The sequence below is a fragment of the Amphibalanus amphitrite genome, unplaced genomic scaffold (assembly GCF_019059575.1).
Source record: "Amphibalanus amphitrite isolate SeventyFive unplaced genomic scaffold, NRLGWU_Aamphi_draft 002048F_arrow, whole genome shotgun sequence".
NCBI lineage: Eukaryota > Metazoa > Arthropoda > Thecostraca > Balanomorpha > Balanidae > Amphibalanus > Amphibalanus amphitrite.
In genome coordinates this window covers 168-70,524 of record NW_024883541.1, presented here as the reverse complement: position 1 = coordinate 70,524, position 70,357 = coordinate 168, and the positions used below count along the sequence as shown (strand labels likewise).

Sequence of the window (70,357 nt, the reverse complement as noted above, 5' to 3'; positions counted from 1 at the left end):
GAACATCGCAGTTCTAAAATAAAAATTAGCACATTGGGGTAACCCCGGGCGAGTGGCCAAGCTTACCCCCAACCGAGAGCAATGCCACTAAACCACTGTTTTCCATGAGATAATAGGTACTGAGCAGGTTTGGTTTACACCTAGATCAAAGATAAATTTCGAAAATAAACATGTTATCATAGACAAAGCCAGTCATGTCACTTAAGGTCAACTAGGGTCAAACTACATTTTTGCAGATAACGCGACAGACAATGAAGCTAGAGCTTCAAAAATGGTGTCGTTGTGTTCTTCTTCATCAGCCGAGTCAAATGATATGCAATATGATGCATTAAGGCAAAAAGAAAAATAAATTTTAAGGAATTTTGAAATACACATTTTTTGTCAATTTTGCATCACGATTTTCATCGACCTGTACTGTATATGTGGTAGACGCTAGCTAAAATACCAGTAGTGACATAAACTCTAAGATGTCCAGAGCTAATCAGTACCTTAGTATTTCACTTTCCGTTAATATTTGGAAGACACATAATGGTTTCATCAACTCGTTGTAAAGCGCTGGGGAGGTGGCCGGCGTTATCCCTATGCCGGGCTTACCCCAGAAAAATCAACACGTTTAAAAAAAAACTCGGTTTTCTCAACCTTGTACTTATTAGAGAGAGAAAATATATGAAAAATTGACCTCTCCTCGACATTTAAAATTATTTGAATAGTCAAATATTACTGTATTGATATTTCGACCAACAGGTCTTCTTCAGAATAAGACAGTGTACACAAGTGTACAAGAATACAATAATTGATGCAGCAGACTTATTCCCGCGGTTTTCAAATTCAAAAATTAGCGCGGTTTATCTCGCGCTCATAAAACAGTGGTACAAGTTACAACCAGTGGTACAAGAAGTTGTTAAAAAGGTTGTACCACTGTTTTATGAGCGCGAGATAAACCGCGCTAATTTTTGAATTTGAAAACCGCGGGAATAAGTCTGCTGCATCAATTATTGTATTCTCGTACACTTGTGTACACTGTCTTATTCTGAAGAAGACCTGTTGGTCGAAATATCAATACAGTAATATTTGGCAATTCAAATAATTTTAAATGTCGAGGAGAGGTCAATTTTTCATATATTTTCTCTCTCTAATATTCATAATGTTCCTCGCAAGTCGCAAGAGCGCTCCAAAGAAAACCTTATACTTATTTCACGAAACCGAATTTTTGGGAAAACACGGCCAATGAACTTAGCTAGCTAACAGGATATCAACATTTTATACAGCACGTATGGTATGTAATAAAAATGAAAAAGAGCTTACTATGCCGGGCTTCCCCCGGCTTCCCCTAATTGATTCGAGTCGTTACCGGCCACCAAAAGCACACAGTCCCCAAGCTCGATAGCTAAGGGATATCTTGTAAAAGTATGATGCTTGTATATCATTAGAAGCGAGCGCAGTCGTACTTTTAGCCAGAAAATAAATGTTCGGGTAATTCTGGGACACCCTGTAGGAACCGATGTGGTTCGCAATAAAATATATGCGTTCGTAATAAATTGCTAAGATAAGGTCAATGTTCAGGTCATTCGAGGGCATCCATTGTCCATTTGGCTCGATTATTCTAAAAAAATATTTGATTTCAACGTTTAAACTTTACCTTGCACGACCAGAGGAGCAGAAGCTCATACAAATAAGTGATGGCTCCCTTATAGCCATAACGGGAGTACCATTCTTAGATAAACGGAAATAAGTCGTTAAATTTGAACTCCGACGAACAGTAAAGCATCCATGAGAGGCTGAAATCGTTTACGAATGACCGACTTAAAAAAGGTGTAGCGGGTCCAAAACTACGGTTTCATTCTTTACATGCTTATTACTGTCTGGTGGGGCAATGTGAGGGGGTTGTAAACTAATGCAAATGCATGGGTTGGATGGTCTACTTTTTACTTATTTAGTGTTAAAAAAGTTCATCAGGTTTCAGGATTTGTGGGCACAAACTATAGGTACACGCTATAAACAAGGTCATGCAAAGCGACTTGATTATGTCAACAGTGACACATGTAGGTACGGCCAGCATTTTGCGGTCCAGCACCGGGAGCCCGGCCGCAGCCGGGAAGGCGGGGTGCAGGAGCGCCAGACCGTCTGGGAGGTGGCGCGCACCCCTCCTATTCACAGCGCAAGCCCGGCTCGCCTAACGGTCACCGCTGCCACTACCGTTCACATACTCCCCCTGTCATGAGACAGCAGGGATGGGAAGCTGATTGATGAGGATACCCTTGAGGTGGGTCCGAGATTTGCTCCGCTGCCCGGTACGCTCTTACAATGGGCACATCCGATGGTCGGCTCAGTGGCGGGGCCCGTCCCTTGCGCTGCCCCGGCCCACCGGGGGACCTCCTGTGGCGACACTCAGTCATCCATGAATTGAGCAACTGGTGCAGCCCAAGATGAAAGCTACTAAAAATCAGCTATAAACCTATTTTAACCAGATCGCACCGAATGTCACAAAATGTGTTCCAGATAACCGTTCTAAAAATGGGTATTATCTTGTCATCTACACACTTCTTTGGGATAAACTAACTACCTGTGTTTACTTGCTGATAGGGTGGGTGTCAAGGTCACATGAAGCTGCGGAGACGATGGATTTTAAGGTGATTCCGACTCAGGCTCAGACTCCGACTACGGCAAAAATTATCCGGCTTCAAAAATCGCCTCCAACTCCGACTCCGGACATTGCCCAGCAAGTCCATATAATGAAATAAAATTTATTGTCGGATATCTTTTTATCTTGCCTGAAGCGAACTTTTGCGCGTTCCAAGGCCAATGTTGCAAATAAGTGCCTACTTTTTAAATAGCATGCATAAATAAAAACAGGTTTTGACGCAGCAGCCTTCTTCAGTTTTTTTTTTTCAATGAAAACGCTGGTCCAAAACGGGGGTATGTCCTTAGCTTCAACAAAATCAGATTTTGAAAGGTCAACAAGCAAAATATCATGAAGCAACCAGGTGTCGGGCATGACTTTGAGCAATGCAGTGTTAACTTCGGAGTCGGAGTCGGTAAGATTTTAGCGACTCCAACTCCGACTCAGGGCAAAACTTCCGACTCCGACCGACTCCGACTCCGACTCCGCAGCCCTGGGACTCAGGTCAAAGTTATTTTCCTTAGATGACCTCGTTTGGCGTTTCAAAACGTCTCGGCGTAGTTTTTATGAGCTGATTACAAATTAAGCACAGATATAAACATTCCGGAACTAGTTCTGGCAATATGTTACAAAACTGACAGCGATGGTTTATAGTTTATACCTAATGGATAGCCGTCGGGACGCCGATTGACCTGACCTGACCTCGTTTGATCTACTCAAATGGATGAACACATCATCTTTGATCGTACCTAATAATTCTTAAGTTCGAAATCAGGACTCCAGAAACATAAAGCATCACTTTTAGAAGTTCTACAAGATCTCGATTTTCCCGATATTTGGTCATTGACCTGACCTTCGGCTTCCAGGTCAGACTAATGACCTATGTACAGGGTGAGTCAGAAAGATTTACCTGTTTGTTTTCAGTCCATGACTGGAAAATGTATGAACGGATTTTATTAAAATTTTGCATGCGGCCTCCAAACTGACTTGTGTATTAACATTGATATCGTTTTTGCATTTTGTCATAATTTTTGATGAGCTATGGCGAAGATTATAATTAACCCTCGCCCTGGCAGGGCGCCCGAGCTTTTTTTGCGATGCAAACCGAACTATTAGTCGGATCGTGCTTAAAGTTTAAATGGCCTCTGGGGCATTCTTCGCGCAACTTTTGGTAAAAAAAATCAGGTCATATCAGGCCACCGAGCTGCGACGTCATAATAGTTACAACCTCCGACCGTTTTTGACAAAATCGCACATACCGTAACTGGGCGTGGTCTCATCGACAAGAACGAAACTATCCCGTGTATACACGGGATTGTTAAGCCAAATTCTAGCCATAATAAGCCATATAAGCCAAATTCTAGCATAAATTATAATTTATGCTAGAATTTGGCTATCAACTGACCGGTGTGCAACGAGCAGATATGTATTGATACTCGGCAATGGTTATTTTTGTTGTTTTGATTTTTTAATATAGGTATGTTTAGAGCTGTTGTGGCTATTTGTTTAGGCACCAAACAACATCAGTGATAGCGAGGTTATCGTTTTATTGCGTGCAAAGATATGTAGATTGTAGACTGTTCTAATTACCGCACGGTCGGGGGTAACACACCGTGACTTGGTGGAGGATTGAGGTTATACTTTTCCAGGTATGCTCAGCTCAGTTTAGTTTAGTTCATTCAATCAATCATCCATAGGCACACACCCAATGATGGATGAAGTCATCATATAAAACAAAGCTTGTCCAAAAATAAGGCTTGCATGGTGAAAGGAAGTAATATTTGCGCTACTGAAACAGTTTTTCTTTCTCCAGGGTTGAACTGGAATTTTGTGTGACAGAGTAAGCGTAAAAATATGTTATAAGTACCACACCTTACACTTCTCTTGATGCATCTAAAATGACCGTCGTGATGCGTGCCACGTGAAAAGTCAAGGCTGTTTAAGTCCTTCCAAGGACAATGAAAATGGATACCATCGGCTTCCACACGCCACGCCCGCTTTCCCTGTAGCTCAATCAGGGGACGAATCGCTGGTTGGTTCTTTTGACCCCTCCTTCCAGGGGCGTCGCCGACGGGGGGGGGGTCGCGGGGGTCGTGACCCCCCCCCCCACTCGCGAGAACCGGGGTGTCGACCCCCCACTTTTGGCGATGCTGAGTTTTCTTTTTTTAAGCTATCATGTCAGTGAAGTTGGCGTAAGCAACCTCAATAAATACAACGTCAGATTCAGAATCGCTTCAACAGCTCCGTAGCCCTATTGCTTATAGGTCAATAAGCGGTGGGCGTGGAACATCAGCATAACAATATTTTAACCCTCGCCAGGCGAGGGCCTTTTCCATAACACGGACGGCGAGGGGGGGGGGGGGTTGGTACGACCCCCCCTCGCGATTGGCTTCTATGGCACTAGAAACACTAAATGTACAGGGTAGGTGGGTCCATAGGAGATCTCGCCCCTGTAAAAGTTTGGTGACTCTAGGTCAATATTTAGGGGGGTTTTGGGGGGTATGAGTGCAAAAATTTTGCTTAAACATGTCAAACGTTTTTCGGTTATAACTTTTTACCTAGTAAAGATAGTGCAAAAATAAAAGCACCAGTAAACTCAGGACGTCCGTGCGCATCGAATGATATACTTTGTTACCCATTTAAGTGAACTCTGGAATTCAGTTGCCGCTAAGCTAGTCCAATTTTCCCCTGACCTTGTACCGGCTTTTGTGATCTGGTGACCTGACCTGAAAAGACTGGGACTTCAAATTTTCAGGATAGGTGCGAAAAGGTTGCCCCAGAAGGTATGCCAAATTTGGCGGCGCTACCCGCCGCCGTTTTTACGTTATTTGCGAAAAACCTTAGGGGGGGGGGGTTGCATCAACCCCCCTCGCCGGGCGAGGGGGGTTGATGCCACTATAGCCACTATCTTAGTCCCTTTTTATCCCTCAAACGAATGAGCGCGCCAAAACTGACCCAAGCGTTCGTCTGATTGTCAAAATAATGGTTGCAGTCGATTCGTCGGATGACATATCAGTAACTACGAGGTACCTAACTAGCCTCAGCAGCCCTGACTACCCTCGGACCTGCCTGAGGTAGCCGGGAAATGGGGTCAGATTGTGGACCCCTTCTCGGGCTTTCCCAATAAGACGCGCAAAAGGGAGCCTATTGCAACGAAACTTCCTGTGACCTCGAGTTAATCAATTTTACACCTACTCTAAAAATTTATTGGCCATGATTCGAATATAGATGACCTTGGTTCACTTTTTTGAGTTTTATTTGCTTCCACTTACAAGTGAAGTTTTTGGAACTGATTTCGAGTTTAGCGCCCGTTTGAACTTAAAGAAGTAGTTTTGATAAATGGTGGTTATGTAGTAACATGTTACGAAGCTATCGTTGGTGGTTGTCACCCACTCTATGTAGATGGCCGGCAGGAAACCTGCTGGTCGACCTGACCTGACCCGACCCGATCTACCCCAAATGCATGGAGTCATCATCTTTGTCCAAAACTAACATCGAACTCGTACCCGGAACCCCGATAACAGCTACGGCTCACAAAGTTCTATAGCAGGCCAGCTTTTTTCTACTTTTGGGAGTTGACCTAAGATGACCCGGCCAAGACCTTGAAATTGGGCATCATCGGCTTTCTCTCATCACGGGCAGCATCCTCGCTTTTCCGCGAAGCTCTACCGGGGCCGAAAGTATAACTTACAAATTTAGCTCGAATGTTTGAATGGACGGATTGACAGAGCCGGAGCCCACGCTAAGCAGAGCTTGTTGCATAGACCCCGATCCCTACCGTCCGATCGCGCAATTCCGGGTATCGGGAGAATTTAGATGCCAAAGTTTAACGTGCCCTTCAAAGCCGGACACGGCCTGCCCCACTCAACTGACTTCAACTGGCTGCGGCTGCTCCCACCAACCGCAGACCATCCCCGTCAGGAGTCTCAAATATCGAGCGCCGGGGCGTCTCGAACCCGGGCTCTAACTACCGGGAGTCCAATGCTCTACCAACTGAGCAGGGGCGTCGTTTTGTATAGGCCTGGTAGGGCCCGAGCCTTACCAATGTTTATTTGGGCCCTACCAATGTTCGCTGAGCCCTACCAGTCTTTTGTCACTTATCAGTTGATAAAAAATCAAAATAAACAGATAAGCAAATATTAAATAAGCACATATGCAAGTACATAAATAAGGTTCTAGCCACAGTAGGTGCATGTAGCTGACAATGAGGTTTCACGTGTCTAGGACTCCGGTCCTTAATGGATTTTAAGAGGCTCGAAAACGCAATTGGTTATAGAGGTCCATAACTGCCTCTGAGTCCCGCATACCACGCGACCGCCCCTAATAGACCCCGATCCGTCTCCACACCAGCCGCTGGAGGCCCTACACCGACTTCGGAAGGTGCCGCGGTGCTCCAGAATAGGCCATAAGTATATTGATTTGAGTGGGTGATGCAGCCCGATTCCCCAGGGTTCAACGCCAGGTCATTACCGCATCAGACCCCGAAAACTGAAGCTCGTAACTACGAGGGGCGTTCAAAAAGTTTCGGGCCGAACAATGAAGGAGTTGGAATTTTGGCCTGCAAGGCGGTGTGTTAACCCTATTCCTGGCGGGCTCCGCCGGGACAAGAAACTGGCGGGGGGGGGGGGCGATTCGCCCCCCCCCCCCTGAGATCTCGAGAACGAAGCAAGATAGCGACAAGCGGTAAACGGCATCGGATACGCATGGACAAGGTCTACAATTTTTACAAAAGTCATTTTCAGGTCAGGTCAAAGATGACGTCACAGGGGTCGAAAAAGTCAAAATGGCGGCGCCAGATATGGAGAGAGTTTTTATCGAATAACTTTCGAATTAGTCAAGATAGGAACAAACTAAGGGCATCATCGTGATCCTCTCGTCAATCCGCATCGAATGATATATATGTTGACCTCGAAAGGTCAAGGTCAAAGGTTGACCTCAGGTCACGTGACCTCGAGGTCATCATGTATATCATTCGATGCGTCTTGACGAGCTGAACACAATGAGACCATCCACGCGTCTGTATCTTGTTCCTGTACGGAGTTATTGGCCAAAAACCTTTGGTGACCTTTGATGACGTCACATGACCTCACAGCTGCCCAACAGCAAAACAGACCTCAAGGTAGTGAAGGTTGATCGTATATGAAGTCATGTATGGTATATGGGGGCCATTCCGACCCGTTTTAGTGGTAAAAACAGGGAGTTGATTTTTCCCCCATTGACTTATAATGGGGAGGTCGCGAAACTGACCTGACCTTAGGTCACCGATATCAAAATTCCGAGATATAAAAATTGCACATACTGGTACCCTAACTAAAGCCTGAAGAGAAGAAATTGATCGGTCAAAAACTCTAGCTCTGGCGTGATTGCAAACTTTTCTGAGGTAGGGTCACCAAACCGCCTCTGGTGACCTGACCTGAGGTCAGATCAACTCAAAATTTTCAGACATGTTGCGTAGAAGCCTTTTAGGGAAAGTCAGAAAATTTGAGCTTCCTAGCTCAACGCGTTTGGGAGAAATAACCAAAAAACCTCAGGGGGGGCTCCTGAGGCCCCCCCGCCAGGAATAGGGTTAAATGATGTGTTATTGGGATGTCCACTTACGCAAATTAAGTAAGTGGCCATTAATTAAGTCTCTTCTGTGATTGATTCGGGCTTCTATTCGTAGCATAGTTCGCCATTTCGGATAGGATGGGCGACGCCCAGAAGAGAGCAGTGATTCGTTTCATAGTAGTTAGTGCAGAAAAGGCACCAAGCGTTAACCCTCGCCCTGGGCATTTTTCATAACACGGCCTGGCAGGGGGGAGGGGTCGATGCGACCCCCCTCCGCTCGTCAACTTTCCAAAACAGGGGCACACAATTGATGATGTGCGTCCATTCGATAAACATCGAGGAGAGGCTATAGGGAAGCGGACGTAAAGTGTGCACCTGATCCGCGACCACGCACCTGCGTACATGGGCGGGATGACGAACAGTGAAGCGATGAGCTTCGAGTTGTTGTCGCATCCACTTTTTTTCTCTCCGAACCTTGCACACTCTGGTTAGTGGTTGCCACCTCTTCCCCAACATAAGAAAATTAGCAGCGGCAACCTCGCTAACAGCAGGGAGACGAAATCAGCCGTCTTGGACGTGCAGGATGGGTCCAAAACCCACTTTGTTATGGAGGCCTTAGCCTCTTAGGGGCTCTCGCGAAGCGCTGCGCGAAATGTATTTGTCTTAACGGTGTTTATTTGAATAAATGAACTTTTTGGTCTAATGAGTCGATGCTGTATCTCTCTGCTCCTTCATGGTCGGGCCCGTAGCTTTCTGAACGCCCCTCGTACTGTCATCCTTTTATTTTGGCAAGCAGGTCTTTCTAACTATCGTTGTGTTTCCAGTCCTCGTTAGTTGTCGAACCCTTCAATTGGTGTGGGTCTTCAAAACCGTTCCTGGCCCCGCAGCCGTCTTTTTTAGTCGGCTTGGGCCCTCAAAGCTGTTCCTGTCCCCTTTCAGCACAGCCGTCCTTTTAAGTCGATGTGGGCCTCTTTCAGAATGGCGAGCATTCCTCCGACACTATTGCCTATATAACTGCACGTTTTGTGCATAGCGTCCAGTGTGGACCCAGATTTCCAAAGTTTTTTTTTTGTGTTTTTTTTTTAGATTTCGGTTAGTCTTGTCAATGACCAGGGCGAAAAATAAGTGGCCGAAATCCGATGAGAAAGGCAGATTTGGGGGTACCCTACCTTGTAAGCGCCGTCATATATGGCCAACCGCCGCCTTTGGGCACTACCAATCATTTTCGGAAAACGACACCCCTGCAACTGAGTTACGGGACAGGCAAATCTATAGGAATGACAAGATTGCAGCTTTTAGAGGCATTAAAACTGAACTGAACATGACATTGTGACCTGACCTCAGGTGGCCTGTGCTTGATTTTTATGCACGATGCAAAAGTGATGTACCTATGTAGTATGTACGTACAATAAGATACACCACTGCTTTCGTGGCGCTGCGCGCCGAGATTTTTCTCAACACATGAAAAAACCGGGAGTGTGGCTAATAACACCTCTACCCATCTAGACGAAGACCGGAAACCTGACCCCACCCCACTCAAAAATCCGTGGCGACGCCCCTGCCTCCTCCCCCTCCTGCAATTTAAGTAGCCGCTGCGAACACACTGGCGGATCCTGGGGGGGGTCCACGGGGTCATGACCCCCCCCAAAAGGTCTGAGAGGGTCATTTGACCCCCCCCAAAAGCCGAAGACCTAAATGCGCTATAGACGCCGTCTTGCATGCTCAAAATCACCTGTCAAACACTTCTGAGCTAATACCTTTGTTTTTCTGGATCGTGTTGCGTGAAAAGGCGTATTGAAGACCAGAATCTTACTCGTTTTTGTCTCAACCGTGCGAGCACCAGGGGATGATCCAGGAAAACTCCAAGGGGATGGTCATGAATTTAATTCGTGGTGCCCCTACCTATACGCAAAATTAAAAACTCAACGGATTTCGGTCACTTAATTTTGGTGATGTCCTATTTTCATTTTTTATTTTGTTTGTTTTATTTTTAGTGCCCCTGGGCCCTGGCAGGTCAAAATCACGTCTGAGGCGAAAGAAATTCACGGGAATCCCAAAAATCACGTCAGGACATTCAGGGCCCTCTGACCAGCCTGACAGCTAGGGCCCTTCTTACTTCCTGGGGCCTCCAGTGAATAACCGCTAGTGTCTGTGTCTGACCGCTAGGGCCCCTCTGACTCCTCAGTAGGTAGGAGGCCCTCTGTAGAGGAGGTCCTCTGTAGAAAGGAGGCCCTCAGTAGAGAGGAGGCCCCCTGTAGAGAGGAGACCCCTTTAAAGAGGAGGCCCTCTGTAGAGAGGAGACCTGCTGTAGAGAGAAGGCTCTATGTAGAGAGGAGGCCCTGTGTAGAGAGGAGGCCCTCTGTGGAAAGGAGACCGCCTGAATGCAGAAGGCCCTCTGAAGAGTGGAGACCCGCTGTAGAGAAGAGGCCCTCTGAAGAAAGGAGGCCCTCTGTAGAGAAGAGGCCCTCTGAAGAGAGGAGGCCCTTTGCAGAGATGAGGTCCTCTGGCTCTTTGAAGAGAGGAGGCCCTCTGTAAAGGAGGCCCTCTTAAAGGGAGAGACCCTCAGTAGAGAGGAAGCCCTCTGTAGAGAGGAGGCCCTGTAGCTTCTGTAGTTAAGAGGCCCTGTGAAAAGAGGAGGCCCGCAGTAGAGATCGGTGGTCCTCTGTAGAGAGGAGGCCCCCTCTGTGTTTTGACAAATGTTTTTGCAAATTTTTCGCGGCGCTTCGCGCCGCCGATTTATGTACATACGTACAGGTCAATACGAAATCTTGACTGTAATTACATAAACCAACCGTGTCAAATTGAATCAGAATTCATATGTGTGCTGTAAAGGAACTCCGGCTTGTACTGCAATGCTAAAAGGGTGGTAAAATTTGTGTTTTGGAGCTGTGTTTCGACACATTCTTTTGCAAATTTTCTCGGCGCTTCGCGCCGCCGATTTATACACCAATCAATAAGAGAGAAATAACAGTGACTGTAATAACACCAACCGTGTCAAATTGAATCGGAATTCATATGTGTACTGTGAAGGAACTCCGGCTTGTACTAGCATGCTAAAAAGGTTGTAATATTTGTGTTTTAGAGCTGTGTTTTGACAACTTTTTTTTGCAAATTTTTGCGGCGCTTCGCGCCGCCGATTCATACACAGGTCAATAAGAGAGATCGTGACTGTATGCTACTATTTACTAATGCATTAGGCTAAAAGTGAGGTAACTATATCTACTTCTGGGTTTTTAAGTCGGTCGACCCGCCTCCCCCCCCCCCAGTAAAAAATCCGTGGCGACGCTCCTATATAGGTGGGTTTCACTAACTAAAACTACTGAGCCGAGTGACTTACGATAAAACTTCATCTTATAAACGACGAAGATCAAATGTCATTTTTTGATCTCGACATACTCGCTCCCTACCCCCCCCCCCCGGTCGTCAGAATTCATTCACCAGACCTGGTATGTCGGCCGACTGGTGACCCCCCCCAAAACGACCCCCTAGATCCGCCCTTGGCGAACACTAATTCGTGCAAGGGGTCATTTTCACTTCTCCTTCGGACGCCGCAGCACGCTACTTCCCGCCGCGCGGGGGGCCGAGGGACGCTACCTCCCGCCACACCGGATGACCATCGGGCCTGGGCGCCGCCGCGGCGGGCGATGGACGGCGCTACCTCAATTCAATCTCGAGAAAATCAATCACAAGCACACTGCCAAGTAGTGTACCAAGGTGGTCCAAATTTGTATCCGCCCCTCCTATTGGTCAACGTCACGGCCGCCACAGGGATGCATTACGTCATTCCCGTCTGCCAACGACCAATCACAGTATGGTACTTGCGTCTTCATGGTCCCTTCAAATCCTGGGGCCGAACGTAACCTGGGCCCCTGTGTAACCTTGGTCCCGGTGTAACCTGGGTACAATTGTACTCTGGTACTTATGAATGTCACCCGTTTGGTACTTCTTCACTACTTCTTAGAAGTACCCGTTAGTACCGATCATGTCTCACATAATAAGCTATTGGAACAAAAATATCCATGTTCTTCTAATTATTCTCCTTTCACACTTTAAATAAATACTTTTGAAATGCATTTACTAATAAATTTCACAAAAACGGCTTGAAATTTTACGTCAAAATACTTACTCCAATTTCCACCATGAAACCAACACTATCCCAGCCAGCAATTTTGCTCCGGGCCCAAGCAGGCTCAAGTGCGGATTGCCCGAGATTTTTAGTCGGGCTAAAGTCGGCTAGGGCTTGGGCTAAAGTCGGCGTATGACACAAATACGCCGACTAAAGCCCATGCTCTGCCGGAGGTATGCCCGCTCTGCGAGCTCTGGACAGCCGTAGTTTAGCCCTAGTTCAGCGACGATTGGCGTTAGCCCGATTTAAGCCCGAGCAGTGAATCCATTTATATAATGGAGATTACTCTGGGCCCGAGCGGGCTGAACTCCGGCAAGCCCACTCTGTGTGCCCTGTCTATCCCGACTTAAGCCATAGAAGTGAATGGGGTTTATACATTGCAAACTGCTGTGGCTTTGCTCGGGTTCGGCTCGAGTGATGGCTCCTGTTTTCTCAAGTCTCGACTTGACTTCATCTTGCTTTTGCTTCACACTGGATCAAGTAGCAAGGAGCAGCCAATGCACTTTCAGCAGGTTGTGCGGTTTCAATGCATATTTAAAATTGTTACGGTCACTCATATCTCTGTTAACCGGTCATCGAGGCTCGAGCATTGCAAAAGGAAAATAGTGGTTGACTTTGATTGAATGTATATTTCAAACGACTACAGACACGTCAAATGAATCACAAATACATGAAACAGTGGACTGCAAACTGCAGCAGTAATATGGCATGAGTCATGAAAAAACGCCATCAAAACTATAAAACAATCACAAGGCCCGCTAGCCTCCCTCCCCGTTCATAATACTTGGTTAAACACTCAACTGAAAGCATAAAGTAAGGAAGGCAAGTAATCGCTCATAAGACAAAAAGCAATAAGCAAACAATCGTTTATAAGGAACTTCACTCTGGTGAATGGGAGCTTTGGAGGCGTCTGACTCCTCCACACACACACACATCTGCAGTAGGTGGTCGGCCATCTTTCGGCGCAGTTTCCATATATGTAGGTATACCTACTTAATTATAAGCAGGCAGTTTCCGCTAAACCACTTGGCGAGGGCGACTGCGGCGTCCACCCGGTCCTGGTTTGTATAACTATTCCATTTTTTGGAACCATTTGCTCTAATGGTACGTACCTGAAAAAGAGATTAATTGGTTTAATTTACATTGCATGTTTGCTTGAAAAATAACTTATTGATCCATTAATACTGTAAAAACACTTCTCATTGATCCGTATAAAATGTTCATTTGATTTTAAATGCGGACAGAGAATGAGCGTGCTCGGTGATAAGTAGATAAATATTTGTGTTTTGTATTTCATTTTCCTGGGTCAGAAGTGCTGGTATTTCACAAAGATATAAAGGCACGGAATGCAGCTTTTCTGAGCGAGGGTATAAGTCGCCAGGCTGAACAGCTATTCAGCTTCATGTTTGATGGCGTCAAACTCAGTCAAAATCATGACGTTTACATACGATCAAGCGCACCATTCAATACACTTACCTACCGTAAAACTCCATGCCAGTCCACTTGATAAGAGCAGTGAGCACTATCCCTTCTTCGCGCTGTCACGCGCGCCCAAACATCAACCACCAAATGCCCCAACACCGGTGTGTCGTTTCGTCGCACAGCGCACAGACTGTCACAAACGCTGCACATGATTGGCGCAGAACTGCGCATGCGCGAACAGCCGAACAAGTATGGCTAAGCTCGGGCTTTACTCCAGTTAGCCGAAGGACACAGCCAGCTTGATCAGCCCGCGCTCCGCCCAAGTTAAGCCTGTTTTGGATGCTCGGGCAGATGTCGGGCTGAGCTACTGCTATCCGCACGTGGGCATAGCTGCGGCATGCCCCAGCTCAGCCCTAGTAAAAAATGCATTGGTTTTGATCAAAGTGGGCAAACCCAAGCTAAGCCCAAGCTGCCCGACGCCTGCCACAGTTCAGCCCAAGCGAATTGCTGGCTGGGATATTACTTGCTTACAGACCCGTGCGCACAGTGCGCGCAGTTTTATCGTGACGTCAGAGGGTGCTTCCTCAGTGGCGCCCCCTGGCGGGGAACGCGTGCAAAAAGTCCAGCTCTTAGGCATGTCCAAAAATGTGGTAGGTTTGCAAAAAGTGTTACCTCAAAGCCACAGGGGAGCAATGCCGCTTCAACCCTATTGGCCGTAGTGTCTAACGGTGGCGGCCATATTGCGCAGACCAAGAAACGGCTGCCGCCTGTGTTGAGGAATAGGGAATTCGGGACCTCGATTTACGTTTGCGGCCGCCGCATCCGTTACGTTCAAGTTACGTAGATACGGAACCCGGCATCTTACGCAGAATTGAGTGGGGAACACGATCGTATCTTCAGAATTCCTCAAATTCACTCGCCGGACCTACATTTGCCCCGGCCGAGGGGGTTAATTGAACCCACCTCGCTAATGCGCCGCTAATTAAACTAGAATTAAGCGGTAAATTGGTCGTTTGCGACAAAGGATAGTGCAGAGTGACTGGTAGGAACCCACTGTAAAGGTCCCGGGTCAACCGGTGACCTCTGAGGTCAGGTCAAGTGATCTAAGGCACGGGTTCGGTTTTTGGTAAATAACTTCGCCAAAAATGGCCGTAGAGCCGCGATTTTGGCATCATCGTGTTCAGCTAGCTCAGGCGCATCGAGTGATATACTTTTTGTTCGGGTCAGGTCAACTTAGGTTGTTGACCTCAGGTCAAGGTCAGGTCAGCACCCCCAGGTCACGAAATTGGTCGAAAGAGGTCATGTCGCATATCATTCGATTCGGCAGGTCTTCCTGAGTCCATTGGTGGCTTTCCCGACTCGCTAGCTCAATTTGATCGGGAGTTATTGAAGAAAAACTGTGACCCTTGTGACGTCACAAATGACGTCACGCAAGGGCAACAATGCAAATATGAAGCATAGAACCTTGCAAGGAGTGCATGAAATCATGATTTTATATGCTTGAGATAGTTTCAGATCATTCTCGGCGCCAAAATAGCAATTTTCATATTTCCCCATTGACTTATAAAGGGCTTAACGTATTAGTTTCTTGTATCTGAGAATTTTTTAGGATTTGATCTTATTCTCCACTCAATTCTGCGTAAGATGCCGGGTTCCGTGTCCACATAGCTTGAACGTAACGGATGCAGCGACCGCAAACGTAAATCGAGGTCCCGAATTCCCTATTCCCCAACACAGGCGGCGGCCGCTTCCTGGTCTGCGCAACATGGCGGCACCGTTGGACACCATCTGGCGGCCGATTCGCATTCCACATTATATACCGGGGTTACATGAGCGATCCGTTCCAAATACGCACTACGGTAATGCGCATCAGCTCCCCACAAACGGATCTACGGCACCGGTTACATGAGACTAATTCGTTTTATCTACGTCAAACGGATCTTGTTTGGCTCACCCGGGCTGACTCCTCGACGGCCGGTAATTCGCATCACAAACGGAATAGGATTAGCGTACAGTCATGGCGCAGTTGCGGCATTTACCGGGACGACTGAGCTAAATTTTAAATACTTATATCATTTGATAGGCTCAAAAACATTTAAAATTAACATGAAATCAAAAAATGAAAACAAAGTTTTCTTGTTTTAAGTCAGTGGGCACTGATTCGCCATGCAGCGACAGCAGGGTGGTCAGAAAAAATTATCTATCAAAATATTTCATTCATTTTATTTCACATGCAAAGACTAAACCAAAATACCAACATTTTTTTTTGCTATTTTCTACGAGGCAGCCAATAAAAAAAAAATGATTAGTATTTTGCATTTTGACGCTTCCAGTCAGCAAAGAATAGTTCTTGTGAAATACGGCCCGAATCGTGTGCCTCGGACGTTTCGGTTACATGAGCGATCCGTTCCAAATACGCACTAAGCTAATTCGCATCAGCTCCCCAAGAACGCATTCAGAGCACCGACTACATGAGCAAATTCGTATCAGTGACGTCAAACGGATCTAGTTTGGCTCTCGGCCCGATGCGCATTACAAACGGAATAGCATACAAATGTGGCGCACTTCCGTAGCAATAGAGGTGACTAAATTAAAAATTTATTATCTTATGTCTTTTTTGCATTTAATCTGCTCAAAACATTCTCAATTAACTTAACAAAAAAAGGTTGAACATAAAGTTGTCTTGCTTTGACTCATTGGGCAATTGCCTCTCTTGATTCGTCTGTAGTGCTGTCAGAAAAATGTTTCAACTGAAATTATGTGGATATTTACTATTTGGTTTTCTCTAAATTTTTTGTTGAAAACTTGACAACATACCGACATATTTTTTTAAATATTATTTCAAAAGAAGAAAATGAAAAAATACCTATTATTTTGCATTTTAATGTTTCTTTTTGCGAAGAAATAGTTCCTGTAATACGTATCTTGGTCCTATTCGCTTCTAAGCCTCTTTCCCAGCGGATTTTGTTCGGACCGCCGATTCGTATTAGCAGGTGGATACATGAGTCGGTAGTACGCTCCTGATTCGCATTAGCGGTGAATCCGATCGTGATACGTATTTGCTTTGCTCATGTAACCGCGGATCGGATCGCCGATTCGTACTAGCAGGTGGCTACATGAGTCGGTAATGCGTTCCTAATTCGAATTAGCGGCTAAATACGTATTTACTGTGCTCATGTAACCCCGATAATAGAGTTCAGTGCTCAAAGCTAAGAAATTTACCGGGGTTACATGAGCAAGTAAATGCGTATCAGGAACGGATTTTCCTATTCGCTCACCATTGTAGTCCGTTTGTAATGCGTATTAACTCTGCTCATGTAACCCCGAGCATTGTCCCTTTGGCCTTGTGAATGGGAAAAAGACAGAGCCACTGTCCATCACGTAAAAGCTAGCTGTTTTGAGGAAATCACACTGTATTGGTATGTTATTTTTGTATCATGAATCACATACAAACCAATCAGTATTTGTGTAAAATGGCAAAATGAAATTTTTAAACCCCTAATTATCATTGCTGTAGTGCTTTTATATTATTTATATGGTTTTTATCTGTTGCTTCAGTTTTTGTATTCTTGACATTTAAAAATTGTGAATTGTTATCAAATGTAGTGAAGGTAAAGTAGGTGAGAGTGGGGAAAGATGCCCAGGGTTTTACTATGTCATATATTATTCGAAAATGACGATTGGAAAGCAAAAACTTGTAGTTTCAACGGAAGCCGACATCATTTTTCTCCAAAAATATCACACCTTCGTGCTTGAAATATGATAACGTTTTTTGCATTTTCCTGAAGAAGTGAAAGGGGGCATCTTACCCCACAGGGTGGGAAAGACGCCCCCTGGCGTTGGGTAAGATGCCCCCTGCACTATAAGTGACATAAATGGGCACGTGAGTCGCCTGAACGAATCAGTAGTCCCTTCGGGCCTGCAGTAGACACCAAACGTCATCGTAAGGGCCCTCAAAAGTAGTCGTAAGGGGCTTCAGAGGTCATCGTTAGGGCCATCATAGTCCAGCGCGGCCAAGCAAGCCTCCGTGGTGGCGTTCGGAGACCACTGTGGGGCCCTTATAGGTCTTCATGATGCTTGAGGGCCCTCGAGCCCATCGTGGGGACCTCAGATGCCAGCGCGGCCCGTGGAGCCAACGTGGGAGCCCTCAAAGGATGTCGTGAGGGGCCCTGGAGCCAATAATGTGGCCTACAGAGGCCGTCGTAAGGGCTCTCAGAGTCAGATGCCGCCCAAAAAGTCGCTGTATGGGCCGAGAGACCGGCATGGGGAGCACCCGACCGTACTGGACTCTCAATAGTCCCAGATCGGCTTTTGTCTCTCATCCACTGAACTCTATAATGTGGAATGCGCATCGGCCGCCAAATGGTGTCCAACGGTGCCGCCATGTTGCGCAGACCAGAAAGCGGCCGCAGCCTGTGCTGGGGAATAGGGAATTCGGGACCTCGATTTACGTTTGCGGTCGCTGCATCCGTTACGCTCAAGCTATGTGGACACGGAACCCGGCATCTTACGCAGAATTGAGTGGAGAACAAGATGAAATCCTAAAAAAATCATCAGCTATAAGGAACTAATACGTTAAACCCTTATAAGTCAATGGGGAAATATAAAAATTGTTATTTTGGCGCCGAGAATGATCTGAAACTATCTCAAACATATAAAATCATGATTTCATGCACTCTTTACAAGGTTCTATGCTTCATATTTGCATTGCTGCCCTTGCGTGACGTCATCTGTGACGTCACAAGGGTCACCATTTTTCTTCAATAACTCCCGATCAAATTGAGCTAGCGAGTCAGGAAAGCCACCAATGGACTCAGGAAGACCTGCCGAATCGAATGATATGCGACATGACCTCTTTCGACCAACTTCGTGACCTGGGGGTGCTGACCTGACCTTGACCTGAGGTCAACACCCTAAGTTGACCTGACCCGAACAAAAAGTATATCACTCGATGCGCCTGAGCTAGCTGAAAACGATGGTGCCAAAATCGCGGCTCTACGGCCATTTTTGGCGAAGTTATTTACCAAAAACCGAACCCGTGCCTTAGATCACTTGACCTGACCTCAGAGGTCACCGGTTGACCTGAGACCCTTACAGCGGGTTTCTACCAGTCACTCTGCATTATACTTTGCCGCATACGACCACTTTACCGCTTAATTCTAGTTTAATTAGCGGTGCATTAGCGAGGTGGGTTCAATCAACCCCCTCGGCCGGGGCAAATGTAGGTCAGGCGAGTGAATTTGAGGAATTCTGAAGATACGATCGTGTTCCCCACTCAATTCTGCGTAAGACGCCGGGTTCCGTATCTACGTAACTTGAACGTAACGGATACGGCGTCCGCAAACGTAAATCGAGGTCCCGAATTCCCTATTCCTCAACACAGGCGGCAGCCGGTTTCTGGTCTGCGCAATATGGCCGCCACCGTTAGACACTACGGCCAATAGGGTTGAAGCGGCATTGCTCCCCTGTGCTCTCATCACAGGTATGTAATAAATTATCGGGGTTACATGAGCACAGTAAATACGTATTTAGCCGCTAATTCGAATTAGGAACGCATTACCGACTCATGTAGCCACCTGCTAGTACGAATCGGTGATCCGATCCGCGGTTACATGAGCAAAGCAAATACGTATCACGATCGGATTCACCGCTAATGCGAATCAGGAGCGTACTACCGACTCATGTATCCACCTGCTAATACGAATCGGCGGTCCGAACAAAATCCGCAGGGAAAGAGGCTTAGAAGCGAATAGGACCAAGATACGTATTACAGGAACTATTTCTTTCCAAAAAGAAACATTAAAATGCAAAATAATGGGTATTTTTTTCATTTGCTTCTTTTGAAATAATAATTGAAAAAATATGTCGGTATTTTGTCAAGTTCTCACAAATAAATAGAGTGAAAACCAAAAAGAAAATATCAAAGTACTTTCAGTTGAAACATTTTTCTGACAGCACTAGGACGAATCAAGAGAGGCAAGTGCTCAATGAGTCGAAGCAAGACAACTTTATGTTTAACTTTTTTTTGTTAAGTTAATTGAGAATGTTTTGAGCAGATTTAAATGCAAAAAAGACATAAGATATTAAGTTTTTAATTTAGTCACCTCTATTGCTACGGAAGTGCGCCACATTTGTATGCTATTCCGTTTGTAATGCGCATCGGGCCGAGAGCCAAACTAGATCCGTTTGACGTCACTGATACGAATTTGCTCATGTAGTCGGTGCACTGAATGCGTTCTTGGGGAGCTGATTCGAATTAGCGTAGTGCGTATTTGGAACGGATCGCTCATGTAACCGAAACGTCCGAGGCACACGATTCGGGCCGTATTTCACAAGGACTATTCTTTGCTGACTGGAAGCGTCAAAATGCAAAATACTAAGCATTTTTTATTGGCTGCCTCGTAGAAAATAGCAAAAAAAATGTTGGTATTTTGGTTTAGTCTTTGCATGTGAAATAAAATGAATGAAATATTTTTATAGATAATTTTTTTTCTGACCACCCTGCTGTCGCTGCATGGCGAATCAGTGCCCACTGACTTGAAACAAGAAAACTTTGTTTTCATTTTTTGATTTCATGTTAATTTTAAATGTTTTTGAGCCTATCAATTGATATAAGTATTTAAAATTTAGCTCAGTCGTCCCGGTAAATGCCGCAACTGCGCCATGACTGTACGCTAATCCTATTCCGTTTGTGATACGAATTACCGGCCGTCGAGGAGTCAGCCCGGGTGAGCCAAACAAGATCCGTTTGACGTAGATAAAACGAATTAGTCTCATGTAACCGGTGCCGTAGATCCGTTTGTGGGGAGCTGATGCGCATTAGCGTAGTGCGTATTTGGAACGGATCGCTCATGTAACCCCGGTAAATGATTTGACAGGCTGCTTGAAGGACAGCCTACGGATTTAGGGGGGCGTCTTTCCCCATCAGGACAGGGGGCATCTTACCCCAAGGTACCGAGGTAACATTAAATCAGTACAATTTGTTAGCCATAAAACTACACCCTGAAACAAACTGTTTGGGACACAGTACACGCATGTTAATTTATCACGACTATGGCACGGGACGCAAAAATTATCTACCTTCTTTGATATTTACAATGTTTTGACACCAAAATATTTTTTTGAAAGCAGCAAATAAAAAACATGCAATCACCAGCCAGCCGTTGCCCAACTGAGCCTCGCAAATTTTTGTGCAGTTAACAAGGCAGGCTTCCGCTTTACGCTAAGAACATTTATTTCCAGGTTCGATTCTTTGTTTCGCCGCTAGAGGGGGTAGGGCGTCTTTCCCACCCTGGGCATCTTACCCCACTCTCCCCTACAACAATGCTATAGGTATTAGTTGTGGTGCTGAGGATACCACTAAATGAGAATAATAGCAAGATAAATGCTGTATTCTTGCAAGTCATTGTTGCCTATCTGTTAACATTACCTGTGAATCAAAATAATGATTAGCCAGCTGATGGGGAATCAATATTATGATTATCTGTTTAAAGTGAATCAATTCCTTGATTGCCTTTCACTACCTATAGAATTCAAATTGTTATGATAGGAGCAATATTATTTTGCTTAGGAGATAGTTCAAGCATTTCTGTTCAAGATCAGGCATGCTCCTTCTTGAAACACTCTCTTATTTTTATGTGATTGGTAAGTTAGAAATGGTCTGCATTTATGCCCAAAAGGAATCAATCTTTTGATGCCTCCATATTTTGATTCCAAAGGTCTAGTTTGCCCAACTGACTTTGACTTGCACTACAACTAGGCTTTAAATCACCAGACTTTGTTGAAAATGATATTGCATATTAATATTGAAATAAAGTGTTGTCTTCAGAATTGTGATCATCTTCCAGGGTTCAACAGGCATTATTATTAACCCCAGATCAAGATACCAATACCAGTCGAAGTCATGGTGGTGGAGGTAGGCGAGCATGAGCAGGCGATGGATTCTGGTGCTGCACATTCTGAAGGTATGTTAAAACAAGTAAGAATCACCCACTCTAGATAGATGAAGATGCACTTGCTTTTAGTACACTTGATGAAGTACACTTGATGAAGTACACTTGATGAAGTACACTTGATGAAGTACACTTGCTTTTCAGGAATGTGGTATTTATTATTCACTGTGCTTAAACCTGTAGCAGCTTCTTATGGTTTGGGTCTGCTGGGAGTAGGTTTACGTTTCATAGCTACTGATGTTGCGTTAGTGTCATTTCATAAGCTTATTGGGATGCATATTTATGGATGGATCTGCCCAAATAGGTCTGATTTACCATATTCAACTGCTCCTTCATCAAACAAATAACAATCTATTTAAGGTCATGGCATGTTATCATCACAGAGGTGGGCAGTGACTCACGACTGTATGCAGGTTCATAGAATGTTTGAATTCAATGGCTCCAAATAAATATTCTTGCCCTAGCTCTGAGCATGTCATCCCTGGTGGCTCCTGGTAATCTTTATAATGGTCTGGTAGGCATCACTCGGGCTCATCAGTTATCACAGCAAAGGTATGGTAAATTCGTATTTGAAAATATGGAATGAGTGAGACGTCGCCCGATCGTCGTAATGGTCATAAATTGAAATACTGCTGTAAAAACTCGCTTCGTTTCGTGTCCATAATTCGTGCATGTGTCTTCGGTCTCCCTAGGAAGCACGGGACGGGCAATGACGGTTGACGTGAGCGTCCGATGTTGGAAGCAGCCAGCGCTGTTTGCGACTGGCGTGGCCCCAGCTTTGGCTTTGAGAACCGACTTCAGTGACGACTCTATGTTGGATGCTATGCTCGTTAACTTTGTGATCTTCGAAGAATGAGCTGTTATTCAATGTAGCACGAAGAAATCATTTTAATAGCCCTGTCATTTGTCATTTCTGACTATCAATATGAATACGATATGCACTAGAAAACATCATCGATGCGTTCGTTTTCAGATTAATCGACGAAATATGCCTATTATGTTTGACAGACGCATCTTCAGACATGGAGGAAGTTGAAGACGTCGCCACCTCTGCACCAGCAGAAGGCAATGAGGGTTGGGCGGACGTCATGTCCCGGCTCCTAAGTGCACCAGCGCCGAAAAAGAAGTATGTCATCCTCTCAAAGGCCAAAAAAGCGTTACCAAAGGATGATGCAGAGGACGAACCAGAAGAGGAAGCCTCCGATCCGGGCTTCGATGTAGAAGGCGCGGAGGCAGCGCCGATTGAGAAGAAGAAGCGAAAGACTGCCAGGTCGCATGCGGCGAAACGTAAAGAATTGGTTGAAAAGCGGAAAAAGGTAAGTAAAATAGTATTCGTTCATCGCCGATTGATTTAAATTAAAATGGAAGCTCAGCTAGTTTTTTTTTTAATTCGCGCAAGCCTCACACGTAGAGAATGGCATCTGAAATGCAAGGACATAGAGCTTTTATTAAGTGTTTGTTGGCTTATCGAATCGAATTATCTTTGATATGCTGCGTGTAACACCACGTATTTTTCAGCTCAGAGAATGGGAAATGATGGGACGAAAGAAGCCAGACATTCGAGAAAAAGATCGAGAAAGAACCTTGTGCAAAATAGCAACACGGTAAGTAAGCAATAGCACTGCGCTCTGCAAAGCAGTAATATGCATTGTAACGTCCATGCATGATTACGTCATTAAATTTTATTTGTAAACCGTAGATCTGGGCGTGTGGAAAACAAAAAAAAATCGTTAAAGGTAGTGTGCCAGCTTTCCTGGACCGTATGGAGTTAATGGCCCAGATAAGGAGAACCGGATTTTTAGAACTTATCCATAGGGGAAAGTGGGGTAAGACGGGCACCTTAACTTTGGAGCCATTTTTCGGCCGGTTAGAAACATCATAGAAACGGGAAACTGGGTGAAAACCTTTTTCAGACATTTTACTTTCATTTGCCAGAAGATGAGACTTAGACCTGATTCAACAAATAAACTGCAGCTATTTTTGCAAAACCTTGCAAAAACCCGTCTTACCCCACCCCATGGGGTAAGACGGTCACATGGGTAGGGCAAGACGGCCAGCTTCTTTCACCGATCAGCGCAGCTCGCAACAAATGCCCGAGATTAGCCGCATTTATACAGTCGCTCGTTGGTCTCAAGTGCTTCGGAAATGGCAGTATACGAGATTCGTGCAGAAGGCGTATGCTCCTATATAGGCCCTAGTTCAGAAGCCATGTAGAACCGTTTTTCACATTCATTATTCGAGAATAAACTGTGCCGAAGGAATATTGCTAACATGTCTGTGAGTATCGGAATCGAACATATTCTTATTAGAAATGCTTCTTTTTTCCTACAGCAACAAAAATATTTTCACCATTACAGACCCATTGGGTTCATAGTTGCCCGTCTTACCCCAAACTCAATGTCAGAAGTTCAGCACGATTTTTCGCTGTGGACAATTTGATGCAGACAAAGCAAATCCGCCGTAAATGAACACTGTTGGCATATGAGTGTACCACAAGTGATTGCGAGTTTTTAACTCTATAGTGCTGTACACAAAAGCTTGCACAATACATTATGGATGTTTTCAATGAAATGAGTGTTTTAAAGAAATCAAAATAAAAGATTATCGACTGAACACAAATTCACCAGACTTGAATGGTGGTGTGTAGTGGGAAAGGCAATTCTGGTCCTAACTTTTCTTGCTCGTAGCGCTATTGGTTTGGTCTGCAGAAGGGGTGCCCGTCTTACCTACCCTGACCGTCTTACCCCACTTTCCCCTACCTTCAAAACTCATGGAAACGTCTTAAATTCTTCAAATTTTGAGTACCCCAGTGCGAAATTCGCCCCGACGGGTTGTCGGTCGTACCCCAACCACATTTCACACCACTATGAACAATAAATGCACACACTGAAATCGCTATTACCGATATGCTCATCCAATCAAGTTTCGATAAACCCGTTCATCATCATCTCCTGCGGTTTCGAACACGCCTGTTAGGTGGTGCGGTAGACCGCGCCCAAAGCCAGGGCCCCGGTAACGTGAGGTAGCCGAGTCGGGGCAGCGTGCGCTGACCCAAGCCGGGGCCGCGCGTCCTCCCGGTGTCATGTGATAGCCCGGGGCTGCCCGCGGGGATGCGGTAGACCGCGCCCAAAGCTGCGGCCCCGGCTTGGGTCAGCGCACGCTGCCCCGACTCGGCTACCTCACGTTACCGGGGCCCTGGCTTTGGGCGCGGCTTCTGCTCATACTTTGTGGTGCGGTGGTGGTGCGTCGGGCCGCGCGCTCTGACTTCGGCCAAGAAAAATGCGTCAGCTGATCATTGTCATTTCTGCCACTTGTGTGTGGTGAAATGGGGTCATAACTTAAGAGACGGCTTTTTCATATCAATTATTTTACATAAAATCATATTTCAAACCATAAATAATGTTCGACAGCCAAATAAAAGAAACAATACCAATACAGGCTTACAGTTTAAGGCTCGACATTGTGTTGTCTACGATTAGACAGCTGATAACTCATTCCCGTACGTCGTAACTCTATAATGACCTTTGCTTATTGTCACATGTGCGCCGCATTCGCGATTGTTGCCGACGCCTGTTTGCAGCTCAGTCCACTACAGTTGTTATACATATCGAAAAACCGATAAACTTTTAGGCGAAAAAGGCACTATTCCAGGCCCATTTTTGATTTTTTTGCGATATTAGGTAAAAACAGAAGCTTCTTATCCTAGGAAAAATAAAATGGAAAATCTTTTAAAGGTGGCACACTACCTTTAATGCAAAAAAATGGGTTATTTCATTTTGTATTGAATATTGAATTAGTAGAAAATTGTACGTGAGCTGAGCTTGCTGATTTGTTCGAAATAATTTTCTTACTATTTTTGTGGTGTTAATTCTTTGACATCCTTGAAATCCTGCGCTCAGCCCTATTCTACACGACCCACGCTACCCCCAATTTAGCCCGGATGAACAGAGGGCTGTTCACGGGCCCTGTGTGCGGTCGTACCGCACACAGCCTCCAAGCTCCGCCCACTGCGTCCCTACGTCAGCATTCCGTCACCGCACACAGCGACCGCTGTGGCCGGTCGGGACTGGCCACAGCGGACCGTCCACCGCACGCAGCCGTGACGTCAGAGCCGCCTACCCATCCCCTACCCCCACGCCTGCTGGACGCAGCGGGCCACCGCACACACCGCACGCAGCAGTGTGCGGTGCCCGTGAACACCCCTCCGGTGGTACGCTCTTCCCACCACGGTCCGCCCACGGGTGGCTGATGACTCACACACATCACCGTTCTCCGATCCGCCAGTGGCGTGGTGCAGCTGTTTAACGCCGTCAGGAAGCAGCAGGCCGAGGTGCAGAGCCAGCTGAAGGAGGCCGGCGGCTCCCTGAGGAAGACTGAGAAGGCCCTGAAGGCGGTCAGCAAGCAGACGTTCATGGACCGGCTCCGGGATGGCGCCGATGCCGAGCCGGCAGAACAGGTGGGACACGACACGGCACACTTCGGAGTAATTGGTGGCGCCTGCTATGCTGCATGAGGCTTCGATACACTCACAGGATTTCCGTTTGCATTGTTGTTTACTTTGTCGACCTTAATGCAAACTGTATTGTCAATAATATTTATGTGGGACTATTTAAGGACATCAGCTATGCGCTTAAAACGACATAGTATCATGACAAGACATGGCAGAACAATTACATGATCAAGTATTTCTTGGTTGCAATACTGTCAACGGCGGCCGCTGAGGCCCTGTGTGACTCACTGCATCCCTCCGTGTGTCCTCAGTCGGCTGAGTCGGGTGACCGGGCCACGTGGAGTGTGCTGCGTGACGACTACCTGCCCGAGGCCGGCCACAAGGACTGGGACCAGGACAGCGACGCGCAGGAGGACAGCGGCTCGGCAGGCGACTCGGACGACGATCTCTGAGCGGACGACGGGCTGGGCTGGGACAAACTGTGAGCGGACAGCTGGTTGGGCTGGGGATCAGTCATCAGTCATCACTGCACTGACCGGGCACTGCGGTGCGGCTGTCAATGTTGCGAGCTGCCGCGCCCCGGTGTCCCTGGTGCGATGGTGTCAGTTGTCTCCTCGGCATTGTTGGCTGCAGATTGTATTTTACCTGTATGTGCTTTTTTGCAGTAATATATGACCGCAAATGTATTTGTCTTGAGATGTTTTGGGCAGGCAAAGTATTAACCCGCGCCCTGCTGGGGGGGGGGTGTTTGAACACCCCCCCCCCTTGTGGTTTTTCGCGAATATCTCAAAAAAGGCGGCGCGGAGCGCCGCCGTTTTTGGTACACCTTATCATGCATCAATTCTACACATGTTGTGAAAATTTCAGACCAAGGTCATTCAAGGTCAGGTCACCAGGTCACTTGAAGTGACCTCACCTCATAAAAAGTTTCAATGTCTGTCATAGCTACACCGAGTGACCGATCGCTTTGAAACTTTCAGCGATTGCTAAGAGCAATAGCATGTACAAAATGTATATCTCAGAATTTTGATATCGATGACCTAAGGTCAGGTCAATTTTGCGACCTCCCCATTATAAGTCAATGGGAGAAAATTGAAATGCGTCTCTTTTGGACGAAAGACATTATAAACACTCCCAAACACTGAATTACAAGTGGTTTAGACACACTGAACATGAAAATGGTGTCCGTGACCCCTGTTTATGCCCTGAGGTCATCTTAGGTCACGAATGGTATCTAACAGTTTTTCGCAAATAACTTTTGATAGAGGCATGCTAGAGCGATGAAAACACCTTAGATGTGTTCAGCTCGACGATACGTATCTACTGATATGCAACATGACCCTTTCCGGTCAGGTCATGACCTTGACCTGAGGTCAAATTTTCAAGTTGACCTTTCAAGGTCAAGTTATAGTTCATTCGATGCGTCTTGACGAGAGGAACACGATGCCGGTAAAAGTAAGCTCGTACAAGGCTTGGGTCAAAAGTTATTGCAGAAAAACTGTTTCCGAAAAAATCGGCTATTTTTGCAGTTTTTGCCCCCTGCAGGCAAAACCGTTGACGTTAGGTCAAATCTGAGAGAATTACTCAGAAAGGGCGTTAATAGGGCTATCGAATGCGCTTTTCCGCGGCGCTGTAGCTCTATTGGTTCCCGAGTTATGCGTTGGCTTCTTGGAAATTTTCGACATTCGACCTGGAAATCGGCGAAATTTTGCCTTCAATGACCTCTGGTGACCTGACCTTTGACCTGACCAAAAAATTGACCGAAGTGATTTCGTCATTATTTTTGACGCTCTTTCGAACGCCGCCTTCCGCGTATCGCTACGTGGCCCAGGAGCCGAGTTAGAAGGGGGGTGTTCAAACACCCCCCCCCCCAGCAGGGCGTGGAAATCCAGGACCCCCAGCCGGGCGCGGGTTAAGTAACATAACGTCAATGATTTACTACGAGGTCGGAGTTTCGCTTCGAAATGTGCCGCATATTCTGAAACCCTAGTACCTACTTGACGGCACGCATTTGGAGAGGTAGTGTCACGTTTGGCTTTTTGACGAAATTCTATTGCAGAATGTTGATGGTGCTCAGACCGATTCTAAGAACTTCAAGTCCATCTATGCAAATTGGAGACCGTTCTGGGAAATAACCTTTGAAGTCCAAGCCAAGCGTCACACCCCTTCGGCGATCAACCAATTAGACTGAACTGAGAGGCGGTCTGGTACAAAGTGCATCATTTATTGACATTCAACAAAATGAGTAAAAAACACACAAAAGGAAAGACACCGCACTCAACAAAAGATCCAACAAGCCAGACAAAATGCCCTGTTTCAAGTACATTCTGGGTGGACAAGCAGCCAAGACGATTGAGGAAGAGACTATGGATCAATGCTTCCATCCGTCAGTTACATACACCGCATCCATGAATTAACGAACAAACGAGTCTTCCTCTGATTGAGATCACATCACTAAATCGAGAAGTCGACGATAACTATCATCGCATGTTTAATCACAAGGGTTTATTGCCAATGGTACTCGTACTGGAAAAAAGTGATCAGCCCCATATGTAAATGTATCACAAACGACTTCATGACTATACAATGTTCACAAAACTTGATTAGGAGATAGGAATACAAAAATTGGTTTCACTCACAACATATACGATATGACTAAGGCACGTCCTTTTCACGGCACATCTCGCAATGCAGTGACCACAGCACCCTGAACGACCTTGCTCGGTCTCAATTTCACACTCCGCAATTTCAGCAGACCTGAATAGTTCTGCATTTGACAGCACAGCACGACTAGATAGCACCAATCCTGAAATAACTCGCCACACCGGTAACGCTGACCACATCCCTACCACTGTGTCAGAGCTCCACCACCATCCTGGCAGCCCGTCGCCGCCGTCTGCACACGGCCGACCACAGCTGCCCGTGCAGCAGCGAGGCCAGCAGCAGCAGCGTCAGCAGCACGGTGGCGACGCGCAGCAGGCTGCGCTGCCGCTCCCACTCGCGCAGCTCGCTGACGTGCTGAAACCGGTTCCGATAGTTGGCTGGCAGCTCAAACTGCGAAGGCCGCGGGAACAGCGCTTCGAGGAAGTCGACCAGAAGGGCGTACACCAGTCGCGTTTCGGACTCGGGCGCAGCGCCCACGTTGTTGTTCAGGCAGATGAATTTGCGCGGCGCGCGACGCAGCGAGTCGAGCGCGCCCACCAGCAGACTAGAGTTGGAGCGTACCATCGTGAACGAGACCAGCTCGCTGGCGTCGACCACGCGGTGCGGGTAGCGTGTCCGGTTGCCCAAACTACGCTCCATTTGCGTTGTCAGTTCGGGACAAGTCAGCACGGCCTCCTTTGTGATCACCGGGAGGTTCGAGTCTAGGTAGCGCTCCCCGGGAGGTGTGGTCAGATCGGCAGCGGCAGGCACGGCCTCGGCACAGCTGCGGAGGAGAGCCCACATACGATCCAAGTCCTCGCGTGTCAGCGGTAACACCCGAAGCTTCGTCAGGAGGGTGCGAATCTCCCGGTCCGACCAGGTCCCCGAGTCATCGGTGTCGATGGTATCGAAAATGTCGCCCACGGGAACCCTGTCCCGCTCAGACATCAGGAAGTAGAAGTACGCAAACGCGAACTGCATGTCGTCGCCGGAGCGGAGTCGCGCCGCCGATGTCCTCGCGAACTCGTCGGCAAACGTCGCCTGCAGGTCGGCGATCACGGCGCGAGAGAACAGGTGTGGCATGTGCGCTACCGCTCGTCGCTGCTCCGGGCCGTAGCGCCGATTGTAGAGCCGATTGACTTTGAGCAGGCTAAGGCCATAGGTGTCCAGCTGGTCGACTGGGTTCAGGTCATTGCCGAGGTAGTGACGTTCTTTGGCAGACAATTCAGAAATGGGGCGGATTCCTTCCGGTTCCCAGCGAGAGTTATTGCCTAGTTCGAGGTCCACAAGATGTTCTTCTGAAACGGGAAGCGCAACGGGGCGGGCACCTAGCAATCTGCGCCTAGGTACCCGATTAGTAGATCGATTTATACTCGGGACGGCGGCAAGGATTCGTTCAGACATGTCAATCGTAGCGTTCACGGCGTCAGCTGCGAGTTTTAGAAGTTCCACTCGCTGCCTCATGTAAGCGCGGTGATCGGGGAGACGGCGTTCGGCCGCGCTGAGTCGTCGCTCGAGGTCTGCATTCCATTTATCAGAGCTCTCGACAAGCTGCTTCAGACGTGCGGCTTCCTCAGCCACACTCAGGGACGCCTCGGCTTCCACTCCAGAAGTTAGATAAAATTCGATCATTCTCTCCTCATTCGTCCCATTTGGTCCCCGCACAGTTCCACTGATAAACACAGGCAGTCTCCCGAGAGTCGCATTCGGGCGTAAGATCGCGACTAGCACGGCGAATCGGAGCGTGAGGGACATACCGCGCAGCGCGTGCCGAGGGGGAGACGACACCGCCTCTGGCTGCAGTCCCTCCGGCAGCTGGCTGGCGTTCCAGTAAACTGCCAACGATCCTGTCGGGATCACGTACTCTGCATCATCCCGGAGAGGCCCTAGATCGGGCAGCGAGCGCAGTCCGGCCACGCCACAGTCTCCCAGGTCATACGCGCATGCCGCGACGTCACAGCTAGTGTCGCAGAAGTGGTCACCGAGCCAGGCGTCCTCACAGCCTGTTGAACAGAGTTCCGGCGCACCTAAAGCCGCGAGCACAGCGTCATCGCTCATACCCGCATTATGGTCTACGTCCTCGTCCGCAGGATCAGGTGCAGGACTTGGCTGCAGGTTCGGGTCGACGCCGACACAGTCGCCAGCGTCCCAGTCGCACGACTCTGTATTGCAGGCGGCGTCACAATGACCATCGCGCAGCCAAGTGGCCGAGCAGTCCAGGGCGCAGTCGGGCACGCGCCACGCGAGGAAGACGTTATAGCCGCCGCCTGGAACAAGAAAATCTTCCGGCCAGACAGGCTGGCCCAGCAGAACATCGTCGTTGAAGTACAAAAAGTGTTCCGAGAGTCCTGGGATCCGATGAATATGAGCTTCAATCGCCGGACTGGAAAACGTTGGCAAGTGATCATGGTCCGGGAAGATCTCCTCATGTGTGACGAGCGTCAGCTTAGGGTTGTCCAGCGCCAGCCAGTCTGGAATCTGGCCATTGGTGACCAGAAACACGCGCCGTACCCAAGGTGCGTGCCGTTCCAGTGACCTCAGGGAGTAGCGCAGCTCCTGCGAGTCCGCAAAGCGACTTAACGATACCGCGTCAGCGGCTGCGTCCGTCAGCCACATGAGCCTTGCTCTCAGGGCCTGCGCTGTCCCGTTCTCGGCCAATAAACGGTCAGCCACGGCGGCGTCCAGCATTTTGAGCACGAGCGCCCTCCCGTCATCAGCACGAGCCACCTCCTTCGCACCAGTTTTCTGCACATCCGCAACCCGCTGCAGAAACGTCTCCTGAATCACAGTTCGTCCGATCAGCACAACGTGATCAGAAACAGCAGCAGACAGAGCAGCGCTTTCGTCCCAAGTCCAGAACATCTGATGTACGGTGAAGTTGTCCTCATTGATGCGGAACTCTGTACCGCGCTGCAACACGTCCTGGGCTTCGTCTACGCTGGCATAGACGAGCAAAGTGGCAGGCGGACCGGGAAGCGGCGAGGGAAACATCTGTCGTGGTGTGGCGCCGGACACGAAGAAGCGAACGTCGCTGAGTGTCATGCGGCGTGGTAGCGGCGGGACGACGCTCAGCTGGGAGGAAAGCAGGCAGTTCGGCAGGGGGCAGTTCTGACGCCAGCTGGCTGGCGCCGGTTGTTGCAGATGTGACTCTGTTGCATGCAAATCACGTTGGAACTGAGGATCTGAGCCGTTGACCCAAGTGTACACAACATCTACTGGGTGGATGGGAAATGGTTGATTGGGAACTGGAAAGCCAAAGAGATTGTCAGATAAAATAGGCTGGGACGGGCAGAATCCTTCACCCAGGAGAAGCCATCCAATTATTAAAGATGACAACCAAATGGCAAAAAAGCTTGTAAGGGAACAAGCTGTGTACTTGATAGACATGGTGTCATAAAAGCATCTTTGCATGGACTTCAGTGAAAATGCTTTTGCCATTTAGTTTGTTGCCAATTTCTTGATCATACAAAACAATTCAGGAGTGCTCAAAATCATGGGAGCTTCATCAGCTTCACCTGACGATCATTCATCTGTCAGCCATTGTGATGGAAAATCCTGCAAAGGAAAGAACAGTAAAATGTAGCATTCAAAACAGATCTAGCACATTTCAATCAGACAGAAGCAGAGAATGAGGCTTTTGTGATAATTCATTATTTATTAACCATTCTCATTCTAACCGAATCTTTGTCATTTGTTTTATTAGTTTCCAAGTGGCTTGAACAGGACATGGCACATCATTTGTCATGCTCTGAAGCATAACATTATCAATATTCAATTTAAATTAATTTGTGATGTGTCAGTAAAAACAGGCAAGGTGCAATGTGCAGGCTGAATGTGTGTGCCTGAACCAGGGGGGTTCGCTCCCGTGCCTTCAGCATTACGAAAAATGGCAACAGCCCGTGAGCAGCATCAGCGCTCACGCACATGTTCAAGGGAAACGACATGTAATGGACTGCTAACGAAGGCCCTCTCCACCAATCAGCGCTCGGCATCTCGAGCGCTGATTGGCTGGTGGCAAACGCGTCATATGTGGGTCTCATTTTTTGCGTTCAGTGAACGCGTTATTTAATACACAGTGGCCTATGGAGAATGGCACGCGGAACTGGAGGTCAGTGTTTTATTGCTTCGTACATGCGAATGGGGGTATTTGAGTGGCATTTGACACCATTTTCGAAATCTACAGTGAATTTCTGATCGACTCATGTATATATTTTTATGAATTTGACAGTATTATTGCTACATAGTCGGTGTTTTATGTTGGTGTTGTTTCTCTCGACCTTTGTCTTGGACTCTTATCCTATCTTTTCTCGAAAATGCTTGCCATAACCAGGTCTTAACTGTATCTGTATAAAGGGAATATGTGTTGAATATGAGGAGAAGGTAGTAATGACCATTCTGCCTATCAAACTGCCAGAAGGTGTGCTTGTAAGGTGATTGAAACCACAGTACGGGTTGCAGATGTGGGTTTGACATTAGCATTGTTGTTGTTACCCCACTTGCTCTAATAAAATGGCAACATGGGGCTATGTACCCACTATTGCACAGCCTGGTATCAAGCTGGTTGATATGTGGAGGATAATGAAAGCATAAAAACTTTTCTTCAGTGAATAGGAGCGTTGCGTCTTGTGACTTATGTCAAGTAATTTTAAATGAAATGATTGTGATTGTAACTTTTACTTCAATTATTATTGCTAGTTTTGACCTTTTTAATCATCAAGTTTTATGTGTACCAATTTCATATGCCTGTGTAATGTCTGTGCGGCTTTGTGCAGTGAGTGAGCGTGTCTTGAAACAAACCAATTTATTTTGTACCTTTTTTTTTACTTCAACAAATGTATGTCAAAGGACAAAAATGTCATGTCTATTATCATTGACACTACTACAGCTAACTTTGCCTATATTCCTATCTTTCAGAGGCATTCATCTGCTTTCCAGTGCAGTACCTAAGAGGCTGCAACTGAAACTCGCACAAAGGCAACCAAGTGTCACTTCATCAGCCTACAGTAACAGCCCATCTGTAATCAAGATATGGGTGAAGTGGCATAGAAGAACAACCAGTAAACATGAAAAGATGTATTTTGTTTTGAACTATTTCTTAGTATAACAGAACAGCACAGTGCACACTTACTGCTTTTTATGTTTGCCCTATGTGCAGTTTTGAATAATTTTAACTATGAAATGCTTTTGCTAACTACTCTCTTTACATAAGCTTCCTTTGTCATGCCTGTGTAATTTTGAGTTTACATGCATGATGTAGGCATGTTAGCATGTATTTCCCTTGGCTTCATAAAACTACTTCCAAGCATTTGTTATGGACATTGGTGCTACCTACACCTACCTACCTGTATATATGATGCTTCAGATGTGTCCAGTAGTTGATGAAGGGAGAAGAGTAGTAGGACAGCTGATAGGCTGATAGCTATTACCAAAAATATGTGCTTGTCTGCACTTCGGGCTGTTCCATCATATGCAACCTCTATTTACTTCCTTGCGTTAGAAACACCCCATCTTTTGTTTCTTTCCTGTGCGCCCATTGTTTCCGTGGTGCTATATATAAACGTCAAGTTTGAAGTTGGTATCCAAGTGAGCAAAATTTGCATTATTTCAGGCCGTCTTGAATCATTCGTCTTGAATTATATCCCTAACTGACATCCTGTTATTTGTCCTGCAATGTCTGTGCCTGTGTCCGCCCTTACCTCCGGCTCCAGCCTCCAACCAGGCCTGCTGAGTGCTGAGCTATGTCGCCGGCGCGGTGTGTCGCCGGCGCGGTGTGTCTCCACTCCACCCGACAGCTGCTAGGAATCGTCCTGTGCCATGCGCCATGCGTCACAGCAATTGTAAGCTGCAGGTCACATTCGGACTGATTGGCTCCGCGTATGTGCATCCGGCCGGGTGCTAGTCGATATCAGGGACGTGGGTCGGACTGTTGTGGCGGCGTGCACTGTGCTGGTTGAAGTTGTTGTATGTATTTCTGTTAGTGAAAAGCATTAATACATAACCGTGGCCGCAGCCCAATGTTATTGTGGATTTCAGAGGGAGTGGCCAGTCAGGAGGGCCCCATGTGGGTATAGATCCAGTGTCCAGTGGGATTGGCTAAGATTTCCGGCGATTGATAAACGCTTCTATGATAGTAAACCTATTGAGGTACGAGGGAAGGTCACGTGAGGAACCTGACCTTACTAAACTGTTGTGAAAACAAGACACATACGAACGGTAAGAAACCGACAGCTCTTCTTTCTGCCAAGTGTCATCTTTCTGTGAAGGATTTCTTGGCACTGAGTGTCCAGAAATTGCGTTGCTTTTGGACTGTGTAGAGGCTCACGAGCGACAACATAGGTCACCAACCTGACGTACCTTAAATATGCGACTTGTACCAGAAGATCCAGCTTGATCAAAAGATTGTACATGTCAAATTTCAGCTCTTTAGCTCAAAAGAATTTTGAGTTATCGTAAAAACCGTCAGTGTGGCACCGTATCGCCTCCCCGCGCGGTCGGAAGGTAAAAGTTCGCCGGCTCTAACTAAACAAATAGTCGTCGTATCGCAAATTCATTGACGGCGTTCGAAGCGTCGTTCAATTTACTTTCGAAACATATCCTAACATTAACATTTATCTGCCTAGCGCAATCTCCAACAAGCAAAAGTTCCGTGCATTCATCCTCATACAGTGTTAGCGGCCGCCGGCCGCCGGCCGCTGACCCACATTCGCGTCATCAGGGAATGCCGCAACTAATTTATTGTTTCCAACTTTTTTCCCGGAGCGTTCTACCTGGTTTATATAGCCTTGGCCTGAACATCATATCAATATCATATTTTACAATTAACTTCCATTTTACATTTATTGCCCTTGACCTTGGAGAAACAGAAAGGCACCAAAGGAAGATAATGCAAAATCCACAAAATAAATGTTTAACTTACAGCAATATAAATAACTACAACTATTCTCACAAAAGCTAACAAAAGAAACAACCATCATGAAAATAGTTCATTATACTGATACACCCACCCTCACATCGCCAGGCCAGCTCGAACTGAATCACAACTGAATCACGTAGAATGGGTAGGTACTTGGGCTTGGACTTGGAAACACTGCTCGACGGTCACAAGGCCATATATAAGTTCAAGTTATTACTATAGTTACTAGTGGTGCCAATTTCATGAAATTTCAATTCCAATTCCGATCCAATTCCAAGAAATTGCCAAGTAAACTTCCAATTTTGTCCAAAGCGGGGGCTATTCCAATTTTTACGATTTTTGCATTTTTTGCGTAAATTTTAAAAGTGTTTAAAAGCGTTTTAAAGGCCTCCGTTTTAAAATTTAAAATTTTAAAGGCCTTGTGTTCCGATTAATTTCCAAAAAATGTTAAGAATTCCGTCCAAATTCCAAATTGGAATTGGACAAAAATTGGAATTCCAAGAAAAGAAATTCCGATTGGCACCAATAATAGTCACCGTGGTTATTACTTGTTTGGGAAATGGGAATCACATGTTGACAACACAGGGGGGCAGGCCGGAGCCAGCGGCGCCAATATTGAAAAGGTTGCGTAACGATTGTCAAAGTATGATTTAGCACAAAAACACTGCAAAATCGAGGGCAAAAAATAATAGAACTGGGATAACCAGCAGAACCATGTAACACACCAATAATTATCTGCAAAAACTTAAAATGCATGTATACTTTGCATGCTGCATAAAAAAGAGCATTAAATAGCCTGTCATAGAGTTTTGTATAATCGGCTTGCTTGCAAGAACTTTCGGAGTGGTTTTGACCAATTCATTGATATTTGAGTAAATCAAGCTATTTCATCGGAACTCTATTCGACATACAGCATTTAATAACACATCATATTGGGGTAAACTTGAAATCCTACAAAAGACTTGCTTGTTCAAAGCACAAACTCGTTTCTATTTTTGTCTGTTCTTTAGACTGTGTTTCTAATAGGGCTTGGGCTTGGCGCAGTTCCCAACACAACAAAGCCGTGTTCTGCGCGAATAATTCTCAAAATAAACTTATATAGCATACCTACCTATGTGTTAGATCATAGATGACTCACTTTGACTTTTGAGTCATATTTGCTTGGACATTTGTATCATTTCTTGTTGTCAGTTTGCACCTTTGTAAACTTGGTAGCACAGTTCAAGTTTTGGCAAACCATGACTAGGCTACTGGAATAAGAAATGAATTTAATTAATTTATCTTAGGTAGATTTAATTAATTTATCATAGATACCTGTGTACGTAGAGTTACAAGTTATGACAATAAATGGGCATGGAATCAGTTTTCTTCATTTTGGTGTGCTCTCATATATCATGCTTTTGCCTTCTAATGACTGGTATAGGTTAAAACAAGGGTCATTCATGTCATGTTTTTTTTTTTACAAAGACAAAGTACAAAAGTGTCAGCTCAGACTGGAAAAACATGTTTTTGTTGCTTTGTCTGGTGTGACAGGTGGATTGCACCAAAATTTTGGCGCAGACCCCAGCATATTTGTGTGTGCCAAAATTAAGGCACATGGGTTGATGAAGAAATTTAGGCACAAATGGACAAACTAGAAATTTTGTTGTAAAACGATGTTTCTGAATCTGGGCACTGACTGCTTCTCAAAGTGGTGCATCCATACACTTCTCAAGGGGTATGGATTGTGGGTGGGCAATGGCTATCAGATCATTTACTTTTTCCCCATTCCAAATTTGTGTTCAGATTCAGATTGAGTGTTGTGATTTTCAGGCAATATTTGATGTGTGCTTGTGTAAAATTCTAGCTTGAACTATTTGGTGTGGGCTGATGCACATTTTCCAGTTTGCGCCAAATCCCCAATGTGCCTTTTGTCCATTATATTTCAGAGAGAAATACCCAAGATGGCAGGCTGTTTTGACTCGATGCGATTGGACTGCGAGTGTCTGGAGCTGGGCGAGCGAAGGAACGCCGTGGCTGCGGCCGTCAGTGGCGTCCTGGTAAGATGGGCTGACCCAAGGCTACATGAACCGGCTCACCCCAGCGGCATGTGGTTTCACGGACTAGCTGCTCTTACAATCGGTGAACATCATCTATCTCGGCGCTCCGGCTCGTAGGGATGGATGAGTCTGTTGGTGGTTGCTAAGTCATAGCATCTAGTGGGCGTATTATAGTGAAGCTGTTATCTCGACATTGACAATGTGTTAGCCGATGATCTCGAAAATAACCAATAACATTGTATTGTAACCCGTGCTGACATGCTAACAATTTTGTCAGAATTTTATGACGTGTCTTCTAGATGATTAGCTGCAAGAAGCATGCTTTTGCCGTGCTAACTAGTTATGCCACTTCTTACAGTGTCTGTACAGTTAAAGTTCATCGAATCCAAGCCTAGGAAAACAAGATGGTTTGTAATTATCACATTGTATTTTAGAGTGTTTCATGTTTTGATGACGATAATTTTGCTTATTTCAGTTCTTCACCGGCTGGTGGATCATGATCGACTGTGCTGCCATCTATCCGAGCATGGAGGAGATGCACCACGCCTATCACGTCTGTGGAGTGATCGGGACTATATCGTTCTTCATGTGAGTGCGCTGTAAATATGATGACGCCGAATTGTGTGTGTTGTCTATATTGAACACATATATAACTGATGACATGAGACAAGCGCTGTTTGTTACATGCCTCGTTTTCCTTCGAACTGTATCTCCTACATTATCTTTTTGAGCATTTTGGTAACTTCACATACGTTGTACCCTTCAAAATGTGTCTCTACAGTCTTGAATCTTGATGAAAAATAAAATCTTGAAAATATTTGCCCACCACAATCATGCTCGCCTTCTGACCGTTCCCACTGCTTCTTCTGCATAGGATAAACGCCGTTTCCAACGGGCACATCCGCGGCGACATGTACTCGACGGGCTGCCTGGGCCAGCGCGGCGCGCGGGTCTGGCTCTTCATCGGGTTCCTGCTGGGATTTGCTGCCATCATCGCCGCCATGTGGATCCTGTTCGCTGCCTACGTTGTCCCCGGTAAGTGTTCCTCGACGGAGTGTACGAAGGGGAAGGTGAATGCTGGGTCAGTTCACACTTCACTATTGGTCGTGCGCCGTTTTGGTGAAACGCGGCATGCTTTCGAAGTGTTGGTTGCATAGCCATATTTTATAGTTATGTGGTGTTCAATTGTTTGATTCAACTAGATTGGCAAACTTTTAATGGTCTCCGTTTTTGTTGTTAGATATGGGTAAGGGTTTGCACGTATTTTGGGGAGAAATTACTTTTACTGTACAATATGTTTAATTTGGCATAATCTTCTTGATTCTCAAATTAACACCATACTTTCGTCACTCTACTTTCGATTTCGCTGCGACCGCTCTGCTGTTCTTACCGTTTCCCTCGTCCCTGTGGTCCACCTTCTGTTGGCTGTGCCATCTGACCCTCCCTCCTCCCTCCCCCAGGAGGCAGCCGGTCCCAGTGGCCGGGCATTGCCGTCGTGCTGCAGAACCTGTTCATCTTCGCCGGCTCGCTGGTCTACAAGTTCGGCCGCTCGGAGGACCTCTGGGGCTGAGCGACGCTGGACGGCAGTGCTGCGGTCCGTGCCGGTCACCCGACGGTCTAGACAGGCTCACGGGGATCGCCGGGGTGTCCTCGATCGCCGGGCTTTCCGCGTCGCGTGGTGGACTCTTCGAGGACACTGGCGGCTAACCTAAGATCTCGCGTCTGTCGGGGTCCTCTTTCTCGAGCGCTTTGTTTCACGCCGGTTTTGTGTCAGAACTGTGTTCTCAATCCGGGGGTCGTCTCCCGAGCGCTGTTGAGCGGAGCTACCCGGCTCATCTGCGGGTGCTCACTTGGAGATGATGGCAACTCCGACTCGTTCGACCGGCCTGGTCACATCTCTGGTGCTCACCGGTCGTCTACCGCTGGACATGACTGCCCCAGTGCTCCAGCTACGGCGTGTGTTGTGCGCTATCTTTACCGAGAGTCGATCTGGCTGATCCCTCCGCAGTGGGAGCGCCCCGACGACGCACGGACTCGCCGGGTGGACATCGGTTTCGTACCGTGAGAGATCGGGACTATTGAGAGTGAAGTGCGGAGTGTTCACCGTGGGAGCCGGGAGGTGTCTGATGGTGCCTCACGTTGGATATGTCTTTGGTTGTATACTACCAAAGGGTATGTCTGCTCTGTTGGGGGTCTCTTAACTAGGCTAGTCCCCTTGAGGCTGATAATGATACTAGGCATTGTATTAATCGTGAATGGGATATAATGTAACGGAGATTGGCATTGTTCGAATTGTGAGGGAGCTTGGATTATTCGAGCAATATTCGACGGTGTGAAGGGTCTATTGCTTTCGTGTAAGAGCGTCAGAGTGAATATGAAGCAGCATTCCCTTTTCGGCGTTCTTCATTCAGACCTTCAGTAACTTCGTAACCATTTGTCATATATGCTCCTCACTGTCTTTGGTTTGTGCATCGGTGCAGATTTAATTTTATGTATAAGTAGCTATAGCATCATAAGCACTAAGTATGACCACGAACCTGTTAATCGACAACATATTTAAAGTTTTCGTTTGCTGAACACCTTCGGCGAAATATCGTGTGAAATAAAGCAACATGGAGACAGCCATTGCTATGATATTTATTGCTGACTTAAAGGAAACAGTTCACTTTCCTGAAATTAGTATTTTGCTATTGATTTATGATTTTTATGCTCAAAATGATCATGAAATAAAATTAAAACTTTTTGTAAAAACATTTTTTTCTATATTTTAATATAGGACGAACTATATTCTACGTAAAATAATGTTTGACGCGGAAGCTTATAACGCGTTGACCAATCATATCGCGTAGTTCAAACCTACGCATACTGCATTGGCTGTAAGCAGCATGCTGATTGGCTGACGATGACGTGGCTGCATTCCTGTGCAAGGCACACATTCCTCTGCAAGGCACTCTTTTCGGAACGAGAAATGGAATATCTTCGTCTAGGGTGATCATTGAGCCGTAAAAGCTCCTGATTTGTGCTAGTCCCAGCTCAAGCTAAGAAACTGCTATTCCAGTTCAAAACCCCATGTTAAAAGTGAACTATTTCCTTTAATTCGTTCTGAGAAGAAGCGACAGATTTCGAGGCGGTTACATGAACAATGAAACTCAGCTGAACTGGTGTTGCTCAAGTGAATGAATAGCCACCGGCATCGAAAAATAGCTTCACGCACCTAACACTATTGATAAGCCTTTTATAGGTGAGAAATCGTGTACGAGTCACTTCAGGAAATCTGAGGGATTGCTGCCCCTCATGCTCGCTCGCTTTGTAATCATTCTTCCCGGAGCCTTCCCAGTATATAAATACGACCGAAACATGCCAAAAAAAAAAAAACTTTCAAATGCTATTGAAGTGGCCAACTATCCTCCCCTTGTTCTTCCGACGCCTCTCCTCCCCCCCCCCCCATCGGAGGACATCTCGCTCGAGGGCCGCACGTCTCCTCCGCCGCTGTCGTTCTGTTTACGATGCGTCATTTGGGGCGAGCTCGGCTGCCATGGGCCGGCGGTGGCGTCCGGAGGCCAACACTGTCGGTTTGTCCGGAGACGGTCAACAAACAGTCGCCCCGGGGCGGAGAGGGCGACTAATTGACGCTGGCTACTGGGACGGATGGCGGCAGCCTCTCAATGGCGACTGACGAGGGAAGACGAATGCGGCTGTTGAGGCGACATGACAGAAGGGGTGTTGCGGGAGGTATGACGGGTAGAAGAAGGACGACTGAAAAGGGTGGGACTGGCTACGAATTCTTTTGCATTTGTTTTCATTGTGGTGTTACACGATTGACTTATGAATGCATCGAGCTTTGCATCTTAATTGATCTCCCGTCGATTTTACGTATAAAGCATTGGAGTTTAACACGCTATGCTGAGCATTACTGTTTTGTCCCATATGTGTTAATTTTAAATGTTAATAAGCATAAGAGCCAGCAACCGTGCAGTCTTTGGGAAAGACCTTCGCCGGCCGCACGAATGTCACCCACTACAGCCAGCAGCGACATTCAGCTCGCCATTCCACCAAAGTGCCGATGTGGCCGTTCTCCAGACCAGCCAGTGTTGACCGTGTCTCGCCGGTTGTTTGAGCTGTTCTGACCCCACCGTTAACCCGAGCCGGTGACCTCTGTTGGCTATCCGATTCAAGAATCCGATCGACCATCCATCGGCACGCCACAGAAGTAGATAGCGCCGCGCGGAATGTCGAAAACGACTGCCGTTTGTCGGCCCAAACAGCCGGACCAACAAAGCGGCGGCCGCGCCGCTTACAATCGACGGACAATCGTCGGCACAATCGCCGCCGAGGAAGCCTATCGATGGCGTCAGAAGCGACGCACGCCGCCGCTCCGCGCGCCGGCACAAAGTGTGAAGGGGTGGTCATTGACGCGGCATCTTTGCGTGCCCTCTCACCTGGCTGGGACTGGCGGCGGTGGGGCAGGAATGTTATCCCGGACCAGTGTCGCCGGTGCCTCTCATTGTGCCCATATAGCGTCACAGAGTCGTGGTTTAGTTCCAGTCGCGCCGCCGCTCCGCCATCCGCCGGCGAATCGGCACAAAGGTGTCCGTGTCCCCGAGTCCTCGCCATTCAGACGCGACGGCTACCTGCCGGTTAAATAGCACGCTCGATTTACCTCGAGCCATGGGAACAGAGCCTGTTTTTGGCCACTTCAGCCCCTGGTAGTATTGAAAGACGGCTGCTGTGGAAGGGGAGGGGATGCCACCCGCCGGCAGAGCGGGGGAGGGGAGGGTCGCACGGCCCCGACCACACCGGGGTGGCGACAGCACTGAGCTACTCCGGAGTCCCGGCGATGGTTTTCTGTCAAAACACGGCTTCTGTGCGTCGAGCGGGTGGTGTCGGGGTCTAATCCTTCCGTCTACAAGCGGTCACAACCGATGATAGTGGGGTGCTTTGTTTTACTTTTATGCTGGCATTAGGATCGAATTGATGCATAGCTGTTTCAGGGTGTGCTTGCATACTTGGTAACCGCATGTTACAGCATAATTTCGTGCGGAGCAAGTCCCAATTGTGCACATACCTGAGCACTAAATAGCTGTAATAACAAGTTCGCGACGCAAAACTACTCCACGTTTCCAGTAACAGCAAACGGGAGAGCCGGGCAAATTGTACGGTTCGGTGCACAGAACAGCTATAAATTGCTGCGCATGCCACCCGTGCTGTCTTCACCGTCCCTCCCTCGCCGATTGTGCACTGATAGCGCTGGCGATACCATGTCGCATCTCACATTCATCTGGACTGGACCAGTGCATTTAATTGCTCTCCAGTAAGGCCGGGTGCGTCAACTATATTTCGGGTATCCAAGAAATTTCATAGAAAGTAGAAATGGTGGCCAGCCAATGATTTTTTTTTGTGTTCTTTGATTGAGCATAGGTATACCTGCTTGTATGGGTACAAATACAGATACCTAAAATGGACAGGAATGGTCACCATGTAGCTCTACCCATGGCACGTGCGGTAAAACATGTATAGGCACAAAATACAGGTACCTAAAATGGGCAGGAATGGTCACCATGCATAGCTCTACCAATGGCACGTAAGGTAAAACATGTCACCGTTCATGTTACTTTAAATGAAACGTTATGCGCTACGTTTTATTGTTGTCCGGAACTTTGCAATGTCGCTGTCGTTCTTTCACGACAAAAAATATATTCGGATAAGTAGGTATAAGGTATTTGAAGTTCCGAAGGTAAATGCCTACCTACCTATAATTAATGGGTGCCTAAGGTGCCTATGACAGACGATTACCTACCCATCTAGTTAGGATGTTTGCCCCAAGGCACCACAGAATGTCCTCCTTCAATGAACAATGCGCCTACCACCTCCCGAACGACCACTCGAAATCGGACGGGCAGTCTGGTGGAAACCATTGCTGTGCTACAGGTAAGTGGTGTTACGCATTGCGGCAATGAAATACGGCGATGGTTTCACGATAATATAAACGTTGCCGCCTAGTAATGGCTGATGGCGGCGGCGGTGGGAGATGAAACCATCAGCCGGCGGGGTTATCTGCGCGTGCGCCGAGCAGCACCCGAGGCTGGTTTATGGTTCAGTCCGGTTGCCCTCGGGACAGAATCACTCGGTCATAAATCGGACCCGGTTAGTGTGCGCTCCCCGATGTCCCGCCTGGCCGGAGGATTCCATCCCTAAGAGCGGTTGAGGATAGGGTATACGGTGGAACGGACGACATTCCGGCGGAACAAGCGGCAACGTAATCTATTACATATGTATACTGCATATGGTTTGGGGCTGACGACCCATGTCTCCTCTTCTTGGGTCCTAAGACTTAGACAGCCCTCTCACAATTAAAAAAAAAAAACATAGTACTGTTCACTGAATCAATATGACAAGTCTGTATGCAAAGGGGATCAACACTAACCATGCTTTTGCAAAAGTCTATACCTATAAATATTGTCGTAGTGCCTATATGTACCTACGCACGGCGATGCCGGACTTAGCGTGCTCTGTTGCAAATTACCTATGCAGCCACGCTTTTTTTTAGCTATTTAGGTAATTACTAGAGTGTATCGATAACCGAAATTTGCAAGGAAACTGGCATATTATTTGGCGCAAGGACATAAAAATAATATTTGGGTGCAACATTTTCCTCAAAACTCAAAATTGACTGACCCGGAACGGTTTTTGTAAACCCCATTCCAACTGCTGCGGACGTAGGATGAAGCTTAAGTTCTCCCCTTTTGACGCTAGATGGCAGTGATTCCAGACTGTCTCTAACTTAATTTCAGACATCTGTAAACGTAAAAAAAGCCATTTGGATTAAATTATGCACATTTTTTTACATCATTGGTGTTGGTATATTGCTGTTTTTTCCATTGCAAGTGTTTTTCCATTGCAAATGCATAGCTTTCCACACATAATCACACATAACACAATACACAATACCTATGCATTAGCGCCCTGAGCTCTTAAACACGAACAAGTAAGTAGCAGATTAGGCAACTATTAGCAACTGAGCTCCTGCCGCATCGTACTTTAAGGACTACATATAGCCGGTGCAATTGTGTTACCAGCGACCAAATGTCAAAGTGGACACTGGTCAGGTGCTCGGTAACTGGTGACTGGTGAGCCAGTTTGCTTTCTGTCCTATCTTACGACTAATTCACCATCATCCTTACTTGCACTTCTCCGTGTTCCGGATTAACGGTCCGCCTAGCAGACAACCGATGGAAGTCAGCTTCGGAGTGACCATTTCAACAAATGTATGCTCTAGTCTGTCCCGTTGTGACTTGCCGTCAAAACAGTATGTCCCGGCGCTGAAATGCCGTCCCAGCGGTACAGCGGACTAGTCGTCAGTGGTTGATTGAACCGATTGAGCCTTGGTTGATTGAACCTTACATTGCCCTCTCCCTCTCGTGTTTTATCATCCCAGCATAGCCTGACCCAGAGCATTGCAACCATTATGGTGTCTTTTGACGGAGACGCTGCGGCACACAGCCGGTGCCCGATGGTCGACTTTATTCTGATATTGCCCTCTCCCCGCTAATTCATTTATTCATCATACCACGGCCCTAAAATGTTCTCGAATAGACTAACCCATAGGCTCTAACCAAGCATAACGAACAAACCCACTTAGCAGTCTCCGAACGTCTGCTGTTAAAATTAGTAGCCAGTAGGTGAAACCGAAACCGACGAGTGGCCACGTCAAGCGGTCCCTCAGTGCCCCAAAGGTGGTCACTTTCGGGGTAGAACTTGTCACAACTCAGCCTATCCTACCGGACTGCCGTGGGCTCCTCTCTTACCGCGCGGCGAAGACGGTGAATATCGTGCGCTGGTAGTTTTACATACAGCTCGCATCCCAAATAAACAGTTACTGCCAGCGAAGGCCCAACCATTCACCGCACTATGGTGCAGGTCCGGTGACTTTCCCGCCGCCCGTGTCACCGCGACCAATGGCGGCGACAGTGCCGTCGCCTGTCACCGTCCCCTCGAGACCCGGCGCGCGGCCAGCGAGTGATGCCGTCTGTATTTGTTTCTTTGTTTGTTTTGTTGGGTTAGGCTCTTTCGGTCCGACAAGACCATTTCAGAGCCGGAAGGATGATAGGAATTAGGGGGTGACATTGGTCTGGGCAGGCACCCTAGTGAGTCACCGGGGCTGATCCCGTCCAGAGGACAGGCCACCCATCCCCAAAGTACTCACTGCACCCGGCTACGGGGTGCGCTCCCTCGTGAGCCGCGGTGCAGCTCCAAGGGAGCAGCCCGCATGAGATAAAGTTGCCTGTCCAGCCCGGAGGGGGTTTCGGCGTGGAGGAGAAGGATTTCAGTATCCTGAGGATGGAAGCACGGAACGGATGCCGTCTGTACCGGAACAGCGCACTATCTGTACCCGAACAGGTGCGTCTATGTAGGTGGAATAGGCATACTACCAAACTGAACTGCCGCATGCGAGAGACGGCTACAGTCAACCAGGACTCGTGAGTCTGCGGTGTTTTAATACAGGATCACATGCAAGAGCCCGGTCACCGGCACAGATTGACTGTCAACCAGTCCGTGATATGACCCCTGCTGTAGCTAGCTCACGTTCGGGCCCTGCTCGGCGCACTTGCCGAGGCCAATGACGAGACCGACTTTTACGTCGGTCCTTCTCCGCCGCGCCAACCGAGTTAATAAAATACCTTTCACCATTGTTTTCATACATAATCCTATTATTTGACTCATGTGCCGTAATACTTTGCCTCTGTTGCCGCTCAGCCGTTTCAAGCGTCACAGGCACTAAATGAAGAGCTCTTTGCTAAGTGACGGTGAACTGGGCTGGTGCGCGATAGGCACTGGTGTACGCAATGCACTTTAGTTTTTAGGGTATTTCTATTACTTTGCTCAAAAGCAATGGCCATTTGTGACCCAGACAAACATACAGTGATCATAGAACAGGAGACATGAGAACAGCACGAAAACATAGCGTAGGAGAAAAGTGCATAGATGCGGTTTGATACTGTTAATGATGATGATACAGATATGGGCATTCAAAGTCCATTCAAGCCTTCCAACGCATGTAACGCTCTCCTATACACACCAAGGTATAAGATAGGTTTCGATCTGCGCCAGACAGAACAGGGCCTAGGCCGAGAGCCAAGAGCAAAACTAGGGCAAAATAGGCACATGTGTAGCTAAAACTCCACACTCCCTGTGTTTTGTTATTTTATACTATGAAGTATGTCAAAGGAACCTCTAACTGTCATTTGAAGTTGTTAAACTAGACGGCTGAAACAAATTATTATGGGCAATTAAGAAAAACAAACGCTATTGAGTGAGTAAGATCAGCATCAGACACCACAAACTGTGTTAAAACGCCATGCCGACGCTAGCGTCACCTACAATTCTAGATGTCGCTAGTAGGTTATCCCATAGGAGCCCGTGTTACGGCGAGATAGTCTCAAAGAAGTGGGCGCGGACCAGAGAATACTGACCGCAGGACACCGATTTTGTGTTTTTCTTACTTACAAATATATAGCGCCACTTTATCTGACAGTTTCCTCTCAATCTGGGATAAAAACCCTCAAATCGATACACTCTAGTAATTACCACGGAGGCTGCGTAGCTAACCAAGCACACCAAGCCCTAGCATTACATTTTTCTCAGAAGTCAGAACAAATCCACCTCTCGATCTGGAATGTAACCATCGCCAGCAGCGGGGGTGGACCGCCGGGCCGGCGGCGCTCCGTCATAACCCTTCACTGCCATCACCGGTGGCACGCAGGACCTGGACGACTGTTGGATTGGATTGCAATTGCCCTTCGGCGGCGAGCCATGAGCGCGCCCGCGATGGGCAGGGCGACAGTCGGCACGTTTACGACCGCCCCCGGGCTCCATGTTGTGACGCGATGACGTTTACGGCTGCGCGAATGCCGCCCTCGACGCGGTTCGGCCTGCCCACCGCGACGTTAGTCATTAACGAGCACTGTCAGACAGTCTCACATATACCAGACAGAGAGGGAGCGGCCGCCGCGTCCGGCGTGCGCCACGGCCATGCGCCTCGTAAACGCCGCCTGTCGCGTCATTCGCCGCGTTTTACAGATGGTCTCGACCGATTCGAGGGAACGTAGGACTTGATTGGGCCGGCTAGGTCCGTCCCAGGGTCGGTAAAGGGTGTCTTTGTGGCGTCACAGCGCCGCCGCTGGAGTGCGCGACCCACCGCCGGCAGCCCGGCCATAAACCGTGCCGCGGCGCGGATCGTTTGGACATACGGCCGGCCTCCACGAATGGCTTCATTCGGGACCGGGACAAGGTAGGCAGACAGACAGCAGCCGGGCCGGCGGGGGACAATTCGACCGGCAAAGTCCTGGAAACGGACTCCTATACGAGATGAAGATATATGGGCGAAGGACGCCCCTTGTTTAGTGGATGACCGTAATTGAGACGGGACAGGCCGCACGGTGGCACGCTCGCCGATGGAGCTTCCTCGCGGCCAAGATTCTTGCCGATGGTGTAGGGAGTTTTATAACTATCGCCTATCTGTGGATACGAAGGCCGTGGAATTTGCTAACTTTGAGCAGCTCAAATGTGAAGAGGCATGTGCTGAGTCGAATGATGGATTGCATTGCTTGAACATTTAACGAATACGCTCTTTTTCATATGGAAGAATGGCGAGACTGTGCGAAATTTAATGGAAGGGCTACTGACTAGTGGCTAGTAAGCTGTGCTAAACGCTAACGGCTGTCGTTATTTATCGCAATGCTGAAGACATCCGAGTCCGAACCCTTCTCCCTTCCCAGTGCGCGCCGGAACGGCTAGAGAGGGCGGCCATTAGATCCCGCGTGGAGATCTCCGGGGGGTCATTAGGGTGTGCAGTAGTAGCTCCCGTGGTGGTCCGCCCCCAGCGGGAGGGAGGGGGGGGGTGAGTCACCCAGCTGACCCACCCACGGGGAGGGGCCTCCGGTGGTCCCCGCAGACACGCCGTAAAACCCGCGGCACTTTCAGCCGCGTCTTCGCTGCGGTCGGCGCGGCGGACAGCTTCATCAGTCCCACAGCACCCGAGGCGCGGCAGGCACGTCCGCTCACGCCGCCTTATCTGATGGTGCCGAGCGGCATTATGAGGTGTTCCTGTCGGTAAATACGTGTTCATATGACCATTCACCGTCCATACGCGCAGCTGGGGACATCCGAAATCAGAGCCGTTTCAATAGTGCTCCACCTTGTTTTCGTCGTCCGTGTAGCCCCCTTTTCCCTCCGTTTGCGCCCGACTCCGAATGGGAACGTCCTCTCCTATCGCTTCATGTTGTCACTTGTTGACAGCACAGCCTTTTCTAGCATTCCTTTCAACAAGTATTGCCAATGTAACAAATTATGAATGACGTTTAATTCTTATTAGAAAAATGGCAGTAAATCATATTTACCTAGGTACTAATGGAACTTTTTAGAGGTTAACGCATGAGTGCGCAATCTTTCATAATTTTCCGTGAAGATTGTTATTTTCATGTTTTGATGGGTACGTATGTCTGTAATCTGTTTCTTTCAATTAAAAAAAAAAAAAAAAAATAGTGAGCGCCCCATATAAAACGAATTTATTTGCTTAGCGTTACGTTCTTCAGTTCGGTGAGAGCGTTGAATTGTCGGATGAGATCCCTGCGACGAACTCAGCAGTTTGTCCGGCAAAATGACGAGTTAACCCGCGCACCGACGGGGGTCTGCGCCAACTTCGCACCGACGGGGGGGGGGCGGATGACCGCCCCCCCTGAGATCTCGAAAACGAAGCAACATAGCGACAAGCGGTAAACGGCATCGGATACGCACGGACAAGGTCTACAATTTTTACAAAGGTCATTTTCAGGTCAGGTCAAAGATGACGTCACAGGGGTCAAAAAAGTCAAAATGGCGGCGCTATATATGGAGAGTGTTTTTCTCGAATAACTTTCGAACTAGTCAAGATAGAAACAATCTAAGGGCATCATCGTAATCCTCTCGTCAATCCGCATCGAATGATATATATATGTTGACCTCGAAAGGTCAAGGTCAAAGGTTGACCTCAGGTCACGTGACCTCGAGGTCATCATGTATATCATTCGATGCGTCTTGACGAGCTGAACACAATGAGACCATCCTCGCGGCTGTATCTTGTTCCTGTACGGAGTTATTGGCAAAAAACCTTTGGTGACCTTTGATGACGTCACATGACCTTACAGCTGCCCAACAGCAAAACAGACCTCAAGGTAGTGAAGGTTGATCGTATATGAAGTCATGTATGGTATATGGGGCCATTCCGACCCGTTTTAGTGGTAAAAACAGGGAGTTAATTTTCCCCCATTGACATAATGGGGAGGTCGAGATATTGACCTGACCTTAGGTCACCGATATCAAAATTCCGAGATATACAAATTGTAGCTACTAATGACCTAATAACATCCTGCGACTTTCAAAGGCCTCCGACATCTACTGTAGCTCTGGCACGGTGACAAAGTTGCAAAAAAGTGACTTGAGGTTGGGTCATTCAAAGTGACCTGGTGACCTGACCTTAAAAGTTATGAGATTCAAACTTGCACATCATGTGTAAAATTGATGAGAGAATAGTCGTACCAAATTTCGCGGCGCCACGCGCCGCGGTTTTCCCGCTATTCGCGAAAAACCTCAGGGGGGGGGGGCGGATATCCGCCCCCCCGTCGGTGCGCGGGTTAAAGGGACCCTCCCACCTTCAAAAAAGTTTATGAATTGGCATAAAAGTGATGTCGCTCGGTCCAGAAAGAGCGAAAACGAATATCTACCAAATTTCACCGAAAAATATTCACCCGTTTTCAAGATATTAGACTTTTACTTTTGTTTACTTTTTGGGATCTCCGCTGTTCCTAGCGACTTTATTTGGAAGCAATAGTTTGGCAGCTGAAAGTGCGGCACTTGTTGCGCACAAAGCAGCATATACCACCGCGTGCTACAAAACGTTTTAGTCAAACATTTAAAAATCGTTAGATATCTGCGCTGACGTCACACATTCAGAGGGGTATACCTATGCATTTGCCCCTCTGAATCAAAATGCTGCAATTTTGAAATTCAATATTTCCGATTTAAGGCATTTCTCGATGTTGTGAGTGCCGAAACCGGTAATTGTGAGCCAGGGACCCCATTTTGGCTATCTCAACTCAAATCTAATGTTAAGGTGGGAGGGTCCCTTTAAACAAGATATCCTAATGAGGTCCTAATGAGGTATGAAGGATGAGAGGATGATATGGTTTGACTTTGAATCAACAGACGGATATATGTTGATTTAGCACATTTTTCATCATCCCAGACATCCCATTATCTTAGTGTCCCATTATCTCAAGGCCTGGCCGAGTGCATTAAAAATGACTTCATTGACGTTTCTTTGCCAAATGCCGAGCGCGAATTTGTAAAATCGCGAACGGATGGTCCCTGGATCCTGCACACCAGACATCACTAACACTGTTAGTGTTACACAGAGGGGAAACTGATCTGATCAGTGATCAGATCAGTTTTCCCTTCATCCCAGATCTCCCCCATAGAAAGGGCTCGCCGCTGCCCGTGCCGTGCTGCCCCCTAGTCTGTCGCCGGTACGGGGAGGGAGAGCTCGCCTCCCCGAGAGCCCGCCTCCCTGCTCGATCCCCGGGGCGGTCCGTCCGCGTCCATCCTCCATCCGACCACCGACGGCTCGCCCCGGCGGCCGCCAGTGACGACTTCGCCGCGGTCGGGGAAGGGTGTGCTGCGCCCCGCTCTGGGCCCACTCCACATATCATCATCATATCATAGAGACTATGTGACCTGAAGGGACGCTCTGCAGGACTAGATTGATAGAGTGGTGTGTGAGACAATCATGGGACGTGTGTGTTGCGCGGTGCTGCTGGCAGCGGTGGTCGGGATGCAGGCGCTCGCCGAAAATGTCGAAGGTGAGTCGGGTCGGTGCAGTGCTCGGTTGAAACTTCAGAGCTGCCTGGCTGTACTTAAAGCTGGCTGGTTTTACAGAACTCCAAAGAAGATTGTTCCTTTTATCAGTGGCACTTGCGTCGATATATAATTTTTTTACCACAGTGTTGACTGTAGAACGGTGCTGCAGATATGAGCTACCCAAAACATAGGTAAACTAAGACCGTTTGATTCCGCCTTTTAATTTATATTCTTGAAGTTCATCTAATATTTTATTCATATTTATTCGCCTAGGTCAAATTGCTTTGCTTGATGATGTTATTTTGGTACGTAATTTATTTTTATCAGAGCGATACATATTTATACCTTATATATACCTAGTTAATTATAAACGTATAAATTTTACGGTCGTCTCGCGTCATACACATCTGGATCTTAATTACCCCGCACATGACATTAAATTCTTCTAAAGCAGAAGTAGAATTTTAAAAGCTTTTGCGTAGCAAAACGGACAAGTGACCAATGTCATGTTCTTTGGTTTCGGGAAATCGGGGCTGATTATAATGCTTCCTTCACTTCAAAGAACACATGGAAAAGGATAAGGAGACTGTCGGCAAACATATTGTAACCGTGAATTGCAAATGGTGCCCTGACTTGCAATTTGCAATGAGGGACGAGGACGTGTTATTTCTTCTCTAGACTCTAAATCTTTGACATTTAATAAATTTATCAAATGCATTGCAGTTAAATACAATACTGTTACAAAATAAGAAACATAGACGAAAATATAGAACATAGAATAGTTACCTAAGGTACACAAGAAATAGATAATAGATTCTATAGAATAGATTTTGATATTTTAGGTGTCTTCTTTGCCAGCTTTTGCTGTGTTGGATCCCCAGTACCATTATGAGACTCGTGCTGTATCTTGGGACACTTTAATTGCTTTTAGTTGCATGAGATGCCACCAAGCTCCCATAAGCCCTAGACTCCGGATATTTGCATAAGTGGTCTTGGTCCATTTCGAGCATGAATACAAATAGCTTTTAATGTCTGAAACGGTTCTGGTAAAATTGACGAAAATGCCCCAACCAGTAAAATAAGAAGAGAAGACTCTTTTCTTGCGCTGGATCTTGGTGTAGAATTTATTTAGGGTTGATTCATTCGATTTTCTAAAATGTGGCAGACCAAAGACAGAGTAAAATCCAGAGTTACATCCCTTTGAAGGCCTGCGGCTTTATTCAGGTAATCTTGCCTGCGGCTTACTGAAGGAACGCCGGAACACCGGATTCTCCTGGGGCCGTGAGCATTGAGCATTGCACCCGGTCCGGTCCATGTTCGAGGCCAATGCTCATGCCTGCAGAGTCGCAAACCGAGATTAGCTGCGGCGTCGGCACACCTGGAATGTTAATTTCAGATTCGCGCTTCTCTGACGATGCCACGTCGGCCCGGTGTTATGCCAGCCCAACCGGTGATATTAAGACGAACATTGTACTGACGTGATCGTCGACGTGTGGTGAGCTTTGACTTAAGGGTTTTAACAGTGCAATGGATAAATAATACCGAGTTTTATATGAATTTAAAGCTGTTTCGGTGAAGCTATAAACGAATTAGATGGCTACTTCTCAGTAAATATTACCCTTTTCATCCTCTGTCAAGGCTGGAATCACTGGCGGATCCTGGGGGGGGTCCACGGGGTCATGACCCCCCCCAAAAGGTCTGAGAGGGTCATTTGACCCCCCCCAAAAGCCGAAGACCTAAATGCGCTATAGACGCCGTCTTGCATGCTCAAAATCACCTGTCAAACACTTCTGAGCTAATACCTTTGTTTTTCTGGATCGTGTTGCGTGAAAAGGCGTATTGAAGACCAGAATCTTACTCGTTTTTGTCTCAACCGTGCGAGCACCAGGGGATGATCCAGGAAAACTCCAAGGGGATGGTCATGAATTTAATTCGTGGTGCCCCTACCTATACGCAAAATTAAAAACTCAACGGATTTCGGTCACTTAATTTTGGTGATGTCCTATTTTCATTTTTTATTTTGTTTGTTTTATTTTTAGTGCCCCTGGGCCCTGGCAGGTCAAAATCACGTCTGAGGCGAAAGAAATTCACGGGAATCCCAAAAATCACGTCAGGACATTCAGGGCCCTCTGACCAGCCTGACAGCTAGGGCCCTTCTTACTTCCTGGGGCCTCCAGTGAATAACCGCTAGTGTCTGTGTCTGACCGCTAGGGCCCCTCTGACTCCTCAGTAGGTAGGAGGCCCTCTGTAGAGGAGGTCCTCTGTAGAAAGGAGGCCCTCAGTAGAGAGGAGGCCCCCTGTAGAGAGGAGACCCCTTTAAAGAGGAGGCCCTCTGTAGAGAGGAGACCTGCTGTAGAGAGAAGGCTCTATGTAGAGAGGAGGCCCTGTGTAGAGAGGAGGCCCTCTGTGGAAAGGAGACCGCCTGAATGCAGAAGGCCCTCTGAAGAGTGGAGACCCGCTGTAGAGAAGAGGCCCTCTGAAGAAAGGAGGCCCTCTGTAGAGAAGAGGCCCTCTGAAGAGAGGAGGCCCTTTGCAGAGATGAGGTCCTCTGGCTCTTTGAAGAGAGGAGGCCCTCTGTAAAGGAGGCCCTCTTAAAGGGAGAGACCCTCAGTAGAGAGGAAGCCCTCTGTAGAGAGGAGGCCCTGTAGCTTCTGTAGTTAAGAGGCCCTGTGAAAAGAGGAGGCCCGCAGTAGAGATCGGTGGTCCTCTGTAGAGAGGAGGCCCCCTCTGTGTTTTGACAAATGTTTTTGCAAATTTTTCGCGGCGCTTCGCGCCGCCGATTTATGTACATACGTACAGGTCAATACGAAATCTTGACTGTAATTACATAAACCAACCGTGTCAAATTGAATCAGAATTCATATGTGTGCTGTAAAGGAACTCCGGCTTGTACTGCAATGCTAAAAGGGTGGTAAAATTTGTGTTTTGGAGCTGTGTTTCGACACATTCTTTTGCAAATTTTCTCGGCGCTTCGCGCCGCCGATTTATACACCAATCAATAAGAGAGAAATAACAGTGACTGTAATAACACCAACCGTGTCAAATTGAATCGGAATTCATATGTGTACTGTGAAGGAACTCCGGCTTGTACTAGCATGCTAAAAAGGTTGTAATATTTGTGTTTTAGAGCTGTGTTTTGACAACTTTTTTTTGCAAATTTTTGCGGCGCTTCGCGCCGCCGATTCATACACAGGTCAATAAGAGAGATCGTGACTGTATGCTACTATTTACTAATGCATTAGGCTAAAAGTGAGGTAACTATATCTACTTCTGGGTTTTTAAGTCGGTCGACCCGCCTCCCCCCCCCCCAGTAAAAAATCCGTGGCGACGCTCCTATATAGGTGGGTTTCACTAACTAAAACTACTGAGCCGAGTGACTTACGATAAAACTTCATCTTATAAACGACGAAGATCAAATGTCATTTTTTGATCTCGACATACTCGCTCCCTACCCCCCCCCCCCGGTCGTCAGAATTCATTCACCAGACCTGGTATGTCGGCCGACTGGTGACCCCCCCCAAAACGACCCCCTAGATCCGCCCTTGGCGAACACTAATTCGTGCAAGGGGTCATTTTCACTTCTCCTTCGGACGCCGCAGCACGCTACTTCCCGCCGCGCGGGGGGCCGAGGGACGCTACCTCCCGCCACACCGGATGACCATCGGGCCTGGGCGCCGCCGCGGCGGGCGATGGACGGCGCTACCTCAATTCAATCTCGAGAAAATCAATCACAAGCACACTGCCAAGTAGTGTACCAAGGTGGTCCAAATTTGTATCCGCCCCTCCTATTGGTCAACGTCACGGCCGCCACAGGGATGCATTACGTCATTCCCGTCTGCCAACGACCAATCACAGTATGGTACTTGCGTCTTCATGGTCCCTTCAAATCCTGGGGCCGAACGTAACCTGGGCCCCTGTGTAACCTTGGTCCCGGTGTAACCTGGGTACAATTGTACTCTGGTACTTATGAATGTCACCCGTTTGGTACTTCTTCACTACTTCTTAGAAGTACCCGTTAGTACCGATCATGTCTCACATAATAAGCTATTGGAACAAAAATATCCATGTTCTTCTAATTATTCTCCTTTCACACTTTAAATAAATACTTTTGAAATGCATTTACTAATAAATTTCACAAAAACGGCTTGAAATTTTACGTCAAAATACTTACTCCAATTTCCACCATGAAACCAACACTATCCCAGCCAGCAATTTTGCTCCGGGCCCAAGCAGGCTCAAGTGCGGATTGCCCGAGATTTTTAGTCGGGCTAAAGTCGGCTAGGGCTTGGGCTAAAGTCGGCGTATGACACAAATACGCCGACTAAAGCCCATGCTCTGCCGGAGGTATGCCCGCTCTGCGAGCTCTGGACAGCCGTAGTTTAGCCCTAGTTCAGCGACGATTGGCGTTAGCCCGATTTAAGCCCGAGCAGTGAATCCATTTATATAATGGAGATTACTCTGGGCCCGAGCGGGCTGAACTCCGGCAAGCCCACTCTGTGTGCCCTGTCTATCCCGACTTAAGCCATAGAAGTGAATGGGGTTTATACATTGCAAACTGCTGTGGCTTTGCTCGGGTTCGGCTCGAGTGATGGCTCCTGTTTTCTCAAGTCTCGACTTGACTTCATCTTGCTTTTGCTTCACACTGGATCAAGTAGCAAGGAGCAGCCAATGCACTTTCAGCAGGTTGTGCGGTTTCAATGCATATTTAAAATTGTTACGGTCACTCATATCTCTGTTAACCGGTCATCGAGGCTCGAGCATTGCAAAAGGAAAATAGTGGTTGACTTTGATTGAATGTATATTTCAAACGACTACAGACACGTCAAATGAATCACAAATACATGAAACAGTGGACTGCAAACTGCAGCAGTAATATGGCATGAGTCATGAAAAAACGCCATCAAAACTATAAAACAATCACAAGGCCCGCTAGCCTCCCTCCCCGTTCATAATACTTGGTTAAACACTCAACTGAAAGCATAAAGTAAGGAAGGCAAGTAATCGCTCATAAGACAAAAAGCAATAAGCAAACAATCGTTTATAAGGAACTTCACTCTGGTGAATGGGAGCTTTGGAGGCGTCTGACTCCTCCACACACACACACATCTGCAGTAGGTGGTCGGCCATCTTTCGGCGCAGTTTCCATATATGTAGGTATACCTACTTAATTATAAGCAGGCAGTTTCCGCTAAACCACTTGGCGAGGGCGACTGCGGCGTCCACCCGGTCCTGGTTTGTATAACTATTCCATTTTTTGGAACCATTTGCTCTAATGGTACGTACCTGAAAAAGAGATTAATTGGTTTAATTTACATTGCATGTTTGCTTGAAAAATAACTTATTGATCCATTAATACTGTAAAAACACTTCTCATTGATCCGTATAAAATGTTCATTTGATTTTAAATGCGGACAGAGAATGAGCGTGCTCGGTGATAAGTAGATAAATATTTGTGTTTTGTATTTCATTTTCCTGGGTCAGAAGTGCTGGTATTTCACAAAGATATAAAGGCACGGAATGCAGCTTTTCTGAGCGAGGGTATAAGTCGCCAGGCTGAACAGCTATTCAGCTTCATGTTTGATGGCGTCAAACTCAGTCAAAATCATGACGTTTACATACGATCAAGCGCACCATTCAATACACTTACCTACCGTAAAACTCCATGCCAGTCCACTTGATAAGAGCAGTGAGCACTATCCCTTCTTCGCGCTGTCACGCGCGCCCAAACATCAACCACCAAATGCCCCAACACCGGTGTGTCGTTTCGTCGCACAGCGCACAGACTGTCACAAACGCTGCACATGATTGGCGCAGAACTGCGCATGCGCGAACAGCCGAACAAGTATGGCTAAGCTCGGGCTTTACTCCAGTTAGCCGAAGGACACAGCCAGCTTGATCAGCCCGCGCTCCGCCCAAGTTAAGCCTGTTTTGGATGCTCGGGCAGATGTCGGGCTGAGCTACTGCTATCCGCACGTGGGCATAGCTGCGGCATGCCCCAGCTCAGCCCTAGTAAAAAATGCATTGGTTTTGATCAAAGTGGGCAAACCCAAGCTAAGCCCAAGCTGCCCGACGCCTGCCACAGTTCAGCCCAAGCGAATTGCTGGCTGGGATATTACTTGCTTACAGACCCGTGCGCACAGTGCGCGCAGTTTTATCGTGACGTCAGAGGGTGCTTCCTCAGTGGCGCCCCCTGGCGGGGAACGCGTGCAAAAAGTCCAGCTCTTAGGCATGTCCAAAAATGTGGTAGGTTTGCAAAAAGTGTTACCTCAAAGCCACAGGGGAGCAATGCCGCTTCAACCCTATTGGCCGTAGTGTCTAACGGTGGCGGCCATATTGCGCAGACCAAGAAACGGCTGCCGCCTGTGTTGAGGAATAGGGAATTCGGGACCTCGATTTACGTTTGCGGCCGCCGCATCCGTTACGTTCAAGTTACGTAGATACGGAACCCGGCATCTTACGCAGAATTGAGTGGGGAACACGATCGTATCTTCAGAATTCCTCAAATTCACTCGCCGGACCTACATTTGCCCCGGCCGAGGGGGTTAATTGAACCCACCTCGCTAATGCGCCGCTAATTAAACTAGAATTAAGCGGTAAATTGGTCGTTTGCGACAAAGGATAGTGCAGAGTGACTGGTAGGAACCCACTGTAAAGGTCCCGGGTCAACCGGTGACCTCTGAGGTCAGGTCAAGTGATCTAAGGCACGGGTTCGGTTTTTGGTAAATAACTTCGCCAAAAATGGCCGTAGAGCCGCGATTTTGGCATCATCGTGTTCAGCTAGCTCAGGCGCATCGAGTGATATACTTTTTGTTCGGGTCAGGTCAACTTAGGTTGTTGACCTCAGGTCAAGGTCAGGTCAGCACCCCCAGGTCACGAAATTGGTCGAAAGAGGTCATGTCGCATATCATTCGATTCGGCAGGTCTTCCTGAGTCCATTGGTGGCTTTCCCGACTCGCTAGCTCAATTTGATCGGGAGTTATTGAAGAAAAACTGTGACCCTTGTGACGTCACAAATGACGTCACGCAAGGGCAACAATGCAAATATGAAGCATAGAACCTTGCAAGGAGTGCATGAAATCATGATTTTATATGCTTGAGATAGTTTCAGATCATTCTCGGCGCCAAAATAGCAATTTTCATATTTCCCCATTGACTTATAAAGGGCTTAACGTATTAGTTTCTTGTATCTGAGAATTTTTTAGGATTTGATCTTATTCTCCACTCAATTCTGCGTAAGATGCCGGGTTCCGTGTCCACATAGCTTGAACGTAACGGATGCAGCGACCGCAAACGTAAATCGAGGTCCCGAATTCCCTATTCCCCAACACAGGCGGCGGCCGCTTCCTGGTCTGCGCAACATGGCGGCACCGTTGGACACCATCTGGCGGCCGATTCGCATTCCACATTATATACCGGGGTTACATGAGCGATCCGTTCCAAATACGCACTACGGTAATGCGCATCAGCTCCCCACAAACGGATCTACGGCACCGGTTACATGAGACTAATTCGTTTTATCTACGTCAAACGGATCTTGTTTGGCTCACCCGGGCTGACTCCTCGACGGCCGGTAATTCGCATCACAAACGGAATAGGATTAGCGTACAGTCATGGCGCAGTTGCGGCATTTACCGGGACGACTGAGCTAAATTTTAAATACTTATATCATTTGATAGGCTCAAAAACATTTAAAATTAACATGAAATCAAAAAATGAAAACAAAGTTTTCTTGTTTTAAGTCAGTGGGCACTGATTCGCCATGCAGCGACAGCAGGGTGGTCAGAAAAAATTATCTATCAAAATATTTCATTCATTTTATTTCACATGCAAAGACTAAACCAAAATACCAACATTTTTTTTGCTATTTTCTACGAGGCAGCCAATAAAAAAAAAATGATTAGTATTTTGCATTTTGACGCTTCCAGTCAGCAAAGAATAGTTCTTGTGAAATACGGCCCGAATCGTGTGCCTCGGACGTTTCGGTTACATGAGCGATCCGTTCCAAATACGCACTAAGCTAATTCGCATCAGCTCCCCAAGAACGCATTCAGAGCACCGACTACATGAGCAAATTCGTATCAGTGACGTCAAACGGATCTAGTTTGGCTCTCGGCCCGATGCGCATTACAAACGGAATAGCATACAAATGTGGCGCACTTCCGTAGCAATAGAGGTGACTAAATTAAAAATTTATTATCTTATGTCTTTTTTGCATTTAATCTGCTCAAAACATTCTCAATTAACTTAACAAAAAAAGGTTGAACATAAAGTTGTCTTGCTTTGACTCATTGGGCAATTGCCTCTCTTGATTCGTCTGTAGTGCTGTCAGAAAAATGTTTCAACTGAAATTATGTGGATATTTACTATTTGGTTTTCTCTAAATTTTTTGTTGAAAACTTGACAACATACCGACATATTTTTTTAAATATTATTTCAAAAGAAGAAAATGAAAAAATACCTATTATTTTGCATTTTAATGTTTCTTTTTGCGAAGAAATAGTTCCTGTAATACGTATCTTGGTCCTATTCGCTTCTAAGCCTCTTTCCCAGCGGATTTTGTTCGGACCGCCGATTCGTATTAGCAGGTGGATACATGAGTCGGTAGTACGCTCCTGATTCGCATTAGCGGTGAATCCGATCGTGATACGTATTTGCTTTGCTCATGTAACCGCGGATCGGATCGCCGATTCGTACTAGCAGGTGGCTACATGAGTCGGTAATGCGTTCCTAATTCGAATTAGCGGCTAAATACGTATTTACTGTGCTCATGTAACCCCGATAATAGAGTTCAGTGCTCAAAGCTAAGAAATTTACCGGGGTTACATGAGCAAGTAAATGCGTATCAGGAACGGATTTTCCTATTCGCTCACCATTGTAGTCCGTTTGTAATGCGTATTAACTCTGCTCATGTAACCCCGAGCATTGTCCCTTTGGCCTTGTGAATGGGAAAAAGACAGAGCCACTGTCCATCACGTAAAAGCTAGCTGTTTTGAGGAAATCACACTGTATTGGTATGTTATTTTTGTATCATGAATCACATACAAACCAATCAGTATTTGTGTAAAATGGCAAAATGAAATTTTTAAACCCCTAATTATCATTGCTGTAGTGCTTTTATATTATTTATATGGTTTTTATCTGTTGCTTCAGTTTTTGTATTCTTGACATTTAAAAATTGTGAATTGTTATCAAATGTAGTGAAGGTAAAGTAGGTGAGAGTGGGGAAAGATGCCCAGGGTTTTACTATGTCATATATTATTCGAAAATGACGATTGGAAAGCAAAAACTTGTAGTTTCAACGGAAGCCGACATCATTTTTCTCCAAAAATATCACACCTTCGTGCTTGAAATATGATAACGTTTTTTGCATTTTCCTGAAGAAGTGAAAGGGGGCATCTTACCCCACAGGGTGGGAAAGACGCCCCCTGGCGTTGGGTAAGATGCCCCCTGCACTATAAGTGACATAAATGGGCACGTGAGTCGCCTGAACGAATCAGTAGTCCCTTCGGGCCTGCAGTAGACACCAAACGTCATCGTAAGGGCCCTCAAAAGTAGTCGTAAGGGGCTTCAGAGGTCATCGTTAGGGCCATCATAGTCCAGCGCGGCCAAGCAAGCCTCCGTGGTGGCGTTCGGAGACCACTGTGGGGCCCTTATAGGTCTTCATGATGCTTGAGGGCCCTCGAGCCCATCGTGGGGACCTCAGATGCCAGCGCGGCCCGTGGAGCCAACGTGGGAGCCCTCAAAGGATGTCGTGAGGGGCCCTGGAGCCAATAATGTGGCCTACAGAGGCCGTCGTAAGGGCTCTCAGAGTCAGATGCCGCCCAAAAAGTCGCTGTATGGGCCGAGAGACCGGCATGGGGAGCACCCGACCGTACTGGACTCTCAATAGTCCCAGATCGGCTTTTGTCTCTCATCCACTGAACTCTATAATGTGGAATGCGCATCGGCCGCCAAATGGTGTCCAACGGTGCCGCCATGTTGCGCAGACCAGAAAGCGGCCGCAGCCTGTGCTGGGGAATAGGGAATTCGGGACCTCGATTTACGTTTGCGGTCGCTGCATCCGTTACGCTCAAGCTATGTGGACACGGAACCCGGCATCTTACGCAGAATTGAGTGGAGAACAAGATGAAATCCTAAAAAAATCATCAGCTATAAGGAACTAATACGTTAAACCCTTATAAGTCAATGGGGAAATATAAAAATTGTTATTTTGGCGCCGAGAATGATCTGAAACTATCTCAAACATATAAAATCATGATTTCATGCACTCTTTACAAGGTTCTATGCTTCATATTTGCATTGCTGCCCTTGCGTGACGTCATCTGTGACGTCACAAGGGTCACCATTTTTCTTCAATAACTCCCGATCAAATTGAGCTAGCGAGTCAGGAAAGCCACCAATGGACTCAGGAAGACCTGCCGAATCGAATGATATGCGACATGACCTCTTTCGACCAACTTCGTGACCTGGGGGTGCTGACCTGACCTTGACCTGAGGTCAACACCCTAAGTTGACCTGACCCGAACAAAAAGTATATCACTCGATGCGCCTGAGCTAGCTGAAAACGATGGTGCCAAAATCGCGGCTCTACGGCCATTTTTGGCGAAGTTATTTACCAAAAACCGAACCCGTGCCTTAGATCACTTGACCTGACCTCAGAGGTCACCGGTTGACCTGAGACCCTTACAGCGGGTTTCTACCAGTCACTCTGCATTATACTTTGCCGCATACGACCACTTTACCGCTTAATTCTAGTTTAATTAGCGGTGCATTAGCGAGGTGGGTTCAATCAACCCCCTCGGCCGGGGCAAATGTAGGTCAGGCGAGTGAATTTGAGGAATTCTGAAGATACGATCGTGTTCCCCACTCAATTCTGCGTAAGACGCCGGGTTCCGTATCTACGTAACTTGAACGTAACGGATACGGCGTCCGCAAACGTAAATCGAGGTCCCGAATTCCCTATTCCTCAACACAGGCGGCAGCCGGTTTCTGGTCTGCGCAATATGGCCGCCACCGTTAGACACTACGGCCAATAGGGTTGAAGCGGCATTGCTCCCCTGTGCTCTCATCACAGGTATGTAATAAATGATTTGACAGGCTGCTTGAAGGACAGCCTACGGATTTAGGGGGGCGTCTTTCCCCATCAGGACAGGGGGCATCTTACCCCAAGGTACCGAGGTAACATTAAATCAGTACAATTTGTTAGCCATAAAACTACACCCTGAAACAAACTGTTTGGGACACAGTACACGCATGTTAATTTATCACGACTATGGCACGGGACGCAAAAATTATCTACCTTCTTTGATATTTACAATGTTTTGACACCAAAATATTTTTTTGAAAGCAGCAAATAAAAAACATGCAATCACCAGCCAGCCGTTGCCCAACTGAGCCTCGCAAATTTTTGTGCAGTTAACAAGGCAGGCTTCCGCTTTACGCTAAGAACATTTATTTCCAGGTTCGATTCTTTGTTTCGCCGCTAGAGGGGGTAGGGCGTCTTTCCCACCCTGGGCATCTTACCCCACTCTCCCCTACAACAATGCTATAGGTATTAGTTGTGGTGCTGAGGATACCACTAAATGAGAATAATAGCAAGATAAATGCTGTATTCTTGCAAGTCATTGTTGCCTATCTGTTAACATTACCTGTGAATCAAAATAATGATTAGCCAGCTGATGGGGAATCAATATTATGATTATCTGTTTAAAGTGAATCAATTCCTTGATTGCCTTTCACTACCTATAGAATTCAAATTGTTATGATAGGAGCAATATTATTTTGCTTAGGAGATAGTTCAAGCATTTCTGTTCAAGATCAGGCATGCTCCTTCTTGAAACACTCTCTTATTTTTATGTGATTGGTAAGTTAGAAATGGTCTGCATTTATGCCCAAAAGGAATCAATCTTTTGATGCCTCCATATTTTGATTCCAAAGGTCTAGTTTGCCCAACTGACTTTGACTTGCACTACAACTAGGCTTTAAATCACCAGACTTTGTTGAAAATGATATTGCATATTAATATTGAAATAAAGTGTTGTCTTCAGAATTGTGATCATCTTCCAGGGTTCAACAGGCATTATTATTAACCCCAGATCAAGATACCAATACCAGTCGAAGTCATGGTGGTGGAGGTAGGCGAGCATGAGCAGGCGATGGATTCTGGTGCTGCACATTCTGAAGGTATGTTAAAACAAGTAAGAATCACCCACTCTAGATAGATGAAGATGCACTTGCTTTTAGTACACTTGATGAAGTACACTTGATGAAGTACACTTGATGAAGTACACTTGATGAAGTACACTTGCTTTTCAGGAATGTGGTATTTATTATTCACTGTGCTTAAACCTGTAGCAGCTTCTTATGGTTTGGGTCTGCTGGGAGTAGGTTTACGTTTCATAGCTACTGATGTTGCGTTAGTGTCATTTCATAAGCTTATTGGGATGCATATTTATGGATGGATCTGCCCAAATAGGTCTGATTTACCATATTCAACTGCTCCTTCATCAAACAAATAACAATCTATTTAAGGTCATGGCATGTTATCATCACAGAGGTGGGCAGTGACTCACGACTGTATGCAGGTTCATAGAATGTTTGAATTCAATGGCTCCAAATAAATATTCTTGCCCTAGCTCTGAGCATGTCATCCCTGGTGGCTCCTGGTAATCTTTATAATGGTCTGGTAGGCATCACTCGGGCTCATCAGTTATCACAGCAAAGGTATGGTAAATTCGTATTTGAAAATATGGAATGAGTGAGACGTCGCCCGATCGTCGTAATGGTCATAAATTGAAATACTGCTGTAAAAACTCGCTTCGTTTCGTGTCCATAATTCGTGCATGTGTCTTCGGTCTCCCTAGGAAGCACGGGACGGGCAATGACGGTTGACGTGAGCGTCCGATGTTGGAAGCAGCCAGCGCTGTTTGCGACTGGCGTGGCCCCAGCTTTGGCTTTGAGAACCGACTTCAGTGACGACTCTATGTTGGATGCTATGCTCGTTAACTTTGTGATCTTCGAAGAATGAGCTGTTATTCAATGTAGCACGAAGAAATCATTTTAATAGCCCTGTCATTTGTCATTTCTGACTATCAATATGAATACGATATGCACTAGAAAACATCATCGATGCGTTCGTTTTCAGATTAATCGACGAAATATGCCTATTATGTTTGACAGACGCATCTTCAGACATGGAGGAAGTTGAAGACGTCGCCACCTCTGCACCAGCAGAAGGCAATGAGGGTTGGGCGGACGTCATGTCCCGGCTCCTAAGTGCACCAGCGCCGAAAAAGAAGTATGTCATCCTCTCAAAGGCCAAAAAAGCGTTACCAAAGGATGATGCAGAGGACGAACCAGAAGAGGAAGCCTCCGATCCGGGCTTCGATGTAGAAGGCGCGGAGGCAGCGCCGATTGAGAAGAAGAAGCGAAAGACTGCCAGGTCGCATGCGGCGAAACGTAAAGAATTGGTTGAAAAGCGGAAAAAGGTAAGTAAAATAGTATTCGTTCATCGCCGATTGATTTAAATTAAAATGGAAGCTCAGCTAGTTTTTTTTTTAATTCGCGCAAGCCTCACACGTAGAGAATGGCATCTGAAATGCAAGGACATAGAGCTTTTATTAAGTGTTTGTTGGCTTATCGAATCGAATTATCTTTGATATGCTGCGTGTAACACCACGTATTTTTCAGCTCAGAGAATGGGAAATGATGGGACGAAAGAAGCCAGACATTCGAGAAAAAGATCGAGAAAGAACCTTGTGCAAAATAGCAACACGGTAAGTAAGCAATAGCACTGCGCTCTGCAAAGCAGTAATATGCATTGTAACGTCCATGCATGATTACGTCATTAAATTTTATTTGTAAACCGTAGATCTGGGCGTGTGGAAAACAAAAAAAAATCGTTAAAGGTAGTGTGCCAGCTTTCCTGGACCGTATGGAGTTAATGGCCCAGATAAGGAGAACCGGATTTTTAGAACTTATCCATAGGGGAAAGTGGGGTAAGACGGGCACCTTAACTTTGGAGCCATTTTTCGGCCGGTTAGAAACATCATAGAAACGGGAAACTGGGTGAAAACCTTTTTCAGACATTTTACTTTCATTTGCCAGAAGATGAGACTTAGACCTGATTCAACAAATAAACTGCAGCTATTTTTGCAAAACCTTGCAAAAACCCGTCTTACCCCACCCCATGGGGTAAGACGGTCACATGGGTAGGGCAAGACGGCCAGCTTCTTTCACCGATCAGCGCAGCTCGCAACAAATGCCCGAGATTAGCCGCATTTATACAGTCGCTCGTTGGTCTCAAGTGCTTCGGAAATGGCAGTATACGAGATTCGTGCAGAAGGCGTATGCTCCTATATAGGCCCTAGTTCAGAAGCCATGTAGAACCGTTTTTCACATTCATTATTCGAGAATAAACTGTGCCGAAGGAATATTGCTAACATGTCTGTGAGTATCGGAATCGAACATATTCTTATTAGAAATGCTTCTTTTTTCCTACAGCAACAAAAATATTTCACCATTACAGACCCATTGGGTTCATAGTTGCCCGTCTTACCCCAAACTCAATGTCAGAAGTTCAGCACGATTTTTCGCTGTGGACAATTTGATGCAGACAAAGCAAATCCGCCGTAAATGAACACTGTTGGCATATGAGTGTACCACAAGTGATTGCGAGTTTTTAACTCTATAGTGCTGTACACAAAAGCTTGCACAATACATTATGGATGTTTTCAATGAAATGAGTGTTTTAAAGAAATCAAAATAAAAGATTATCGACTGAACACAAATTCACCAGACTTGAATGGTGGTGTGTAGTGGGAAAGGCAATTCTGGTCCTAACTTTTCTTGCTCGTAGCGCTATTGGTTTGGTCTGCAGAAGGGGTGCCCGTCTTACCTACCCTGACCGTCTTACCCCACTTTCCCCTACCTTCAAAACTCATGGAAACGTCTTAAATTCTTCAAATTTTGAGTACCCCAGTGCGAAATTCGCCCCGACGGGTTGTCGGTCGTACCCCAACCACATTTCACACCACTATGAACAATAAATGCACACACTGAAATCGCTATTACCGATATGCTCATCCAATCAAGTTTCGATAAACCCGTTCATCATCATCTCCTGCGGTTTCGAACACGCCTGTTAGGTGGTGCGGTAGACCGCGCCCAAAGCCAGGGCCCCGGTAACGTGAGGTAGCCGAGTCGGGGCAGCGTGCGCTGACCCAAGCCGGGGCCGCGCGTCCTCCCGGTGTCATGTGATAGCCCGGGGCTGCCCGCGGGGATGCGGTAGACCGCGCCCAAAGCTGCGGCCCCGGCTTGGGTCAGCGCACGCTGCCCCGACTCGGCTACCTCACGTTACCGGGGCCCTGGCTTTGGGCGCGGCTTCTGCTCATACTTTGTGGTGCGGTGGTGGTGCGTCGGGCCGCGCGCTCTGACTTCGGCCAAGAAAAATGCGTCAGCTGATCATTGTCATTTCTGCCACTTGTGTGTGGTGAAATGGGGTCATAACTTAAGAGACGGCTTTTTCATATCAATTATTTTACATAAAATCATATTTCAAACCATAAATAATGTTCGACAGCCAAATAAAAGAAACAATACCAATACAGGCTTACAGTTTAAGGCTCGACATTGTGTTGTCTACGATTAGACAGCTGATAACTCATTCCCGTACGTCGTAACTCTATAATGACCTTTGCTTATTGTCACATGTGCGCCGCATTCGCGATTGTTGCCGACGCCTGTTTGCAGCTCAGTCCACTACAGTTGTTATACATATCGAAAAACCGATAAACTTTTAGGCGAAAAAGGCACTATTCCAGGCCCATTTTTGATTTTTTTGCGATATTAGGTAAAAACAGAAGCTTCTTATCCTAGGAAAAATAAAATGGAAAATCTTTTAAAGGTGGCACACTACCTTTAATGCAAAAAAATGGGTTATTTCATTTTGTATTGAATATTGAATTAGTAGAAAATTGTACGTGAGCTGAGCTTGCTGATTTGTTCGAAATAATTTTCTTACTATTTTTGTGGTGTTAATTCTTTGACATCCTTGAAATCCTGCGCTCAGCCCTATTCTACACGACCCACGCTACCCCCAATTTAGCCCGGATGAACAGAGGGCTGTTCACGGGCCCTGTGTGCGGTCGTACCGCACACAGCCTCCAAGCTCCGCCCACTGCGTCCCTACGTCAGCATTCCGTCACCGCACACAGCGACCGCTGTGGCCGGTCGGGACTGGCCACAGCGGACCGTCCACCGCACGCAGCCGTGACGTCAGAGCCGCCTACCCATCCCCTACCCCCACGCCTGCTGGACGCAGCGGGCCACCGCACACACCGCACGCAGCAGTGTGCGGTGCCCGTGAACACCCCTCCGGTGGTACGCTCTTCCCACCACGGTCCGCCCACGGGTGGCTGATGACTCACACACATCACCGTTCTCCGATCCGCCAGTGGCGTGGTGCAGCTGTTTAACGCCGTCAGGAAGCAGCAGGCCGAGGTGCAGAGCCAGCTGAAGGAGGCCGGCGGCTCCCTGAGGAAGACTGAGAAGGCCCTGAAGGCGGTCAGCAAGCAGACGTTCATGGACCGGCTCCGGGATGGCGCCGATGCCGAGCCGGCAGAACAGGTGGGACACGACACGGCACACTTCGGAGTAATTGGTGGCGCCTGCTATGCTGCATGAGGCTTCGATACACTCACAGGATTTCCGTTTGCATTGTTGTTTACTTTGTCGACCTTAATGCAAACTGTATTGTCAATAATATTATGTGGGACTATTTAAGGACATCAGCTATGCGCTTAAAACGACATAGTATCATGACAAGACATGGCAGAACAATTACATGATCAAGTATTTCTTGGTTGCAATACTGTCAACGGCGGCCGCTGAGGCCCTGTGTGACTCACTGCATCCCTCCGTGTGTCCTCAGTCGGCTGAGTCGGGTGACCGGGCCACGTGGAGTGTGCTGCGTGACGACTACCTGCCCGAGGCCGGCCACAAGGACTGGGACCAGGACAGCGACGCGCAGGAGGACAGCGGCTCGGCAGGCGACTCGGACGACGATCTCTGAGCGGACGACGGGCTGGGCTGGGACAAACTGTGAGCGGACAGCTGGTTGGGCTGGGGATCAGTCATCAGTCATCACTGCACTGACCGGGCACTGCGGTGCGGCTGTCAATGTTGCGAGCTGCCGCGCCCCGGTGTCCCTGGTGCGATGGTGTCAGTTGTCTCCTCGGCATTGTTGGCTGCAGATTGTATTTTACCTGTATGTGCTTTTTTGCAGTAATATATGACCGCAAATGTATTTGTCTTGAGATGTTTTGGGCAGGCAAAGTATTAACCCGCGCCCTGCTGGGGGGGGGGTGTTTGAACACCCCCCCCCCTTGTGGTTTTTCGCGAATATCTCAAAAAAGGCGGCGCGGAGCGCCGCCGTTTTTGGTACACCTTATCATGCATCAATTCTACACATGTTGTGAAAATTTCAGACCAAGGTCATTCAAGGTCAGGTCACCAGGTCACTTGAAGTGACCTCACCTCATAAAAAGTTTCAATGTCTGTCATAGCTACACCGAGTGACCGATCGCTTTGAAACTTTCAGCGATTGCTAAGAGCAATAGCATGTACAAAATGTATATCTCAGAATTTTGATATCGATGACCTAAGGTCAGGTCAATTTTGCGACCTCCCCATTATAAGTCAATGGGAGAAAATTGAAATGCGTCTCTTTTGGACGAAAGACATTATAAACACTCCCAAACACTGAATTACAAGTGGTTTAGACACACTGAACATGAAAATGGTGTCCGTGACCCCTGTTTATGCCCTGAGGTCATCTTAGGTCACGAATGGTATCTAACAGTTTTTCGCAAATAACTTTTGATAGAGGCATGCTAGAGCGATGAAAACACCTTAGATGTGTTCAGCTCGACGATACGTATCTACTGATATGCAACATGACCCTTTCCGGTCAGGTCATGACCTTGACCTGAGGTCAAATTTTCAAGTTGACCTTTCAAGGTCAAGTTATAGTTCATTCGATGCGTCTTGACGAGAGGAACACGATGCCGGTAAAAGTAAGCTCGTACAAGGCTTGGGTCAAAAGTTATTGCAGAAAAACTGTTTCCGAAAAAATCGGCTATTTTTGCAGTTTTTGCCCCCTGCAGGCAAAACCGTTGACGTTAGGTCAAATCTGAGAGAATTACTCAGAAAGGGCGTTAATAGGGCTATCGAATGCGCTTTTCCGCGGCGCTGTAGCTCTATTGGTTCCCGAGTTATGCGTTGGCTTCTTGGAAATTTTCGACATTCGACCTGGAAATCGGCGAAATTTTGCCTTCAATGACCTCTGGTGACCTGACCTTTGACCTGACCAAAAATTGACCGAAGTGATTTCGTCATTATTTTTGACGCTCTTTCGAACGCCGCCTTCCCGTATCGCTACGTGGCCCAGGAGCCGAGTTAGAAGGGGGGTGTTCAAACACCCCCCCCCCCAGCAGGGCGTGGAAATCCAGGACCCCCAGCCGGGCGCGGGTTAAGTAACATAACGTCAATGATTTACTACAGGTCGGAGTTTCGCTTCGAAATGTCCGCATATTCTGAAACCCTAGTACCTACTTGACGCACGCATTTGTAGAGGTAGTGTCACGTTTGGCTTTTTGGACGAAATTCTATTGCAGATGTTGATGGTGCTCAGCCGATTCTAAGAACTTCAAGTCCATCTATGCAAATTGAGACCGTTCTGGGAAATAACCTTTGAA

The 70,357-nt window shown here is 47.0% G+C and overlaps 4 protein-coding genes across 38 annotated transcripts; 3 read left to right on the top strand and 1 right to left on the bottom strand.

The window, feature by feature from the left end:
• The first annotated feature begins 16,671 nt into the window (after positions 1-16,671).
• LOC122376192 (RRP15-like protein) lies at positions 16,672-26,803 on the top strand. 15 transcript variants are annotated; one of them, XM_043355950.1, is made up of 6 exons: positions 16,672-16,708; positions 21,563-21,679; positions 22,676-22,983; positions 23,186-23,271; positions 25,952-26,123; positions 26,429-26,803. In XM_043355950.1, exons 2-6 carry the CDS (start codon positions 21,619-21,621, stop codon positions 26,567-26,569), a joined length of 768 nt encoding a protein of 255 aa, XP_043211885.1. In that variant the 5' UTR covers positions 16,672-16,708; positions 21,563-21,618; the 3' UTR covers positions 26,570-26,803. The 15 variants fall into 15 exon arrangements, with proteins under 15 accessions (XP_043211885.1, XP_043211877.1, XP_043211878.1 ...); XM_043355942.1 differs by lacking the exon at positions 16,672-16,708 and adding an exon at positions 19,134-19,197; XM_043355943.1 differs by lacking the exon at positions 16,672-16,708 and adding an exon at positions 19,886-19,906.
• Positions 26,804-28,322: 1,519 nt separating this feature from the next.
• Positions 28,323-36,740, bottom strand: LOC122376190 (N-acetylglucosamine-1-phosphotransferase subunits alpha/beta-like). Of its 6 annotated transcripts, none has more exons than XM_043355927.1 (2): positions 36,640-36,740; positions 28,323-32,315 (listed from the first exon to the last, which is right to left on the bottom strand). In XM_043355927.1, exon 2 carries the CDS (start codon positions 32,196-32,198, stop codon positions 28,974-28,976), a length of 3,225 nt encoding a protein of 1,074 aa, XP_043211862.1. In that variant the 5' UTR covers positions 32,199-32,315; positions 36,640-36,740; the 3' UTR covers positions 28,323-28,973. The 6 variants fall into 6 exon arrangements, with proteins under 6 accessions (XP_043211862.1, XP_043211863.1, XP_043211864.1 ...); XM_043355928.1 differs by having other exon boundaries at positions 36,657-36,678; XM_043355929.1 differs by lacking the exon at positions 36,640-36,740 and adding an exon at positions 36,585-36,639.
• Positions 32,814-40,333, top strand: LOC122376191 (transmembrane protein 50A-like). Of its 8 annotated transcripts, none has more exons than XM_043355940.1 (5): positions 32,814-32,868; positions 37,602-37,712; positions 38,188-38,300; positions 38,587-38,747; positions 39,173-40,333. In XM_043355940.1, the coding sequence occupies exons 2-5, from the start codon at positions 37,617-37,619 to the stop codon at positions 39,280-39,282; spliced, it is 480 nt and encodes a 159-aa protein (XP_043211875.1). In that variant the 5' UTR covers positions 32,814-32,868; positions 37,602-37,616; the 3' UTR covers positions 39,283-40,333. The 8 variants fall into 8 exon arrangements, with proteins under 8 accessions (XP_043211875.1, XP_043211868.1, XP_043211870.1 ...); XM_043355933.1 differs by lacking the exon at positions 32,814-32,868 and adding an exon at positions 36,240-36,296; XM_043355935.1 differs by lacking the exon at positions 32,814-32,868 and adding an exon at positions 36,326-36,610.
• Positions 40,334-51,386: 11,053 nt separating this feature from the next.
• LOC122376193 (RRP15-like protein) lies at positions 51,387-68,907 on the top strand. 9 transcript variants are annotated; one of them, XM_043355962.1, is made up of 6 exons: positions 51,387-51,604; positions 63,669-63,785; positions 64,782-65,089; positions 65,292-65,377; positions 68,057-68,228; positions 68,533-68,907. In XM_043355962.1, the coding sequence occupies exons 2-6, from the start codon at positions 63,725-63,727 to the stop codon at positions 68,671-68,673; spliced, it is 768 nt and encodes a 255-aa protein (XP_043211897.1). In that variant the 5' UTR covers positions 51,387-51,604; positions 63,669-63,724; the 3' UTR covers positions 68,674-68,907. The 9 variants fall into 9 exon arrangements, with proteins under 9 accessions (XP_043211897.1, XP_043211894.1, XP_043211900.1 ...); XM_043355965.1 differs by lacking the exon at positions 51,387-51,604 and adding an exon at positions 60,151-60,187; XM_043355960.1 differs by lacking the exon at positions 51,387-51,604 and adding an exon at positions 62,613-62,676.
• Positions 68,908-70,357: the final 1,450 nt, after the last annotated feature.

Coding starts and splice junctions, on each gene's coding strand:
- LOC122376192 (XM_043355950.1), top strand. CDS start 21,619: ATGGTGGTGGAGGTAGGCGAGCATGAGCAGGCGATGGATTCTGGTGCT. Junction 23,272..25,951: donor TTGTGCAAAATAGCAACACG/GTAAGTAAGCAA, acceptor CCGATCCGCCAG/TGGCGTGGTGCAGCTGTTTA. Junction 26,124..26,428: donor ATGCCGAGCCGGCAGAACAG/GTGGGACACGAC, acceptor GTGTGTCCTCAG/TCGGCTGAGTCGGGTGACCG.
- LOC122376190 (XM_043355927.1), bottom strand. CDS start 32,198: ATGGCAAAAGCATTTTCACTGAAGTCCATGCAAAGATGCTTTTATGAC.
- LOC122376191 (XM_043355941.1), top strand. CDS start 37,575: ATGTGCCTTTTGTCCATTATATTTCAGAGAGAAATACCCAAGATGGCA. Junction 38,301..38,586: donor GGGACTATATCGTTCTTCAT/GTGAGTGCGCTG, acceptor TCTTCTGCATAG/GATAAACGCCGTTTCCAACG. Junction 38,748..39,172: donor CGCTGCCTACGTTGTCCCCG/GTAAGTGTTCCT, acceptor TCCCTCCCCCAG/GAGGCAGCCGGTCCCAGTGG.
- LOC122376193 (XM_043355959.1), top strand. CDS start 51,532: ATGGGACGTGTGTGTTGCGCGGTGCTGCTGGCAGCGGTGGTCGGGATG. Junction 65,090..65,291: donor TGGTTGAAAAGCGGAAAAAG/GTAAGTAAAATA, acceptor CGTATTTTTCAG/CTCAGAGAATGGGAAATGAT. Junction 65,378..68,056: donor TTGTGCAAAATAGCAACACG/GTAAGTAAGCAA, acceptor CCGATCCGCCAG/TGGCGTGGTGCAGCTGTTTA.